General features: G+C 42.0%; 1 protein-coding gene across 1 annotated transcript; it reads left to right on the top strand.

The window, feature by feature from the left end:
* Positions 1 to 506: 506 nt before the first annotated feature.
* isoc1 (isochorismatase domain containing 1) lies at positions 507 to 31169 on the top strand. The gene is made up of 5 exons (XM_033017774.1): positions 507 to 921; positions 10670 to 10789; positions 16286 to 16489; positions 21805 to 21921; positions 30374 to 31169. The coding sequence occupies exons 1-5, from the start codon at positions 673 to 675 to the stop codon at positions 30518 to 30520; spliced, it is 837 nt and encodes a 278-aa protein (XP_032873665.1). The 5' UTR covers positions 507 to 672; the 3' UTR covers positions 30521 to 31169.
* Positions 31170 to 60948: the final 29779 nt, after the last annotated feature.

Here is a 60948-nt window from a genome sequence, read left to right as displayed (position 1 = left end):
ATGGAGAGAAGGCAGGTACGGGATACTGAGTTGGATGATCAGCCATGATCATATTGAATGGCGGTGCAGGCTCGAAGGGCCGAATGGCCTACTCCTGCACCTAATTTCTATGTTTCTATGTTTCTATGTTACCAGAAACGTCACCCACTCCGCTCCTCTATGATCTTTGGTTGACAGGTCCTCGGGAGCGGGGCCGGTGACGCAGGGAGGGAGGGGGGGAGGCGGGACCGGTGACGCAGGAAGGGAGGGGAGGCGGGGCCGGTGACGTAGGGAGGGAGGGAGGGGAGGCGGGGCCAGTGACGCAGGGAGGGAGGGGAGGCGGGGCCGGTGACGCAGGGAGGGAGGGAGGGGAGGCGGGGCCAGTGACGCAGGGAGGGAGGGGAGGGAGGGGAGGCGGGGCCGGTGACGCAGGGAGGGGAGGCGGGGCCGGTGACGCAGGGATGGGGGGAGGGGAGGGAGGGAGGGAGGGAGGGGAGGCGGGACGGGACGGGTGATGTGACGAGGGGGAATGGCTCCACATGGCCCCACTCGCTGCGCCGGGAAGCGTTGCTGCCTCTTGTGGCGACGGATGGGGAAGCGCCGAGTCGGGCGCCGGGCCCGAGAGGGTTAAATTTGACAGGGTTAAATTTGACAGGGTTTGGTGGAGGAAAGGCTGGAGTAGCCCAGCTGAAGATGGCGGAGGCGCAGGTGCCGGTGCTGTTGTGCTTCGCATCGTTCTGCCGGCCATGCGCGGTGCCGCTCGGCGCCGGACACGAGGTGCTGGTCCAGAAGTTTCTGGCGCTGTACGGCGGCCTGATCGGCGTGCACCGAAAGTTCGTTATGCAGCAGTATTCGACCGAGTGGGGCGACTACATCGACCTGCCCAAGGGGTTTGCCGTCAGTGAGCGGTGCAAGCTGCGGCTGGTGTCCCTGCAGGTGCCGGTGAGTAGATTCCGTTGCCCGGGTCCGGGACGAGCGATGCGCACGTTGGGCCAGACCTGAATGACCAAGTGTTAATCAAATGCTGGCTTTGTATCTGTACTACGGGGAATCGGTTCACAGATTGGCACGTACAGTGCCCTCCATAATGTTTGGAACAAAGACCCATCATTTATTTATTTGCCTCTGTACTGTGTACTTATTTGCCTCTAATCTGCACGGTGGTGCAGCGGTAGAGTTGCTGCCTCATTGCGAATGCAGCGCCGGAGACCCGGGTTCGATCCCGACTATGGGTGCTGTCTGTGTGGAGTTCACCTTTCTCTGAGATCTTCGGTTTCCTTCCACACTCCAAAGACGTACAGGTTTGTAGGTTCAAGAAGGAACTGCAGATACTGGAAAATCGAAGGTACACAAAAATGCTGGAGAAACTCAGCGGGTGCAGCGGAAATAGGCCTATTTCCTTCGCTCCATAGATGCTGCTGCTGCACCCGTTGAGTTCCAGCATGTTTGTGTACCAGGTTTGCAGGTTAATTGGCTTGGTAAAAGTAAAAAAATGCCCCTGGTGGGAGTATGATACTTCCAGTATAGTCCCTGGTGGACTCTTCGGGTGTGATAACCACAAGACAAGACTCCACAATTTTTAGATTTGTAATAGAAAAATTCACATGTGGTTAAAGTGTACACTGTCAGATTTTATTAAAGGCCATTTTTATACATTTTGGTTTCACCATGTAGAACTTCCAGCTGTGTTTATACATAGTTCCCCCCCCCCATTTCAGGGCACCATAATGTTTGGGACACATAGCTTCGCAGGTGTTTGTAATTGCTCAGGTGTGTTTAATTGCCACATTAATGCAAGTATAAGAGAGTTTTCAGCATCTAGTCTTTCCTCCAGTCTTTCCATCACCTTTGGAAACTTTTATTGCTGTTTATCAACATGAGGACCAAAGTTGTGCCAATTAAAGTCAAATAAGCCATTATGAGATTGAGAAACAAGAATGAAACTGTTAGAGACATCAGCCAAAATCAACTGTTTGGAACATCATTAAGAAGAGAGCACTGGTGAGCTTACTAATTGCAAAGGGTTGGCAGGCCAAGGAAGACCTCCACAGCTGGTGACAGAAGAATTCTCTCCATAAGAAAGAAAATCCCCAAATACCTGTCCGACAGATCAGAAACACTCTTCAGGAGTCGGGTGTGGATTTGTCAATGACCACTGTCCGCAGAAGACTTCATGAACAGAAATACAGAGGCTACATTGCAAGATGCAAACCACTGGTTAGCTGCAAAAATATGATTACCAGGATACAGTTTGCCAAGAAGCACTCAATAGTGCAACCACCATTCTGGAAAAAGGTATTGTGGACAGATGAGATGAAGATGAATTTATATCAGAGTGATGGCAAGAGCAAAGTATGGAGGAGAGAAGGAACTGCCCAAGATCCAAAGCATGCCACCTCATCTGTGAAACACGGTGGTAGAGGTTTTATGGCCTGGGCATGTGTGGCTGCTGATGGTACTGGCTCACATACCTTCATTGATGATACAACTGCCTTTGATAGTAACATAATAAATTCTGAAGTGTATAGACCCATCCTATCTGCTCAAGTTCAAACAAATGCCTCAAAACGCATTGGCATTCTTCAGCAAAACATACTGCTAAAGCAACAAAGAAGTTTTTTAAAGCTAAAAAATTGTCAATTCTTGAGTGGCCAAGTCAATCACTCAATCTGAACCCAATTGAGCATGCTTTTTATATGCTGAAGAGAAAATTGAAGGGGACTAGCCCACAAAACAAGCTTAAGCTAAAGATGGCTGCAATACAGGCCTGGCAGAGCATCACCAGAGAAGACACCCCTCAACTGGTGATGCCCATGAATCACAATTCAAGCAGTCATTGCATGCAAGGATATGCAACAAAATACTAAACATGACTACTTTAATTTACATTGCTGTGTTCCAAACATTATGGTGCCCTGAAATGGGGGGGGGGGGGGGGAAATAAACACTGCTGTAATTTCTACGTGGTGAAACCAAAATGTATAAAAATACCATTTATTAAAATCTGACAATGTGCACTTTAACCACATGTAATTTTTTATATTACAAATCTCAAATTGTGGTGTACAGAGGCAAATAAATGAATGATGGGTCTTTGTCCCAACCATTATGGAGGGCACTGTATGTTATCCCAGTTTCACATGCTGCACACAAGGGCCAATTTACAGAAGCCGTTAACTTACAAACCTGCACATCTTTGGAATGTGGGAGCAAACCGGAGCACCTGGAATTAATCCATGCGGTCACAGGGAGAACTTACTTACAACACTCGCGGTTGTGATCAAACCCGGGTTCCTAATGCTGTAAGACAGCGACTCTACCGTTGTGTCGCCCTAAATGCAAAATGAAATCTATCACAGGTTTTCAACCAACAGGTGAGCGTAAATGCAGTAAACAGAAAGGCACAAACAAAATTGAATTTACATAGAAAATAGGTGCAGGAGTAGGCCATTTGGCCCTTCGAGCCAGCCATTCAATATGATCATGGCTGATTATCCAGAATCAGTACCCTGTTACTGCTTTCTCCCCATATCCCTTAATTTAAAAGTATTGGGCTGGATTTGCAATTGGAAGTGAATGTATGAAAATAAGAAATGGGAAGCTTGCTCTGCCATTTATTAAGGGAAAATCCAGAGACCCAAGAGACTGCAGATGCTGGAATCTTAAGCAGAAAGCAATATTTTGGCAGCTCAGCAGGTCAGGCAGCACCTGTGGGGGAAATGGACCGTGGATGTTTCAGGTTTCAGCCCTTCTTCAAACTGATTCTATCTGCCGTTTACTTTGCATGATTTAGTTGGATAGTAAAAGCTGTAAAAACAACATGGCTATAGAGAAATACTAAATCACTGACAGCAGCTTTGGGATTTCTGTGTTAAACCATGTATGTTGCTGTCATTTTTGTGGTATATCATAAGCCAACATTTCCATTGGCAATAAAACTGGGCCAATTTTATCCATGCAAGTAGAGGATACCGTTATGCCACTGTTTTGCCTGATATCGCACCGCGTGATGTTAACATTTTAAATTAGTTGTATCTCCACGTGTCTGCCTCTTGTGCTGCGAGATTCATTTAGTACAATCTTTTTTGTGCATTTTTCAACTATAGTTGGACGCATCCCTTAAAAGTTCCTGCTACACGTGAGAGGACTTGATGTGGTTTAACAGTTCAATGTGAGATCTACATACATGCTTGATTATCTTTTTGATGTTGGTATGTGCTTAACTTCTCGCCTAGTGTACACTTCGTTTTCAAGATAGCAATATGGTATGATTCTAAGCAGAACAGGTGACGAAAGAGCTGAGCAGACTCTGCCCAGGCCAAGCCACGGGTCCCGATGGTGTCAGCCCTAGGGTATTCAAGGCGTGTGCCAGCCAGTTGTGCGGAGTACTCCAGCATATCTTCAACCTGGGGCTGAGCCTGGAGAGGGTTTCTGTGATGTGGAAGACATCCTGCCTTGTTCCTTTATCAAAGAGGACACATCCCAGCTCCTCCAAAGACTGCAGAATGGGGGCACTGAATTCACACATCATGAAGTCCCAGGAGAGGCTGGTGCTGACTCGCCTGCGACCCCTGTTTAAACCCTACCTGGCCCCCCTACTGTTCGATTACTAAACAAAGATGGGGGTTGAGGACCCCATCATCCACCTCCTCCATTGTCCCTGTGCTCACCTAGATAAGCCAGGAAGCACTGTGAGAGTCATGTTTTTGCATTTCTCCAGTGCTTTTAACAACATCCGGCCTGCACATCTAGGGAGCAAAGCTTCTTCGCCATCATGTGCTGGGGCAGCAGGGCGAAGGCCACGGACACCAACAGGATTAACAAACTCATTAGGAAGACTGGCTCCATCTTGGGGGCGGAGTTGGATTCATGGCAGACGGTCATGGCGGGGAGGATGCTCCTCAAACTGTGGAGCATCTTGGACAATATAGTTCATCCTCTCCATGACACACTGGTCAACCTGAGGAGTACATTCAGCAACAGACTGGTTCCACCAAGATGCAGTACAGAACACCATAGGAAATCCTTCCCTGTCTCTATCAGATTATATAACTCCTCCCCCTTCTGTCGGGTGTAGACAGACTCCCCTCCCCAATCTTTGCACATCCCTAATCCTTTCCAGTCGTCACTTTAGTTTCAGTTTCATGTATCTTGCATTTTATGACTGTTGGCAGATCAATTTCCCTCCTGGGATAAATACATTTCTAACGTACCGTATTGTGGTTTAACAGTTCAATGTGAGACATGCTTGATTATCTTTTTGATGTTGGTATGTGCTTAAATTCTCACCTAGTGTTCACTTCATTGTCAAGATAGCCCTATGGTATGATTCTACCAAATAATCAGCTGCAGAGAATTGAAAGCTAATTATATTTCTCTACAAAGATGACTATTCATAATACGGTGCTCCCAGTAGAAATAGAACCAATGCGCAATTAATATGTTTGAGGGGTTGAATTAATTGCAGGCATGGCCAGTACATAATGAAGGCTTGTTTATAATTAAACAGCATCAGTAAATAATCACTTGAGACTTCTAGAAGGTTCTTATGATATGTTTTTGCTTATTTGTAAACAAATTATTTTGCATAATAGTCACGATATTCTAGACTTCAGCTGAAGTATTTTGGCAGTCATAAGTTTCCTTTTTTCCATCTGAAGGAAGACATTTAATAACTTTCTATATTGTTCATACTTTCAAAAGAGTTGCTGAATCAAGGTACTTGCTTTTGTGTTCCAAATAATGTAATTATTTTGAATTATATTTGTTCTGCATGTAAGTCTTTGACTCTTAGGTTTTGTTTCTCCAATATAGACTGAAAAGAGGTGAACACTTTTCAGCATTTTCTCACCAGAAAATTTCCCACATGAAAATTCCTTCGAGATTCAAGAGAGTTTATTGTCATGTGTGCCTGATAGGACAATGAAATTATTGCTTTGCTTCAGCACAACACAACATAGTAGGCATGACTGCAGAACAGATCAGTGTGTCTGTTATGCGTTCCCTCTGCTGGTGTTAATTATGTACTAACCTGTACTAATTTGATTTTGGCGGCCGTAACAGTGTCCATATACCATTATGATTGATTGAGGGGGGATCTTATAGAAACTTACAAAATTCTTAAGGGGTTGGACAGGCTAGATGCAGGAAGATTATTCCCGATGTTCGAGAAGTCCAGAACTAGGTGTCACGGTTTAAGGATAAGAGGGAAGTCTTTTAGGACCGAGATGAGAAAATCATTTTTTACACAGAGAGTGGTGAATCTGTGGAATTATCTGCCACAGAAGGTAGTTGAGGCCAGTTCATTGGCTATATTTAAGAGGGAGTTAGATGTGGCCCTTGTGGCTAAAGGGATCAGGGGGTATAGAGAGAAGGCAGGGATGGGATACTGAGTAGGATGATCAGCCATGATCATATTGAATGGCGGTGCAGGCTCGAAGGGCCAAATGGCCTACTCCTGCACCTATTTTCTATGTTTCTATTATATAAATATATACACACACATGAATAAATAAACTGATAAAGTGCAAATAACAGATAAAGGGCTACTAATGTTCAGAGTTTTGTCCGAGCAAGTTTAATAGCCTGATGGCTGTGGGGAAGTAGCTATTCCTGAACATGGTCTTTGCAGTCTTCAGGCTCCTGTACCTTTTACCTGAAGGTAGTGGGAAGATGAGTCTGTGGCTAGGATGGTGTGGGTCCTTGATGATACTGCCAGCCTTTTTGAGGCAGCAACTGCGATAGATCCCCTCGATGGAAGGGAGGTCATAGCCGATGATGGACTGGGCAGTGTTTACTACTTGTAGTCTTTTCCTCTCCAGGGCGCTCAAGTTGCCGAACCAAGCCATGATGAAACCGGTCAGAATGCTCTCTACTGTGCACCTGCAGAAGTTAGAGAGAGTCCTCCTTGACACTTCTGTTTATAAAGTAAAAAACATGAATACTGTAAATGAATTCCCCTCTGTATGGCGTATCTTGCACCTGATGATAAGTTAAGCAACGATGAACTGGAACCCACAGCTGCTTGTTTGTACATGAACCAAATTATCAGCTACATTGTTTTTAGGCCAAATTATGCTAATGTGTAATCAAGTTTGTTTTAATTGATTACTGGAATGTTATTCATGTGCAATACACTTTTGCAAATTTATGAAAATCAAACCAGAGGATATGAGCAGAAAGTAATTTTGATTTACCTTTAGAGTGCAGTCAGAGGCAGATCACCCCCACAGTGATTATTAAGGGGCTGTCCCACTTGGGCGACCTAGCTGGCGAGTTTAGAAGAGTTTAGGAGAATTCGAAAAAATGTCATGTTGAAGACCTTCGACTATGTGGAAGACTAGCTTCGACTAGCTACGACTAACTTCTGGAAAATTGGACACCGAATAGTGGAGAGTGAAGCCGACCTCCTTCGACCACCCTTTGACCTCCCTTCGACTATGATGAAGACTATCTACAACTACCTTCGACTACATTTGATTACCTTCGACTACCCTCGATTACCTACGACTAACATGCCGACTTACTACGACTAAACCTACGAGTAAAAAAAGTATAGATTTTTTTTCAATGGCGACCTTTTTTTACTCGCGGGCATTTTTCAACATTGAAAAATACGTCGCAACCTAGCTGAGGCATCGAGTACACTGGGACCACTCTCGAGCATGAAGGAGAGTTACAAAAACCTCCTAGGGCCTAGTGTCGATCATGCTGCGAGTATCAGTCGAGGGCAAACTCGCCAGAACTCGCGGATTAGGTCGCCCAAGTGGGATAGCCCCTTTAATTGTAAATAAGTAAGAAAAATGTTAAATCTGAGTTGTCAAGAAATAAGCAATTCCAAAGTATATTGGTACATCCACAAATGATTGTTGCTTAACTACTGTTTCTGTTGCCAATACACACTTTCTTATCGTTGTAAAAGGGCTTTGGGACTTTTTTTGCTGCTCTTCAAGAGGAGCAATGCAAGTTCTCAGCAATTAAACACGTTCTCATTTAAGAGCTTCCGCATAAACTAAAGGTAGTCAATCAGCTCCAAATAAAGTTGTTGATCCTGCTCATATTACTCAATGCCTTTAACATAGTTATCCAAAACAAAGAGAATTCAGAAGACACTTCTTAACCAAAAGAGTGGTGTGAAATGTGGCACTTTTTACCATGAAGCAATTAGTGTCGATGCTTTTAAGGAACTACTGAACAAGCATGTGGAAGGCAAGAGTTGTGGTCAGAGAACAAGTGTGGGATAGAGGATCAGGTTGATGGATTTAGATGGGAAGAGACTTGAGTGGTCCAGCGCAGACTGATTGGGCTGAGTGGTCTATCTCTTTGTCTTGTATGCTATGTAAATAGAACTTCTGACTACATATTCAATGGGAATAAAGAATGCATGTAGTAATCTTATAAAGTTCTCTTGCAAACAGAAGAGAGGGGAAGCTTTCATCCAAGTTGAACCATCTGACTGGTATTCCCAAGTATCAAGAAACAGCTTTAAAAAAAAAAACTGGCTCAATAATTTACTTTATAAATAATTATACAAGAGCATTTTGTGGATTTGCAGGTTAGTTTCAAAATAAAATAGCCAGTCAGCTCGGGGGGAGTTACTTCCGACACGAAGCTACCTGCTCCATGGTCAGATAGTCGGTGACTACACTGTCTCCCCCTTCTGGTTTGCCAGGTGAGGAGGGGTTGTGGACCCTCAGTAGGACCAAAAACAAGACCTGTCAAAGGGCAGACGAGCTCCTAGCGAGCCAACGGCCATCCACACTTCAGTAGAAGTTGAGATCAGTGTCGTACACAGCATTGTAAGGCACCATGCCCGTTGATGTTTTCAACGATGATGATGATTCAAAATAACAGTACAGCACTATCTTAGAACAGAATTTGATGGAATTGAAATCTATTCATCTTTTGAAACTCTACTGCTGGTACAGTGCCCTCTATAATGTTTGGGACAAAGACCCATTATTTATTTATTTGCCTATGTACTCCACAATTTTGAGATTTGTATTAGAAAAAATCACATGTTAAAGTGCACACTGTCAGATTTTAATAAAGGCCATTTTTATACATTTTGGTTTCACCGTGTAGAAATTACAGATGTGCTTATACATAGTCTCCCCATTTCAAGGTACCACAATGTTTGGGACACAGCAATATCTTGTAAATGAAAGTAGTCATGTTTAGTATTTTGTTGCATATCCTTTGCATGCAATATCCTCTGCGATTCATGGACATCACCAGTTGCTGGGTGTCTTCTCTGGTGATGCTCTGCCAGGCATGTATTGCAGCCATCTTTAACTTATGCTTGTTTTGGTGGCTAGTTCCCTTCTGTTTTCTCTTCAGCACATAAAAGGCATGCTCAATAAGCGAGTTTAGTATTCTGACTGCGCATGCCCAGGTCATAGGTCAGTCGGTAAAAAACATTCTCGGCAGCTGAGCTGCTGCGTGTATACAGACCTGCGTTTCATCAGTAGTCAGGATTGAACCGGGTCTTTTTATGCTTTATCTGATGGGATAAATTGCATACTTGATTTTTAAAATCTCAAAATTTTGTAACATTGCTAGTTTATACAGCCAGTGCTTTGTTCGCTTTTTCTTTATCACAAATGACCTTTGACAAATCCCTCGATTCCTTGCGTTTTTCGGAATACCGAACTCGCTTATTGGGTTCAGATCGGGTGATTGACTTGGCTACTGAAGAATTTACCATTTTTTAGCTTTGCAAAACTCCTTTGTTGCTTTAATATGTTTGGGATCATTGTCTTGCTGTAGAATGAACCGTCAGCTAATACGTTTTGAGGCATTTGCTTGAACTTCAGCAGATAGGATGTGTCTATGCACTGCAGAATTAATTATGCTACTACCTGTACCATCAGCAGTTATATCATCAATGAAGATAAGTGAGCCAGTACCCCCACCACCGTGTTTCACGGATGAGGTGGTATTCTTTGGATCTTGGGCAGTTCCTTCTCTCCATACTTTGCTCTTGCCATCACTCTGACATGTTAATCTTCGTCTCATCTGTCCACAATACCTTTTTCCGGAACGGTGTTTGCCCTGTTTAATAACTTCTTGGCAAACTGTAACCTGGCCATCCTATTTTTGTGGCTAACCAATGGTTGAATCTTGCAGTGTAGCCTCTGTATTTCTGTGCATGAAGTCTTTAGGGGCACCGGGGAGATGGCAGCCCTGCCGGCAGTTTGTTTTTTCTTTATTTTTGTTATTTTTTAGTGCGTTAAAAGTTTGTTTTTTTGTGGAGTACAGAGGCAAATAAATAAATGACTGGTCTTTGGCCCAAACCTTATGGAGAGCACTGTAAACAAGATACTTTCAAATGCTTGCACTTTTTTGAAGAGATAGAAGGAGGATACTTCTGAAGATCTAAAAAGTATTTGGGTATTGTGATGGTATCTCCTTGAGTGGTCTTGTATTTTGATTGATAGCAATCCCATGCAGTGCTTTGGGGGCACTTGCCACATTGAAGGTGCAAAAATACATTTCGATCCTAAAATTTATATGGCATGCATTACCTAGATATTGAATGTGAAAATGTTGTTCGCCACTTGTCAGTTATGGTACTGTAAATTGACCTTTTCCCTCATCTATTGTCCTGCATGGACAAGTATTTTTTATCTTGAGCACAGAAAGAAAGAAATTGCATGTAGTAACATTATTTTTGTATTTGTTTTCCCAGATTACCTCACTTGGAAACCTCGTAGCTTCCAGCACCGTGTTTTTCTGTTGTGATATGCAGGAAAGATTCAGGCCTGCAATCAAGTATTTTGGAGATATCATAAGTGTGGGCCAAAGACTGGTGAGTTTATTATATTCATTATTGTTCATTCTGCATTGCAATATAATGACAATAGTGCATTTGTACACCAGGTCTCATTCAGCCATCAAATCTGTGCTTCTTGTTGTGCATTTGTACCCATGCCTTAATTAAAACAATTTATTCCTGTATCATCCTTCCTGCGACCTTGTTCCTTCCTCTCTTTTTGATCTTCTTCTGACATTTTGCACTTCCAATTTTGGCCTCTTGATCAATCAAGTCTTCAGCTAACAAGGTCCCAACCTTTATACCATTCTCAAAGCTCAATCCCTTCCCTTCTTTAAAATGCTTCTGAATACCCAAGATGTGTTTGGCCAACTTTTCTGTTATATTATATATTGTTTAATTGCACTCTCACAAAATGCCATGGTTTAGTTTAGATGCCCTTTAGCCCACCGAGACCACGGCATCTAAGGGAGAGAACTAAACTTCACAATGCCCATTACATAACACTGGTTCCAGGTTATCCCACTTTCTCATCCATTCCCTACACATTAGGAGATATTCTGCAATGCCAATTAACCTACAAACCAGTACATCATTGGCATGTGGGAGGAAACAAGCACCTGGAGGAAACCCACAGTCACATGGAGAACGTGCAAACTCCACACCGACTGTCAAAAGTTAGGATCATACCCAGGTCACTGGTGCTGTGAGGCAACAGATGCACCACTGGACAGTCCTTCCTTGGGATGCTTAAAGCCACAAGGCAATATAAAGGTATCTATTATTAAAAGTGTATACATTATTGTTCATTGTATTGATATTGAAAGCTCTTTTTCATTGTATCATCTCTTCCTTTATAAATGATTTGATTACCTTAAATGAAATGGAATTTGTGTGTAAAATAAGGACTTATTTTGTAATTTAGACCAATGATTATATTAAACAAATGCAATTTATTTGCTTCAGAGTATATTAAAAAAAATCCGGCAGTATAAAGGTGGCGTTATGAAGGCAGATTTGTTATCTTTATTTCTGTCCAGATCAAAGTATCCTTTATTGTCATTCAGACTTTTCAGTCTGAACAAAATTGTGATTCTTCTAGTCATAACATAGAATAAAATAACAAAACACACGATGAACACAGCTTAACATCCACTACATTGAGTCTACCAGGCACTTCCTCATTGTGATGGAAGGCAAAAGTCTTAGTCCTTGTCTCTTCCCTCCTTGTTCTCTCTCTGCGTTGAGGCGATCCAGGCTTCCTATGTTGTGACCCCACCGGGTGATGGCAAGTCCCGCGGCCGAATCCGAGCTCCGCAAACGGGCCGGTTCAAACTCCGCGGCCCGGGGCAGACGAAGTTGCCACCCTCCAGTCCAGCGGACGAAGCTGTTGTTGCAGGAGCTCCGGAGAACCGGTCACCAACCTGGGACCTGCGAGCTCCTGACGATGTCGTCCACTGGGCCTGCCGATTACACAATTCTCCATATTATAATCATTGCTCCCAAGGCATTCTTTTAATTCAAGATCATTTATTAAATCTGCCTCATTATCCTTACTTAATCCAAGATTACGAGTTTTCTGTTTGCTTCATGATGTATTGCCCTAAGAAATTAGTCAATGCAATATATGAATTTGTTTTCCTAGCTAGCTTTTCCAATTTGATTAACCTAATCTACTCACGGATTAAAGTATTCTGTGATTATTGCATTGTTCTTTTTCCATGCCCCCATTATTTAACGAAGCTTTGTTTTCCTTTATCTGCTTTGATTTTCAGCTAATTTACATAATGTTTTACTTGTATGCCACATTTAATTGTGAGATAGAGAAAATTTCTTCATAAAGATCTCCTGGGTTTCAAATCTGCCCAGCTCTGATACAGTTCTATCCACATCCTCTTTGTGCCTTTTACAAACACATTTTAATGACTACTGCAACCTTATTCAATCACCACATCTTTCAATGCTCATTCCACTTAAACTGAAAAAATATGTTTATTAAGCTTACCTTTAGGTCTTGCTTATTTCCATGTTGTTACCATTAGTTGGAACTTCCCTCTTAAACCTGGTCCTGTTCTTTAAGTGCTGACTCTGATAGTATTTATTTATGGCTGTTGCCAACCAGTGGTGTCCTGTGTATATTTTAGTGTCCCTCAAGGTTGAATTTGCATATTGGGCCAACTTGTAAACTTCAATAGAGTGGTAGGTGACATGAAACTTGAACCTGTTGACTCTCTCTACTGCTATCCTGCCAATGAAGACCTTGGTGCATGGTCCCTCGGCTTTCTGTTCCTGAAGTTAACAATCAGTTCTTTTGTGGAGGGGAGATAGTCGGAATAAACGGCAAAGATTAAAGCGGAGTTTGTGAGACAGAAGGATCGAGTAGTTGCAAATTATGAAACCAAAGGAATGTAAGGGAAGAAATGGGTGCTTCCAGGACCTAATATTGGAAAATTCTATGTTCATACCATTGTGTTGTAAGCTGTCCAAGCAGAATATGATGTGCTGTTCTTCCAGTTTGTGTGTGGCCTTACTCCAGCAAAGAGGAGGCCCAGACCAGAAATGGGAGATCCAGTAGGCCTTGGCAGACCAAACGTAAGTGTTCGTTGAAACAGTCGGCAAGTCTATGCTTGGTCTCTCGGATGTACAGAGGGTCACATCGGGAACACTTGATGCAGTAAATAAGGTTAGAGGAGGTGCACGTGAACCCCTGTCTCACTTAAAAGACCTGCTGGGTCCCTGGGTGGAGGCAAGAAAGGAGGTATAGGGACAGGTGTTGCAATTTCTGAGATTACAGTGGAAAGTATGTGGGAAGGGGGTGGTTTGGTTGAGAGGAGACGAGTAAATCATGGAGTTCCGGAGGGGGGCGGTGTCTGTTTAAGGCAGAAAGGTGTGCAGATAGGAAAATATGACTGGTGGTGGGATCACATTGGAGATGACGATAATGTTGGAGGATTTGGATGAAAGGTGAGAATCAGGAGAACTCTCCTTCCGTCTGAGAAGGAGGGAGAGCAACAGCAGAACCACGGGTCATCGAGGAGATGCTGGTGAGGGATCCATCTATGACCAGGCGGGAAAACAGCATTTAGAATATTAGAAAGAGAACATCTCAGATGAACTAGAATAGAAAGCCTCGCCTTGAGAGCAGACGTGGTGCAGACAGAGCACAGAATTGTGACCTCCCGAGAGGCAGGGTGGGAGGACGTGTAGTCCAGTGATCAGTTCCTTGGTCTTGCTAAAATTGAGAGCAAGATTGTTCTGGCACCACATTGTCAAACTCTCTCCTGTACTCTGACGTTTAGTTTCTTGTAATTTGTCCACTGAGGTGGTGTTATCAGTGAATTTAAAGATGGTATTGGAGATGTGTGGATGTGTAGAGACTAGAGCTGGGGACTGAGCGTGCAACGCTGAGATACCTCTGAGCTGATGTTGTTGCATAAGGAAGAGCAGAGACCAGGTTTCCTGAGTTTGACGATGAATTTCATAGGGATTATGTTGAAGGCTGAGCTTCTGTTAGGAATACTTGGGTGGTCGAGGTAGGAACACACTTCTCTAGACATTTCCTTATGAAGCTGGTCACAACCGTGGCATATTTCTTCAGGTCTCTTAGCAAGTCTGTGAATATCGCCCAGTCTGAATCCTAGCAGTCGTAAAGTTGCTCCTCTGCCTCCCATGATCAGCTCTATACAATCCGCGTTGCTGTGCTCTATGGTGGCTATCTATATGCAGGGACCAGGAGCACAGTCGGGTGGTCACATTTTTCGGGTGATGGTGGAGTAATCGCTGTCTGGTGGAATTGCAATGCTTATTCTTCTGGTGCTGCAGGGAATGCGCTGATGGTAGTTTGGATGTGTCTTCAAGCTAGCCATATGAAAGCCCACAGCAAAGATTATTCTTTATATATCGAGGTATGAGGGCTAGGTGGGTCATGGGCATTGATGCCTTGCATCTTGAGTGGGAATGCTGTCATTGCTGGCCTTGACTCGGCTAAAAACATGACAGCATACCTGAAAACACACAAATACCACTGAATACCAATTTTATAGTTGCCTGTCAACAATTCTCCAATTAATGTTATGTTCCATTTGTGCCCAGTTCTTGAAGAGACGATCCAATAACAAAACAGTTCAAACTACTGCCCCACAGTTCCTCTGACCCAACCAATCCATCTCCATCTCCAGAGCTATATGTGTTGAGTTTGCAACTTCTCCCTGTGACTGTGCACTAGTTACTGTCCTTAACCTATGGTGTAGATGGATGATAGGAGAATTAAAGGTGTTGATGGGCGTGTAACAATAGATTACAGGGAAGTTTGTGGAGTGACAAAATGGTTCTATGTGATATCGAGTTGATAGTCTGTGTAGGAAAAAACTGCAGATACCGGTTTAAATCCAAGATAGACACAAAATGCTGGGGTAACTCAGCGTGATGGGCAGCATCTCTGGAGAGAACGAATAGGTGATGTTTCGGTTCGAGACCCCTTCAGAAAGTCTAAGTGGCCTGCTTCTTTGTCATAAGGATGGGTGTTGTGAACCACTGAAGAATTTTGTACCAACTGGATTGGGAAGACCCCTCTCTTCCGCCCAGCATCTTATCTTTGGTTGTTGGAGGCATTTCATATCCTTTGCCAGAGATTGGTGCAAACATTTATGCTGATGATTTCATCAGGATTTGCTGTTGTAATCTTGGCAGAGGTTTGACAGAGATTCATTTGTGTAGTAATTGATATTTATGCTGAGGTTACAGTGAAGTCTCTAGGGAATCCCATGAGCATTGTCATGTATATGGACTATTCGTTACTCTGGTAGATAGTGATGATCAAATTGCCTTTGTCCGTTTAATTCTGTCTTTTAGATATGGCTGGTAGGCATGCACAAAAGGCAAGAAATGCAGAGCCGCACCAGAGACCTTGCAGACAATTTAGCTGATCCCTAAGTTAAAAACAAAATCCAAAGCTTCTGTTTCTCTCCTGTACATTTGTACAAGATACATTTATTTGTCACATGTGTCAGTTGGCACAGTGAAATGTGATCACCATACAGCCATACAATAAAAATAAAGAACACAACACACAATAGAGTTCAACATAAAACATCCCCACACAGCAGAATCAAAATTTCCCTCTGAGGGAAGGCACAAAAGTCACCAAAGGCACCTCACGAATCTCATTAAACCATCTGGCTCCACTTCATCCTGCCTGGTCTTCTATACGTATCCCTTACAGAATTTTATCTTTGTATTAACTTGCATATAGAAATTCAAGTAATCAGTTTTCAGTCATAACTGAGTAAATGAGAAATCCCTCGTTGTTGCTCCACTTACTGGGGTATTAATAGATCTTTTGAATCTATGATTAATTGTACTGTCATATTTTCTGCTTTATCTTAAGTTTTCTGAAGACCTGATTATCCCTTCATTATTAGAAAATGATTATCGTATTGCATGATGTATAGAGTTACAACTAAATGGTGTTGAGAAAAATGTTATTGGATTTCTATGTGTATTTATACAACATTATTTTGAATGCATCTCAAGCTCCAGGGTGCCTACATTTTGGGAATTCCCGTTATTGTCACTGAACAATATCCAAAAGGACTTGGGAGTACTGTAGCAGAAATTGATGTGACATCAGCCAAACTGGTTGTGCCGAAAACTAAATTTTCAATGGTTGTACCAGAGGTGGAAGCAGCTCTCAGTGATATCCCAGGCATTCAAAGTGTTGTGTTATTTGGTGTGGAGGTATGTAGATATCTGGTTTTATGTACATTTATTTTGCCCTTCATTTGTCATATATTCAGGATGTGAATTATTGTATATATCCTTTTTGAGATAAACATTTTAATTCTGTTTATGGTTGGTCTGATAAAAATTTAAACCACTTAGCCAATTGAATCTCAAAAGCTGTGGTTCTGAGAGAGGCAGAGGAATAATCTGTTTGCAAGGCTCTGGACAACGCTGGTTGGAAGTATTGATAGATTTGATCATTTGTCATTCTAAAGAGGCATCTGACCATGATGTTGGATCAAGACTGCAGGAATTTTACAATTTACAATTTGCCATGTAAAAGTTTCTCCTCTACTGGTTGAGAATCGTCAACTATAAATTTGTAGAGTGTGAAAAATAATTATGGTAACCCATCTGTGGGGAATAAAAAAAACGGGTCATCCATTCTGCAATCTTATAAGCTCCTAGATTTCATTATAACTTTATTCATTCCTGAGTTTCTCCCTTTCTCAGTCCTCCTTAACCCAAGACCCTCCCTCTTTATTCCCTACAAATATTCAGACCAGCCTCGTTCAAGATTCTTCTCATAGAATCCTGGAACATTTATAATACAGCAGAAAGTAATTTGGCCCATTATGTCTGTGCTGATAATCTAATAAAAATAATCTAACCAGACTAATTTTACTTTTCCAGCACTTGGGCTTGAGCCCTGCTAATTACGACTCTTTTATTACATGTCTAAGTACTTAAATGTAATGTGGGTGTCTATCTCTGCCACTCGAACTTCTCTGGCCTTTTCCATCCTGAAATATGGATACATATAACAGAAATAAAAATACTGCTGTTGCTGAAAATGTGACCTAAAATCTGTTGATACTGTAATACATCAAACAGTATATGTGGTGAAGGTAGGAAAAAATTATTGACCTGAATTGGCCTGCTAGGTGGAACTATATTAAGCTTTAAAAATCCAACTTAGACAATCAGACACATTGCCTTCAGTGACCCTGCTTGTTATGTCCTCAAAAAGAAATTGGTCAAGTTAATTGTGGCATTCTACTTTCAGTCCATACTGATCATTATTAATTTGTCTTTTTACATATTGATTTACACTGTCTCTTAGAATTGATTTAAATGATTTGCCCAACAAACTGTTAACACGAGGGACCACTAATTTGTGCTGCTTCTTAACATCTTCAGGAACGTCTGCTTAATGCTCATCTCAAGCACTGTCTGCAGTATTTGCACAATCTCCTCATGGCCATGTGGGTCTCCTCTGAATGCTCTGAATTCCTCCCACATCTCAAATAGCATTGGTAGGCTGATTGGCTAAACTCCCAGCATTGCCTAAATAGCAAAAAGGAATAAAAGGAAAGATGATGGACATGTGTGAGAAAGAACAAGTTGCAAGGCTACAGGAAAATAAGGAAAGACAAAATGGGAATGTGCATTGCTACCCTAATGGACCCGGTGGGAAGAATGGCCTTTTCTGTGTTTTAATAATTTAAGATTAGAACACTAAAAGATAAAATACAATTGGTGTCCTATGGTCTCCAAGCTGCGACGCAATACATTTGCCAACAAACAGGGCGCTCACTTAACTTTTTTTTCCCTGTTGCCATCCGGGCAACCTAGGAGTTTTTTAGGTTGCCAAATGACAGTTTAGGTGGTCATTTAAGACTGCTTGCATGACGCGGCGATAATGTGCTCGGACGAAGTGTGCAGTTACCAGTCGGAATTATGCTCAATGAAGCATTCACATATTATTTCTGCTTCAAATAAAGTTACAAACTAAACATATTCACCAATCAAGACATCATATATACCACAATGACATGCAGCAAAATTATAACACAGTATCTCAACTCTTTTTACACGTTGCAATTAATGCAATTTCTATTATTTCTTTCCACTTCCAAACAAAAATGTGGTTGGATTATTCAGTGTATGATCAACCTGTGTCAATAAATCCTGGACCATGGTAACATATATGCTTAACCATGCACACTACAGATTGATGCAAGCATGTTCTCTGTGAAGGACCGAAAATTATCATGACATGGCCATAGCATGGGTCGTTATTGCTATTGGTATAGAAATACTCTCGCTTCCCACATAATTTATCCACAACAAAATATACAGGTTGCAAGGAAATATCAAAACTACATTTTATGATAATAGCTGTTAAAATCGACTATACCCATCTGACAGGTTAAACATCACACTAACTGACAAGAGATGGCCAAAGGGCATAACTGCAGCAAATGTTCTTTTAATATGTTTAAAGGTGTCAAAACGCCACATTACCGGACATTCAGATTAGATGTATGTGTTATGAACAGCAATGAAGATACCCAGTTTGTACGCACCAGATTTAAAAAATGTTATTGATAAACGCTGTTTCCATCATTCCCACTTCAGAATTAATGTTAAAATTTTAACTGAAATATCTCCTGACCAAATTTGGGATGTATATGAGTGACTAAACGTAAAATCTGGATAAATCCAACGTATAGTTGTGAATGTTTTCATTAAATAACAGGAGAATCAATGTGAGGTGGATAGGGAGATCAGTGCAGGATGAATAAATGGGAGGGGGGTAGATGGGGAGGGGAGCACAGGGGATGTCAGTGAGGACTGAATAAAGGAATGGGGATCAGTGTGGGATTGAGAGGAGGGGTCCCAGGATAAAGGGGGGGGGGGGGGGGGAAGAGAGAGAGACAGTCAGAGAGAGAGAGAGTCGGAGAGAGACAGACAGAGAGGGAGAGAGACACAAAGGGTCAGAGAGAGACAGACGGAGAGAGGGAGACAGGAGGTGGAGAGGAAGGAAGGTCAGCGCTCCTCAGACAACACCGGCATCATTGACCCGCTGCCTTGGCCATCCCTGTCCGCCGCCAAAGGGGGAGGCAGTTGCAGACGCTTCAGATGGCGGAAGGGGGCCTCCCGCGCTCTCCCTCCCTCCTCCTGGCCTCGCCGTGTGGGAGGGTTTGTTTTGAAAGCGCCATTGGCAGAGTGGCAGGCAGCGGCCGTTATCAGGCCAGGCGGGGTGAGCGAGGAGGAGGAGATGGAGCCGCTGTCGCCGCTGCTGTGCCGGGCCCGTCATTCGCACCGACTCTCCGTCATGCCACACTTAGCATCTTTCCCACGCGTTACAGCCGTCGCCGACACAAAACGTCACGTTCCTTTTCTCCAGAGATGCTGCCTGACCCGCTGAGTTACTCCATTTTTTTGTGTGTATCTTCGGTATAAAGCACTATCTGTGTGCCAAGCCGGGCAAAATGACTCGTCGTTTAGGTTGCCCGGCGACAGTTTGGGTGATCATTGGCACCCGGGCAACCGCTAATTTCGAGCCCTGAGAAAGATTGGGCTATTTCTGTTCTGTCCAGGCCAGCCATCCCATCTTCCCCTTGATACAGTTTTTATGTCCTAGTGCTGCTTGCCCAAAGTTCCATTCTTCTCTGACCTCTGTCTCAATTTCTCTCAAAATGTTAACTTTAACATTCCCAGTGCCTTGATTTAAAAACCCTTACAGGGCTTGCCAGCCCTACATTTATAATCTCTTATGGGTCTGCCACCTGTTGGACTTTGTCTAGCGATGTTACAATACTTACCTTCAGCGGCGCTGCAGTTCTGCCACTGGCCGTGTGCGTGACTTTGGCGCCTTTGAGAGGGGGGAGCGGGGGTGGGCTGGATTCAAATGCCGTTTTCTCCTGCCTGTTGGAGTCGAACTTCCTCAGGCTGTTAAGCTGCTGCAGAAAAATCGTTCCGACTTCCCGGAAGTTTTATTTAAAAAATCCCGGGACAATTTAATCCCAGGAGTAAAATTAAAAGCTACTTCTAACGCTGTCAACGCCTACAACGGGACGGATCTCACGTAGGGGATAAAACAAAATGTAAGTCGTCAATTTTACATATAAACTTGCTTCTTAGGATGACTTTAATAAAAATTTCCTTGGCGATAATGTGATTTTGGCCCCATATGAACCGGCAGTGTTTTTCCTGCCGATATGGGATTCAAATTCACTGCAATCGCAACGTTCCAATCGATCGCGTTCCACAAAAACCCACTCGCAAGACGATTAAAATGCCCATTAATTTACGGGAAGTAAACATTAAATTCCTTCCATTTGGTCTATAAATTCATGACAATGAGAAATTAAAAAAATTATGTTATATTGTGAATTATTGTGTGAATGTTATTTGGACATTTAGGCTATTTTAAAATGTTAACCTTTTCTTAAGAAATGGATAGATGTTTCGATCTAGTAATTGAATGTTGTAATTAGCTACAATTAGGTAACTAACTAATTATATGCTTTAATTTCAGGTCATCTAAGTAAGATTGTTTCATATTTGTTTCAGAATGCTTCAATCTATAATAACTGAAAATTTCATTCAGATTTCTTAATTTTTAAGAAAGTTATGACCTTTGACTGCCCTCGATCACAGCTTTTGAGTTAAGTCAATGGAAAAGCAATGGGAACAAGATGCTAATTTCAGAGTATGAAAATGGCCATAACTATTTTAATACTGAAGATATGAAAGTGAATTAGGTGTCAAATTAAACTTCTTTTCATGCTTTATCTGATGGGATAAATTGCAGACTTGATTTTTAAAATCTCAAAATTTTGTAACATTGCTACTTTGTCTGGTTGTGCTTCCATCTGCCTTGTCCATTGTATCTGCCTTGTACCGTTGCTATGTAGGCCTCGCACTCTGGCATTCATTCCTTCTCTCTTTAACACACTTATCACTTTATCACATATATTCACAACAATTTATTGAATTGTTTTAGGAAGTTTTTCAATGTTAAATTTAAATAAATGCAAATTTTGGGTTCTGCAATTGATTTGGAAAATCTTTATTGAAAGCAAAGTAGTGGACTTTGCAAGGGGATAAACCTTGCCCATAAATGAGCCCAGCACAAGGAATTGGTGGTTCTGGCTAGAAATTGGCTTCTCCTGTTGCGCTGTCTCATATTCTGCTGCTGCTTCAACCTGCAGGAGGAAATCTGGAACTTACTCCTTTGAAGCAAAACCATATTTTAAGTTGGAGTGGATCCATATTATTTTACATAAACAAAACAGCACTCAAAGATACCAATTCTACTGTTTTTATAATCACCAAAAAAAATCACATTAAAGTAGTTAAGTACATATATCTGATGAGTCCTTCAAACTATTCTGAATTTAGTTTTTGTTTTGTCTTCAAACACAAATAGAAACCACCACCCACTTAGTGTTCCCAGCTAATCTGACCCTTTTCTACATATTTGACATGGACTGCTGCTTAACAAAAGAATTAGGAACACATTTTTTATTTTTGCATAGACTCATGTCTGCATACAACAGACTGCTCTGGATCTGATTGGAAGAGGCCTTGAAGTGCATATTGTAGCTGATGCAACTTCTTCGAGAAGTATGATGGACAGAATGTTTGCTTTGGAGGTAAGATCTTAATTTCAATTTATATTGTAAAAGGTAATTGAAAAAATGGAAAACACAAAGTGCTGGAGGAACTCAGTGGGTCAGGCTTCATCTGGGGAGGGAATGGGCTGGCGACCTTTCTTCAGACTGACTAGTCCTAACCCAAAACCTTGCCTGTCCATTTCCTCGCCTGACACTGCCTGACCTGCAGAGTTCCACCAGTTCTTTGTCTTTTGCTTCAGATTCCAGCATTTGCAGTTCTTGTGTCTCCAATTCGTTTTATAAAAAAACAAAGAGTTTTGGCATCTAGAATTTTACCATATTTTAACAAAGGTTGGTTCATAGAAACATAGAAATTAGGTGCAGGAGTAGGCCATTCGGCCCTTCGAGCCTGCACCGCCATTCAATATGATCATGGCTGATCATCCAACTCAGTATCCCGTACCTGCCTGTACGCAATACTCCAGGTGTGGTCTCACCAAGACCCTGTACAACTGCAGTAGAACCATCCTGCTCCTATACTCAAATCCTTTTGCTATGAAAGCTAACATACCATTCGCTTTCTTCACTGCCTGCTGCACCTGCATGCCTACTTTCAATGACTGGTGTACCATGACACCCAGGTCTCGCTGCATCTCCCCTTTTCCTAATCGGCCACCATTTAGATAATAGTCTTCTTTCCTGTTTTTGCCACCAAAATGGATAACCTCACATTTATCCACATTATACTGCATCTGCCAAACATTTGCCCACTCACCCAGCCTTTCCAAGTCACCTTGCAGTCTCCTAGCATCCTCCTCACAGCTAACACTGCCCCCCAGCTTAGTGTCATCCGCAAACTTGGAGATATTGCCTTCAATTCCCACATCCAGATCATTAATATATATTGTAAATAGCTGGGGTCCCAGCACTGAGCCTTGCGGTACCCCACTAGTCACTGCCCGCCATTGTGAAAAGGACCCGTTTACTCCTACTCTTTGCTTCCTGTTTGCCAGCCAGTTCTCTATCCACATCAATACTGAACCCCCAATGCCGTGTGCTTTAAGTTTGTATACTCTCTTATGTGGGACCTTGTCGAAAGCCTTCTGGAAGTCTAGATACACCACATCCACTGGTTCTCCCCTATCCACGCTACTAGTTACATCCTCGAAAAATTCTATAAGATTCGTCAGACATGATTTACCTTTCGTAAATCCATGCTGACTTTATCCAATGATTTCACCACTTTCCAAATGTGCTGCTATCCCATCTTTAATAACTGACTAGCAGTTTCCCCACTACCGATGTTAGACTAACTGGTCTGTAATTCCCCGTTTTCTCTCTCCCTCCCTTCTTAAAAAGTGGGGTTACGTTTGCTACCCGCCAATCCTCAGGAACTACTCCAGAATCTAAAGAGTTTTGAAAGATTATTACTAATGCATCCACTATTTCTGGAGCTACTTCCTTAAGCAGCCTATCTGGCCCTGGGGATTTATCGGCCTTTAATCCATTCAATTTACCCAACACCACTTCCCGACTAACCTGGATTTCACTCAATTCCTCCAACTCCTTTGACCCGCGGTCCCCTGCTATTTCCGGCAGATTATTTATGTCTTCCTTAGTGAAGATGGAACCAAAGTAGTTATTCAATTGGTCCGCCATATCCTTGTTCCCCATGATCAACTCACCTGTTTCTGACTGTAAGGGACCTACATTTGTTTTAACTAATCTCTTTCTTTTCACATATCTATAAAAACCTTTGCAGTCAGTTTTTATGTTCCCTGCCAGTTTTCTTTCATAATCTATTTTTCCTTTCCTAATTAAGCCCTTTGTCCTCCTCTGCTGGTCTCTGAATTTCTCCCAGTCCTCTGGTATGTTGCTTTTACTGGCTAATTTGTACGCATCATCCTTCGCTTTGATACTATCCCTGATTTCTCTTGTTATCCACGGATGCACTACCTCCCCTGATTTATTCTTTTGCCAAACTGTGATGAACAATGCTTGTAGTTCATCCATGCAGTCTTTAAATGTCTTCCATTGCATATCCACCGTCAACCCTTTTAGAATTAATTGCCAGTCAATCTTGGCCAATTCACGTCTCATACCCTCAAAGTTACCTTTCTTTAAGTTCAGAACCATTGTTTCTGAATTAACAATGTCACTCTCCATCCTAATGAAGAACTCAACCATATTATGGTCACTCTTGCCCAAGGGGGCACGTACAAGAAGACTGCTAACTAACCCTTCCTCATTACTCAATACCCAGTTTAAAATAGCCTGCTCTCTCGTTGGTTCCTCTACATGTTGATTTAGATAACTATCCCGCATACATTCCAAGAAATCCTCTTCCTCAGCACCCCTGCCAATTTGATTCACCCAATCTATATGTAGATTGAAGTCACCCATTATAACTGTTTGCCTTTGTCGCACGCATTTCTAATTTCTTGTTTGATACCATCTCCAACTTCACTACTACTGTTAGGTGGCCTGTACACAACACCCACCAGCGTTTTCTGCCCCTTAGTGTTTCGCAGATCTACCCATACCGATTCCACATCCTCCAAACTAATGTCCTTCCTTCCCATTGCGTTAATCTCCTCTCTAACCAGCAACGCTACCCCACCTCCTTTTCCTTTCTGTCTATCCCTCCTGAATATTAAATATCCCTGGCTGTTCAGCTCCCAGCCTTGGTCACCCTGGAGCCATGTCTCCGTGATCCCAACTATATCATAATCATTAATGGCTATCTGCACGTTCAACTCATCCACCTTATTACGAATACTCCTTGCATTGAGACACAAAGCCTTCAGGCTTGTTTTTACAACGCTCTTACCCCTTATACAATTATGTTGAAAAGTGGCCCTTTTTGATTTTTGCCCTGGTTTTGTCTGCCTGCTACTTTTACTTTTCACCTTGCTACCTATTGCTTCTACCCTCATTTTACACCCCCCCTGCCTCTCTGCTCTTGTACCCATCCCCCTGCCACATTAGTTTAAATCCTCCCCGACAGCACTAGCAAACACTCCCCCAAGGACATTGGTTCCATTCCAGCCCAGGTGCAGACCGTCCTGTTTGTACTGGTCCCACCTCCCCCAGAACTGGTTCCAATGCCCTAAAAATTTGAATCCCTCCCCCTTGCACCATTTTTCAAGCCACGTATTCATCTGCAATATCCTCCTATTTCTACTCTGACTGGCCCGTGGTACTGGTAGTAATCCAGAGATTATTACCTTTGAGGTCCTACTTTTAAGTTTATCTCCTAGCTCCCTAAATTCATCTTGTAGGACCTCATCCCTTTTTTTTACCTATATCGTTGGTGCCAATATGCACCACGACAACTGGCTGTTCAACCTCCCCCTCCAGAATGTTCCGCAGCCGTTCAGTGACATCCCTGACCCTTGCACCAGGGATGCAACATACCATCCTGGAGTCTCGTTTGCGGCCGCAGAAACGCCTATCTATTCCCCTGACAATTGAATCCCCTATTACTATTGCCCTTCCACTCTTTTTCCTCCCCTCATGTGCCGCAGAGCCACCCATGGTGCCATGAACTTGGCTGCTGCTGCATTCCCCTGATGAGCCATCTCCCTCAACAGTATCCAAAATGGTATACCTGTTTAGGAGGGAGATGACTGCAGTGGACTCCTGCACTACCTGCCTACTGCTTTGCTGGCTATTGGCCACCCGTTCCCTTTCTGTCCTCTTACCTTTTACCTGCGGTGTGACCAACTCGCTGTACGTGCTATCCACGACTTTCTCAGCATTGTGGATGCTCCAGTATGAATCCAGCCACAGTTCCAATCGTTCAATGCGGTCTGCCAGGAGCTGCAGCTGTACACACTTCCTGCAAACGTAGTCACCAGGGACACCGACCATATCCCTGATCTCCCACATGTTGCAGGCTGAGAAAACCACGGGGCCAATCTCCACTGACATATCTTACTCCCAAATTAACTATATTAAATATTAAAAAACACAAAACTTTATCCTTTAAACTTTACTAATAAATACTGTACACTCAACTCCCAGAATCCTTAACCTGAAGGCAGAAATGTAAAAATGTAAACCAATCAGAGGCTTCCATCAGACTCCTTCTCTGGAGCGTTGCCGATTTTGGTGTACTTACAGCGCAGGTACTCCTTCCCTCGCACCAACGGCTCCCTGGGCCTCTGAAAGCAAGCCCCGCGATGTATTTTATACTTACAGCGCAGGTACTCCTCCCCTCGCACCAACGGCTCCCTGGGCCTCTGTGAAAGCAAGCCCCGCGATGTATTTTATACTTACAGCGCAGGTACTCCTCCCCTCGCACCAACGGCTCCCTGGGCCTCCCCAACGGCTCCCTGGGCCTCTGGCAACAAAACAGTGCATTCCCCTACCCTGTCTGGTACAGATTATTTGTTGCTATGAATTGTTGATTAGATGCCACTGATGTAATGACAGAACTTGCAAGTTGTTAACTTTTCCTAATCTCACAACTCGTTTGGGCAGACACTCAGAAATTCTGCCTAGTGAAGCAGCATAATTATAGCCCAAGCTCTGGCTGACAACCCTCAACACCTCACTCAATCCTACTGTTTTGTGTTGTGGGAATATGTTATAATTATCTCAGCAAAGTCACACATTAAAATAGAATTATTGTGCTTTAGGGTTCAATGATTTTCGGGGGTAGGTGGGGGAAGAATGTAACTTCATCCTGTGTGGGTGTTCCCACTTTTTTTCCTGGTCATATTTCTATTAATAGCCATCCCTGAGTTGGGCCACTCCTACTGCCATTCTATTCAGTGGTGGGGGTGGGGGGATGAATAGAATATCAAAGGTTTCAAAGGTCTTTTATTGTCACGTGTACCAATTGTACAGTGATATTCAAATTACCATAGCCATATCAAAAAAAGAGACAAGGCACACAACTACGTCAAAGTTAACATAAACATCCAACACAGCAGATTCCTCACTGTGATTGAAGACAATAAAGTCCAATCTTCCCTCTTTGTTTTCCCGTGGTCGGGGCAGTCGATCCGTTGGGGCGATCGAAGCCCCCGCGATCCAGGCGGTCGAAGCTCCTGCGGCTTGGAGCTCCCAAAATCAGTCTCCCACCAGGGACCGCGAGCTCCATGCTGTCAAAGTCCGCAGGCCCCTGCGGTTGGAGCTTCTGAAGTCGGGCTCTAGCAGAGGTCGCCAACTCCACGATGTTAAGCCGCAGTGCGGACGGAGATATGATGCGGGAAAAAAACGCATCTCCATCGACGTAAGAGATTTTAAAAGTTTTCCCCAACCCCACCTCCCGCATAAAACAAGCTAAAGAACTCTAAAACATCCATTTAATACATACTATTAAAACAACAGAGAACAAAGCGACAGACAGACTGTTGGCGCGGAAGCCATTACTGGCGCCACCCGGTGGAAGTATGGGGCAAATAAAACAGAATTGGCTTGATGGTTGGGGTGGATTTGGTGGGACGAAGGACATGTTTCCATGCTGTTTAGTTTAGAGATACGGGCCCATCGGTCCACCAAGTAATCCCTTCCTACTAACATTATCCACACACTACGGACAATTTACAATTTTACCAAGCCAACTAACTTACAAACCTGTACGTCTTTGGAGTGTGGGAGGAAACCAGAGATCATGGAGAACACAGGTCATGGGGAGAACGTGCAAACTTTGCACAGACAGCACCTGTAGTCAGGATCGAACCGGGGTCTCTGGCGCTGCACCATCGTGCCACCCTTGCTGCGCTACACTCACTGACTACACAATTCTATTTCAGCTAGGAGGAGAGTCTGGATATGCTGCAAAACTACTTTAGTTGATCAGTTGATGGAAAACCTCTCCCATGCTGCGTTATATGTGCCATGTGTCTTTTAGGATTCTCTAAATGTTTCTCTAAATGAACCATCTTTAAATCCTAGTGTGATGTCCAAATTCAGGAGCAGCTTCCTCCTCATAAGCATCAGGCTATTAAATGCTAGAACCTAAAAATAAGCTCTGAACTATTATTGTTTTATATGCACGCACACACTTTTTCTTATTATGGTATTTACAGAATACTATGTTTACTTCTGTTATGCTGCTGCAAATCAGAATTTCATTATGCCATTTCAGGGCACATGACAATGAAACATTGAACTCTCTTAACACTAATAACAGATTAAATATTGCAGTCAGTTAGCATGTAGAAAGCTCTCACAAGCAGCATATTTATAATATTGAGTAAGGGTTATAGATTAGCAATGATGCCAAGGTTAAATCCCCTGTACTTTGTACAAGCTAGAGCATCGTTAATGTCCAGCCAACAGAGCAGATGAGGCCTCAGTTTAATGATTTGCCCCAACAACAGGACATACAATTGTAGAATGTTCCCTCAGTAAGTTTTTGTGCTCAACTTTAATCATGACTTTCTGATATGGAATCCCACCAGCTTGACTACAATCTTTCATGTACAGTGGCTTGCAAAAGTATTCATACCCTTTGAACTTTTCCACATTTTGTCACGTTACAACCACAAACGTAAATGTATTTTATTGGGATTTTATGTGATAGACCAACACAAAGTGGCGCATAATTGTGAAGTGGAAGGAAGATGATACATGGTTTTCAAATTTTTTTACAAATAAAAAACTGAAAAGTGTTGCATGCAAAAGTATTCAGCCCCCTTTACTCTGATACCCCTAAATAACATCCAGTGCAACCAATTGCCTTCAGAAGTCACCTAATTAGTAAATAGAGTCCACTTGTGTGTAATCTAATCTCAGTATAAATACAGCTGTTCTGTGAAGGCCTCAGAGGTTTGTTAGAGAACATTAGTGAACAAACAGCATCATGAAGCCCAAGGAACACACCAGACAGGTCGGGGATAAAGTTGTGGAGAAGTTTAAAGCAGGGTTAGGTTATAAAAAAATATCCCAAGCTGTGAACATCTCACGGAGCACTGTTCAATCCATCATCCGAAAATGGAAAGAGTATGGCACAACTGCAAACCTACCAAGACATGGCCGTCCACCTAAACTGACAGGCCGGGCAAGGAGAGCATTGATCAGAGAAGCAGACAAGAGGCCCATTGTAACTCTGGAGGAGCTGCAGAGATCCACAGCTCAGATGGGAGAATCTGTCCACAGGACAACTATTAGTCGTGCACTCCACAAATCGGGCCTTTATGGAAGAGTGGCAAGAAGAAAGCCATTGTTGAAAAAAAGCCATAAAACGTCCTGTTTGCAGTTTGCCACAAGCCATGTGGGGGACACAGCAAACATGTGGAGGAAGGTGCTCTGGTCAGATGAGACCAAAATTGAAGTTTTGGGCCTAAATGCAAAATGCTATGTGTGGCGGAAAACTAACACTGCACATCACCCTGAACACACCATCCCCATTGTGAAACATGGTGGTGGCAGCATCATGCTGTGGGGATGCTTTTCTTCAGCAGGGACAGGGAAGCTGGTCAGAGTTGATGGGAAGATGGATGGAGCCAAATACAGGGCAATCTTGGAAGAAAACCTGTTAGAGTCTGCAAAAGACTTGAGACTGGGGCGGAGGTTCACCTTCCAGCAGGACAACGACCCTAAACATACAGCCAGAGCTACAATGGAATGGTTTAGATCAAAGCATATTCATGTGTTAGAATGGCCCAGTCAAAGTCCAGACCTAAATCCAATTGAGAATCTCTGGCAAGACTTGAAAATTGCTGTTCACAGACGCTCTCCATCCAATCTGACTGAGCTTGAGCTATTTAGCAAAGAAGAATGGGCAAAAATTTCAGTCTCTAGATGTGCAAAGCTGGTAGAGACATACCCTAAAGGACTTGCAGCTGTAATTGCAGCGAAAGGTGGTTCTACAAAGTATTGACTCGGGGGCTGAATACTTTTGCACGCCACACTTTTCAGTTTTTTATTTGTAAAATAATTTGAAAACCATGTATCATTTTCCTTCCACTTCACAATTATGGGCCACTTTGTGTTGGTCTATCACATAAAATCCCAATAAAATACATTTACGTTTGTGGTTGTAACGTGACAAAATGTGGAAAAGTTCAAGGGGTATGAATACTTTTGCAAGCCACTGTACATATAACGTATACAGATATGTTTTGACTTGGTGTTGCCTAGGGTTACATTTTTATTTCATTCTTGAAATTTCTGGACCGTTAGGATGCTATGAATGCCTTTTGATTTTCTTAGTTTAGTAGAAATGGATCATAATATTAGTTTCTGAGCCATATCTGAAGTTTGTGGCTATGACTATTGAACATGAATAGGATAAGAGATGGTTCCGAGGCAACAAAACCAGAACAGTTTAAGCTCACACATGAAAAAGAAGTATTTTGGATCTAATCCCAAAGAGTGGTTGGATCTGTCAATTAATTCCCTAGTCTAAATCGTGACCTTCAGGAGAGAAGAAAATAGATTGCGGGGAAGGGAATTAAAAATAGCCAGTTTTGTTTGCAGCAGCATTACCACAGTACAGTATCTGAATTTTTTATTTAATCTTTTCTCTTCAAAGCGTCTAGCCCGCATGGGGATTATAGTTACTACCAGTGAAGCTGTACTACTGCAACTAATTGGTGATAAAGAACATCCTCATTTCAAGGAAATTCAAAACCTCATCAAAGCAAGTGCACCAGAGTCGGGGCTTTTATCCAAGGTCTAAACAAGTAAAGGTATAATAAATCATCTGGCAAAGGATTCATCCAAAAAAAATGAAGATATGTTTAATATTGACATTCAAGGGACATCAAGCAAGTGTTTAAAATCGTCGAGTAACAATATGATCTTTTTATAGTCACATTTTGTGCTGTCCATTTGTTACTATTGTAGGCTTTTAATATTATAGATATTGTGTATTATGGAATAGTATTCCATGAAGGTTAACGGGGGCATATTTATGCAGGAATAAATTGTGTAAATCGAGTAAATTTGCATGATTTTTGATTGCACCTTGTAAATGCAAGATTTTGTTGTGTAGAGTCAGTTTGTAAACTATTGCAATCAATTAAACAGCTCTGCAATATATGATATATTATTCAGAGTGTATGTTTAATGGGAGGAGATCTGATTGGTAGTAAATATTGACTTGAGCCCAAGATGACATAAATTGCAATTGAATATGGGTATGTAAAGGGGTCTGGGTTGCTCGAATAATGTACATCCATTGGCATAAAAATATTTTATCATGTTGTTGAATGATATAAAACAAAAAAATCCCATTTCTGTTATGCTTGTGTGTGTATATATATATATATATATATATATATATATATGAAATAAATCAGCCAAACTATGGCTTTCAGTGCCTATAACACCAAATCTCATTCTGTGGACACATGACCTTTGTGTAAAGAGGCTGTTAGGGTACCATTGTTAAAATGGAGGTAGAGTGTCTTAGTGGCCTTATGAGTTCATTTTAGACGGTTTCCAGCAACAATTCACCTGGCTACCCTTCACATGTTTAAAGTACTTTATCCCATGTGTAAGGGCTCACATTTGTTCTTGGCTGCTCATTTGCAACTATATCAAAGAAGATTTGCACAGCTGATTGGCAAAGCTATTAAGTTGCAGAACAATGAACAATGGTGAGAAACAAAGTGAACATAGCAGTTTACTTCGAAGGCTTAACTTAAATTTAACAGGCACTTGAACCTACTGAGTCTGCAATCACCCTGTACAGCAATCACCCTGTATACTAGCACTATCCTACACACTATACACTTATCTAAGCCAAATAACCTTCCAACATGTACGTCTTTTAATGTGGGTGTGGGGAGTACCCAGTGAAAACTCATATGTCCCAGGGAGAACGTATATACTCTATACAGACGGCACCCGCAGTCAGGATTGAACCCAAGTCTCTGCCGCAATAAGGCAGCAACTCTACCGTTGCGCCACTGTGCTGCCGTGAACAGGCCTAGTTACGTAGGACAATTCCATTCCTGATTAAGAAGTCTTCAAAATATCTTGATACAAAAGTAGTGCAGAAATTGGGTCCTCTTATATCTGCTTTCTGAGCTCACCTGCCACTTCTGCAGGTAAGTGCCAATTGGGGCTACACCCAACTTGTTATGTTTCTACCTATATGCTCCTGACAAATCGTTGACCTGGTGTGATCTAATGCTTTGAGGAAAAAAGGGTCCCACTGCTTTCCCGATGTGAAGAAAATATGCCGATACGTGATGTTGATTTTGCTGGCATTGAGGCCATAACTTGTAGCAACAATGAAGACACTTTAAAAGATAATGCAATGCAATGAAAAGTTTGCAACACACAAGCTTGAGATGTGAAATGCATTGTACCTAAAGGACATAAATGCAATATCAATTAACAAATAGGACATATATTTAGTAAAAGAAATGGAAGAATGTGGAAACAAGATTAAAGAAAATAAACCATACTGATTAACCACAGGATATGGCTTGGATGAGCTGACTACGATGCTCCTATTTTAATCAGTGAGAATATTTTCATAGTGCAATGTTTGAATTTTGCCTCTGGAGGGCACTGCAGTCTAAACATAACAGCTCGAAGTGAGCATAGTGATACAAAGGGGAAAATTATTTCAAACCAACAACAATCTTACGAGTACAATAATGCAAGTCATCCCATCAGATATGTTAACGTAACAATCTTGGGAACTTGAATACTTATACTGATTCACAAGTAATACTTTGGTGGTGCTAAGTAGGACATGGGTAGTAAAGATCTGGGTAAGTGCAAATTTACAGAAGGTACAACATGAGATGCTGGCCAAGATGAGATTAGATCAAATGTCAATCAAATGTTAGTCAAAATGCATAGTTGAGGATTTCAAAAATAGATGAGCTGCTTACGAGTGGAGATGGTCAATTTTACTGAAGTAAAAGTAAGCACTGAAGTCTGAAGAAGGGTTTCGGCCCGAAATTTTGCCTATTTCCTTCGCTTCATAGATGCTGCCTCACCCGCTGAGTTTCTCTAGCACTTTTGTCTACCTTTGATTTTCCAGCATCTGCAGTTCCTTCTTAAACATAATGGAGAGGAAGCTAAGTTTCGGATGAAATTGGGTCCTATCCCAATCATCTAATTCAGTATCTTATGATATCTGAGAAGATGGATAGAATTGGCAAGGGAATGAAATTGTGGCAGTTGTTGATGGTATTGGCCTTCCCAGTAAATGAAAATAAAAAAATTGCAGATATTTGAAATCTGAAATAAAAACAGAAAATGTTGGCAACACTCAATAGCCTGGGTCTTTTTTTCTCTGGAGTGCGGGAAGCTGAAGGATCACTGATGCATAAAGCTAAAGGGAATGGGTTTAAGGTGAGATAGAAAAGATTTAAAAGTGACCCGATGGGCACTTTTTTTTCACACAAAGGATAGTGCATACAAGCAGCGGGAGGAAGTGGCACAATTGCATGCTTTTATGACATTTAAAGGACACTTGGACAGGTATATGGACAGGAAAGTTTGCAGAGATATTAGCCAGGCACAAGCAAGTTAGGTTAGCATGGTTAGGCAACTTGGTTGATTTGGGCTGAAAGGTCTTTCTTGTGCTCTATAACTATCAATGAAAAGAAATGGTCAATGTTTAGGGCTGAGATGCTTCATTAGAATTGTGATTTTTTGTAATTTTTTTAAATTGTTAATTTTGCTACTACCTTAAACTTTTTTCTTTGGGTTTAGACAAAGGGCCCCTGACCTGAAACATGTTCTCTTTCCATGGATGCTGCTTGATTGGATTAGTGCCTCCAGCATTTTCTGTTTTGATTTGGTATTTTCAGAATTGGGAGGAAATTTCGGCTGGTCCAATACGTAATATTGAGTGGGTAGTGTGATTAAATAGTGGAGGGTTAAAGAAAGGTGATGGCAGAGACATCTAAAAACGTGGAATCGAGGGTTTTTGGAAAAGCAGAACAAGAACAACACATAAATTGGAAAATAATCATCGAAGGATTGTTCCCAAAAGGATCGCAGAAGCAAAGGGTTATATTAGGATGGAGGCATTTCTGTAGTTTGATTGTGTATGACAAGCCCTCATTTTCTTCTGAAATTCAAATAATGGAAGAAAAATCATGTCCATAAATGGAACAGGCCCATTGGCCCACAGTGTGCCAAACATGATGTCGTTAAACTAATCTCTGCCTGCATGTGATTCATATTCCTCCATTCCCAACATATCTATTTGCCTCTGAAAGCCTCTTCAATGCCACTATTTTATCTGTCTCCACCACCACCACCCCCGGCAGCGTTCCAGCCAACCACCACTCTCTGTGGGGTGAAAATTTGTCCCTGCACATCGCCTTATGCCCCTCTCACCTAATGTCTCATGCCGCCTTCTTGACATTTCCTCCTTGACAAATCTTCTGTCTGTCCACCTGTCAAGGAGGAGGAGCCATCTTGAGGAGCGACTGCTAACCAGCAACCGTCCGTTTACTTCGCTTTTTAAAAAAGTAAGTCCTGTGTTTCGTCCGTTGGAGAAATTGACTTTTTAATGTGGGGGGTAGGGGGCAATTTTACTTCTAGGTCTCTACCTGGTCGGTGAGGCAGCTTTTTCTCCGGGCTGCCCGTCGACCCGTCCTCGTGGCCTACCAGCGGGCTTGGAGCGCCGTTTCCTGGCGGGGACCGCCCAGCACCTCGGCCTCGGTGGCGGCGCAGCGCTGGGGCGCTGTCGCGGAGCGGGCGATGCCTTGCCTGGGTCACTGCGCTGGATCGACGCGCTGGAGCTCCGGTGAGCTGTGTCCGCCGTGTTCGACACCTCTGGGCTGCGGGTCTGCGGAGCGGAGCGGGCGGCGCCGATTTCAGCATCGGGAGCCTGGGAGCTCCAGGCCGGCGCGGCCTTGTCGGCTTCGGAAGCCGCGGTCTCCAGCTAGGAAGCGGCCGTTCCAGGTGGCCCAGCCGCTGAGAGGACTCTCCCGACGCCGGGGCAAGATCACCCGGTGAGAACGGCCAGGAACATCGGGCCTCCGTAGAGGCAATTGCGGTGGCCTCAATAGGCCTGACTTTGGGTGAACTTGGGGTTGGGGACTGGACATTGTGCCTTCCCCCACAATGGTATCCATTGTGGGGGGATGATTTTTTTTGTCTGTAAGTAATCCTGTTAGTCTTTGTCCAAGATGGCTGTCGGAAGGGAGAGTGGACGCTGGCGCGCTTTAGCTGCCGCTGCTCTCTTTTCGCATTGTGTTTTTGATTTTTTGTTTTTGGACTGAATTCTGTTTTTAATTTGTGTTTCTGTGATGTCTTTATTATTTATTTTATTCTGATTATATGTTTTTTATTCCTGTTAATCTCTGTAAGGTGTCCTTGAGATTTCTGAAAGGAGCCCAAAAATAAAATTTATTATTATTATTATTATTATTATTATTATTATATATACCTATCATAATTTTATTTACTTCTATCAGGCCTCCGCTCAATCTCGGATGTTCTAGAGAAAGTAATCCAAGATTGTTCAACTTCATTTTAGCTGATAATATCTATAAAAATCATTGAAATGGTTAAAGAAAACTATTGTGATACAAGTTCTCCCAATATCACATACCCTGGATCAGCAAGAGTAATGTAAAACTGAAAAGACAAGTCTGCATTTACTCCAGCTGTGCATACTTGTACATCAATGCAAGGTGGACTGATAAAAAGCAGATGAATATGCTTCTCCACTGAGATGCAGAGTAGTCTGTCAAACCCTTACCACAAGCACTTTCTGTGGGGTATTTCTATCTTGAGAATAAGGTTGTGTGAGTTTAGTTTTTACTAAATTTTAAGAATACCGACCTAAAATCAAAATCTCTTGTTTGCCTTGATTTGATAGCTCAATAATGAAAACATACCTTGATTCCATCGTGCTTTTAATTTCATAATGAGCAAAGTTAAAGATCTAATTAATTGCAACTCTGTCAATAGACAATAGGTGCAGGATTTGGCCATTCGGCCCTTTGGCTGATCATCCACATTCAGTACCCTGTTCCTGCCTTCTCTCCATATCCCTTGACTCCACTATCTTTAAGAGCTCTGTCTAGCTCTTTCTTGAAAGCATCCAGAGAACGAGCCTCCACCGCCCTGTGAGGCAGAGAATTCCACAGACTCACAACTCTGTATGAAAAAGTTTTTCCTCATCTCCATTCTAAGTGGCTTACAACTTATTCTTAAACTGTGGTCCCTGATTCTGGTCTCCCCCAACATCGGGAACATGTTTCCCGCCTCTAGCGTGTCCAAACCCTTAATAATCTTATATGTTTCAATAAGATTCCCCCTCATCCTTCTAAATTCCAGAGTATACAAGCCCAGCCACTGCATTCTATCAACATATTACAGTCCTGCCATCCCAGGAATTAACCTGGTGAACCTACGCTGCACTCCCTCAATTGCAAGAATGTCCTTCCTCAAATGTGGAGACCAAAACTGCACACAATGTTCCAGGTGTGGTCTCACTATGGCCCTGTACAACTGCAGAAGGACCTCTTTGCTCCTATACTCAACACAAAATTATTCGATGCACTACCCTGTAGCCCTTTGGCCAACTCTGCCATTCATCAATCATGACTGATCTTCTGTTTCAGTACTATTTTTCAGCTTGATTCCCATATCCCACGATTTGTTCAGAGCCTAAACATCTATCATTCTTGCCAACGAGCTTAATAACAGCTTCCATAGTGGTTTGGGGTAGGGTATGAGAATGTTTGGAATGCAAATTCCAAACGTTCACCATCATCTTGAGTGAAGAAATTTCTCCTTATCACATCTTAAATAGTTTATCCCTCGTTCTCAAACAATCAGTGGTTCTAATAATAATAATAATACATTTTATTTAATGGGCGCCTTTCAGACATCTCAAGGACACCTTACATAGTAATCGGAATAACATAGTAATCGGAATATAACAAGTAATAAAGACATCACAGAGACACAAATTAAAAACAGAATTCAATCCAAAAACAGAAAATCAAAAACACAGTGTGAAGAGAGAGCAGCGGCAGCCAAAGCGCGCCAGCGTCCACTCTCTCTTCATGGCAGCCATCTTGGACACAGACCTACAGGACTACAATTAGACAAAAAAATCATCCCCCCACAGTAGATAGCACTGTGGAGGAAGGCACAATGTCCAGTCCCCACCTCATGTTCACCCCAAAGTCAGGCCTATTGAGGCCACCGCAATTGCCTCTACGGAGGCCCGATGTCCCTGGCCGTTCTCACCGGGTGGTTTGCCCCGGGTGGTTCTAGTCTCTGAGTCTTTAATCAGGAGAATATATCCCGTCTGTAAAGCCTTTTGAGATTTTTGTAAATTTTGATGAAAATCTCTAAATCTGAAGAATAGGTCCCCAGCCTACTCTCTCTCTCATAAAACAAACCTACCATTCCTGGAAACGGTCTTGTCGATTTTTTTTTGCACAAATTGGAGTCAAGTCAAGCACAAGTTTATTCGTCACATACACATACGGGATGTGCAGTGAAATGAAAAGTGGCAATGCTCGCGGACTTTGTGCAAAAAGACAAACAAACAAACAAACAACCAAACCAACCACAAACAGGAATAAGGAACTAAAGCCTTTCAAGACCTTCAGGTTTGCAGACCGTAAACCTAATCCAACATAGCTTACCCCACATTCAGTTGTGCACCCCCCCCCCCCCCCCCCCCCCAAATTGAACCATCTCCCCAAGCCAAAACAAAGACTCTAACAACCTAGAGAGCACTTGCCTCACAGCCCTCATAAAGGCCACAACATGGTTTGGAGTTTGTAAAATGTGTGCAGGATAGTTTTTTGCAGCAATACATAGAGGTACCTACTAGAGGAGGGGCAGTGCTGGACCTCCTGTTAGGAAATGAGACGGTACAGGTGGCGGAGGTATGCGTTGGGGACCACTTCGGGTCCAGTCATCACAATACCATTAGTTTCAATATAATTATGGAGAAGGTCAGAACTGGACCTAGGGTTGAGATTTTTGATTGGAGAGAGGCTAACTTTGATGAGATGCGAGATGATTTAAAAGGAGTGGACTGGGACATTTTGTTTTATGGGAAAGATGTAGAAGAGAAATGGTGGACATTTAAAGGGGAAATTTTAAGAGTACAGAATCTTTATGTTCCTGTTCGGTTGAAAGGAAACAGTAAAAATTGGAAAGAGCCCTGGTTTTCAAGGGAAATTGGACATCTTGTTCGGAAAAAGAGGGAGATCTACAATAATTATAGGCAGCATGAAGTAAATGAGGTGCTTGTGGAGTATAAGGAATGTAAAAAGAATCTTAAGAAATAAATTAGAAAAGCTAAAAGAAGATATGAGGTTGCTTTGGCAAGTAAGGTGAAAGTAAATCCAAAGGGTTTCTACAGCTATATTAATAGCAAAAGGATAACGAGGGATAAAATTGGTCCATTGGAGAAACAGAGTGGGCAGCTATCTGCAGAGCCAAAAGAGATGGGGAGATATTGAACAATTTCTTTTCTTCGGTATTCACCAAGGAGAAGGATATTGAATTATGTGAGGTAAGGGAAACGAGTACAGTAGTTATGGATACTATGAGTTTCAAAGTAAAAGAAGTACTGACACTTTTGAAAAATATAAAAGTGGATAAGTCTCCAGGTCCTGACAGGATATTCCCTAGGACATTGAGGGAAGTTAGTGTAGAAATAGCCGGGGCTACGACAGAAATATTTCAAATGTCATTAGAAACGGGAATAGTCCCCGAGGATTGGCGTACTTCGCATGTTGTTCCATTGTTTAAAAAGGGTTCTAAGAGTAAACCTAGCAATTATAGACCTGTTAGTTTGACTTCCGTGGTGGGCAAATTAATGGAAAAGATACTTAGAGATAATATATATAAGCATCTGGATAAACAGGGTCTGATTAGGAACAGTCAACGTGGATTTGTGCCTGGAAGGTCATGTTTGACTAATCTTGAATTTTTTGAAGAGGTTACTAGGGAAATTGACATGGGTAAAGCAGTGGATGTTGTCTATATGGACTTTAGTAAGGCCTTTGACAAGGTTCCTCGTGGAAGGTTGGTTAAGAAGGTTAAACTGTTGGGTATAAATGCAGGAATAGCAAGATGGATTCAGCAGTGGCTGAATGGGAGAAGCCAGAGGGTAATGGTGGATGGCTGTTTGTCGGGTTGGAGGCAGGTGACTAGTGGGGTGCCTCAGGGATCTGTGTTGGGTCCTTTGTTGTTTGTCATGTACATCAATGATCTGGATGAAGGGGTGGTAAATTGGATTAGTAAGTATGCAGATGATACCAAGATAGGGGGTGTTGTGGATAATGAAGAGGATTTCCAAAGTCTACTGAGTGATTTAGGCCATTTGGAAAAATGGGCTGAAAGATGGCAGATGGAGTTTAATGCTGATAAATGTGAGGTGTTACACCTTGGCAGGACAAATCAAAATAGGACGTACATGATAAATGGTAGGGAATTGAAGAATACAGTTGAACAGAGGGATCTGGGAATAACCGTGCATAGTTCCTTGAAGGTGGAATCTCATATAGATAGGGTGGTAAAGAAAGCTTTTGGTATGCTAGCCTTTATAAATCAGAGCATTGAATATAGAAGCTGAGATGTAATGTTAAAATTGTACAAGGCATTGGTGAGACCAAATCTGGAGTATGGTGTACAATTTTGGTCGCCCAATTATAGGAAGGATGTCAACAAAATAGAGAGAGTACAGAGGAGATTTACTAGAATGTTGCCTGGGTTTCAACAACTAAGTTACAGAGATAGGTTGAATAAGTTAGGTCTTTATTCTCTGGAGCGCAGAAGGTTAAGGGGGGACTTGATAGAGGTCTTTAAAATGATGAGAGGGATAGACAGAGTTGATGTGATCAAGCTTTTCCCTATGAGAATAGGGAAGATTCAAACAAGAGGACATGACTTCAGAATTAAGGGACAGAAGTTTAGGGGTAACATGAGGGGGAACTTCTTTGCTCAGAGAGTGGTAGCGGTGTGGAATGAGCTTCCAGTGGAAGTGGTGGCGGCAGGTTCGTTGGTATCATTTAAGAATAAATTGGATAGGCATATGGATGAGAAGGGAATGGAGGGTTATGGTATGAGTGCAGGCAGGTGGGACTAAGGGAAAAAAATTGTTCGGCACGGACTTGCAGGGCCGAGATGGCCTGTTTCCGTGCTGTAATTGTTATATAGTTATATGGTTAACATCTGAGATCCTTATCAGTAACCCCTCCTACATCCCAAAAATCCCCATCTTGAGTCCTTGGAATTAAGCCCAGAATGAAACCCTTCTACTTGCATATGGCGTGCACAGCTTAAAGTTGTAGGACAACTTGTTCTATTTGATTGTACACACCAGGTTGATTGCATTAGTTGAAACAGGGCGGACCACGTGAAGGTTGCAATCACCCACTCCAATCAAACGCTGAAGGGAAGAAAACAAGAGCAAAGACAAATGACAAACCATGGACCCCAACAAAGTAAGTCAGACTGCACCACTGTATTGAGTCATGTGCCAGAGCAAAGCTTCAGGAGATAATTTCCAGGAATGATAACAAATGCACCACATTTGCTGGTTTCCTCTTTGCCTATTCTCTATACCTCCATCAGATTCATCAAACATTTTCTCTTCATAAATCCACGTCAATTCCTTTCTATCCTATGTCATGAGGGCATTTTGTAGCAGAATTAAGTCAACCAAAAGTGTATTGATTTGGTGAATAGAGGGCCTCTACATATTAACAAAGCTACTTTGAATCCAGGAAGTGTTGGTAATGTGGTCATTATGTCCATGCTGGCCACAGTTGGAGTTTGGGGTTTCTCCACTCTACTGTCTCTTGGCCTATTGCCTTGCAGGATATGTCCCTCATGTGGTGAGTGTTTAATGTAGCAAGTTAAGTGATAAATGCGGTTAATATTTCTGCCTTCACCCGTTAAGGCAGCGAGTCTTTCACTGGAAATATACCTGCTAATCCTCCTACGAATGCATTTAAACCTGTGATCGATCGATAGATAGATAGATAGATAGATCTATCTATCTATCTATCTTTGACCGGTTTTGGCCATCTGTGCTGTGATTTCCGAGAGAACGCCGCCACCTACGGCCGTCATTTTTGGCCACCTTGCTCAGAGCCCCCCTCCGCCACATGTGTGTCGATTATTTTTCCCGTCGATTTAAAATGACAGAGATATTAATGTTTTTACGAAATTCCCCATTCTCTCTGCTGCCCCCGCTGGCGGCAGGGGGGAGGGACTATAAAACCAGGAAGTGGTGTGCCACACAGTCTCTTCAAGATGGAGGAAGGCAGAGGGTCACGTTTCTCTGAGCTGTGAATAACACTGAACATATGTCTACTCAAATGTAAGTGCCCTTTTTGGTTCTAAAATGCTTGCAGAATGTGTCTATTGGTTCCAAAGCTTGCAAAAAAAGTGTCTATTGGTTCTAAAGCTTGCAAAAAAAATGTCTATTGGTTATAAAGCTTGCTAAAAATGTCTATTGGTTCTAAAGCATGCAAAAAATGTCTATTGGTTCTAAAGCTTGCAAAAAAATGTCTATTGGTTCTAAAATGGACCATACTAGCGCTCCAGAAAGCCCCTCCCTGGTTGGCTTGGGTGTGTCTTGAAATTGAAAGGCACTACTTACTGCAAATGGTGGCATGAAGTTGAAAGGCACTACTTACTGCAAATGGTGGCTTGGGAGCTTTGGCTTGAAGTTGAAAGGCACTATTACTGCAAATGGTGGCTTGGTTGCTTTGGCTTGAAGTTGAAAGGCACTACTTACTGCAAATGGTGGATTGGTTGCTTTGGCTTGAAGTTGAAAGGCACTACTTACTGCAAATGGTGGCTTGGTTGCTTTGGCTTGAAGTTGAAAGGCACTACTTACTGCAAATGGTGGCTTGGGAGCTTTGAAGTTGAAAGGCACTACTTCCTGCAAATGATGGCTTGGGTGTGGCTTTGGTGTGGCTTGAAGTTGAAAAACACCACTTACTGCAAATGGTGGCATGAAGTTGAAAGGCACTACTTACTGCAAATGGTGGCTTGGTTGCTTTGGCTTGAAGTTGAAAGGCACTACTTACTGCAAATGGTGGCTTGGGAGCTTTGAAGTTGAAAGGCACTACTTCCTGCAAATGATGGCTTGGGTGTGGCTTTGGTGTGGCTTGAAGTTGAAAGACACCACTTACTGCAAATGGTGGCATGAAGTTGAAAGGCACTACTTACTGCAAATGGTGGCTTGGGAGCTTTGACTTGAAGTTGAAAGGCACTACTTACTGCAAGTGGAGGCTTGGGAGCTTTGGCTTGAAGTTGAAAGGCACTATTACTGCGAATGGTAGCTTGGGTGTGGCTTGAAGTTGAAAGACACCACTTACTGCAAATGGTGGCATGAAGTTGAAAGGCACTACTTACTGCAAATGGTGGCTTGGTTGCTTTGGCTTGAAGTTGAAAGGCACTACTTACTGCAAATGATGGCGGGTGTGGCTTGGGTGTGGCTTGAAGTTGAAAGGCATTACTTACTGCAGATGGTGGCTTGGGTGCAATGGCTTGAAGTTAAAATGCATTACATACTGCAAATGGGGGCGTGGGTGCATTGGCTTGAAGTTGAAAGGCACTACTTACTGCAAGTGGTGGCTTGGGAGCTTTGGTTTGAAGTTGAAAGGCACTACTTACTGCAAATGGTGGCTTGGGAGCATTGGCTTGAAGTTGAAAGGCACTACTTACTGCAAATGGTGGCTTGGTTGCTTTGGCTTGAAGTTGAAAGGCACTACTTACTGCAAATGGTGGCATGAGGTTAACAGGCACTACTTACTGCAAATGGTGGCTTGGTTGCTTTGGCTTGAAGTTGAAAGGCACTAACTGCAAATGGTGGCTTGGGAGCTTTGACTTGAAGTTGAAAGGCACCTCTTACTGCTAATGGTGGCTTGGGTGTGGTTTGAAGTTGAAAGGCACTACTTACTGCAAATGGTGGCTTGGGTGCAATGGCTTGAAGTTAAAAGGCACCACTTACTGCAAATGGTGGCATGAAGTTGAAATGCACTATTTACTGCAAATGGTGGCTTGGGTGCTTTGGCTTGAAGTTAAAAGGCAATACTGTAAATGCACTTACTTCATGTTTGCATTGTATATTGATTTTAGATAAAACGCTACCACTTACGGCTGTGATTTTTGGCCATCTTACTCAGTCCCCCTCCGCTGAGCAGGTGCAGAGAATTCTTCCCATCAATGAAAAATAAAAGTGTTATTAGTTTTTTTTTAAATGTTGAGAATCTCTCTCCTGTCAATCACTCCATGATAGCCACACCTTTTCTGGTGGGGGGGGAGGGGTTATAAAACCCGGTAATGTGGGTGTGGCTCAGTCTCTGCAAGATGGAGGAGGGAGAGGTCACGACTCGCTGTCTTTAGTGGCTTTGCACCCTACTTCAAATGGTATGAAACTGCACTTGAATTAGGTGGCCTTTCACCCTGCTAGAAGTGGTAAGAAACTGCACTTGAATTTGGTGGCCTTATACCCTGCTTGAAATAGAATTTCAAGGATTAGCCGTGAGTCAACTACCAGCCCACCAGCCGTGAGTGAGTGAGTTGCCAGCACAACAGGCTTGATTGACTGAGACGCCAGCCCAAGAATCCATTTGGCGCACAATTTGCATACTAGCCCTCTGGAAACCAGTCCCTTCAGCCCACAACACCCATACTAGCGCTCCAGAAAGCCCCCCCCCCCCCCAACTGGCCACCAATATTAGAATCGGTGGAGAGGTGGACTATTGCGTTGGATGACCAGCCCTCCTGTGTGATGCTGGGACCCAACGGGTCCCACTTAGTCTAGTCATACTATAAAAATAAAATAAATAAAAGTTTCAGATAAAATAGAAAAAATAGATCTTTCTTTGCCTCAAACTATAATTGTATCTGTCACCTACAATGTTTGGATCTTTGTCTTTTCATCCTTGTGTTGAAATCTGTAATGACTGCACCAAATATTAATAGAATATTACAGAATGTCAAAGGCAGATCACCTTACTCAATCATAGCATCATTCCCCTCTGATTAGGATTGACACCAAACAGCCACCATTTCACAATATCAATTTCTCAGTTTCACTCCGACAGTCCCTCTCAGAATCTAATAATTGCAGTATTCTCTATCTTTTAAATTCCAGAATCTAAAGGCCAATCTTCTTTTATCCCTCTGCAAAGAACCAACCAGCCTTTTCATCCCAGGAATCAAACAAGCAGACCTATTTTCCACTGGCTACAAGGCATGTAAATCTGTAGGAATGGAAATCAAAACTACATTTTGCACTAAATGGGTGTCCACCAAAATCTAATGAATTCACACCAAAAATCCTTATTTTTATACAATAAACCTGCACATTGCTTGCATGTTTATTTGCTGCACTTCAGGAAATTATTACTCAGGAGAAGGCAAAATGTGAAAACAAGGAACTGTAGATGTCGGTTTACAAATGAAGACTCAGAATGCTGGAGTAACTCAGCGGGTCAGGCAGGATCTCTAGAGAACATAGACAGGTGAAATTTCGGGTCAGGACCCTCCAGACAGATTATGTGTGTGGGGGGGGGGGGGGGGGCGGGTGGGGGGGGGATGGGGGAGATTATGTGTGGTGTTGGTGGTGGGGGGGGGGGGATTATGTGTGGTGGTGGTGGTGGTAGGGGGATTATGTGGTGGTGGTGGTGGGGGGGGGGGAGATGGGGGGGATTATGTGTGGTGGTGGTGCGGGGGGGATTATGTGTGTTGCTGGTGGTGGGGGGGGGGATTATGTGTGGTGGTGGTGGTGGTGGGGGGGGATTATGTATGGTGGTGGTGGGGGGGGGGGGCATATTTTGACACCTGCCTTTCCTTTTGGTTGGAACACTCAACTAACAGTCTGTAGAATGGTCACGACTCAAATGTCCAGCTCTGTCCTTGTGCAACTAATTTCGCAACCTTCAGTCGTATTAGTTAACAAAATGCATAGTTGCTTTTCCTGATTACTTAGATGAGTTTTTTTTCACCAAATCGACGCAAACATTTTAAATACATGCACCAACAAACTTAACAACTGGCTTATGTGACCTGCTGCAAATTTTGTCTCAAATAATTTGTTTTCATTGGAGGGTGGGGTTTCATAAAAAGAGTGCTTAACTCTGTGGTTCCACAGTTTAAAGCACAATACAAATTCACATCACATACACTGCACAACGTGTTTCAGCTACTGTAAATTTTTAAGCAGTTGGAATCTTGCTTTGCCAGGAGTATAGGAGCATCTGGATATGGAGTCTTCCAGACATTCCCGGAAACATTAAACTTTACTATAATAACTATAGCCTTTGCAATGTGAGTTTGTGCCAAGTTATGAAAATGTGTGGCATTCAATGAGACGGTGAGCTGGTGGATCAGGGAATACTTCAATCTACCTTTAACACTTTAACAAATATGTTAGATTTTGCTGCCTTGGAATAGGGCCGAGCAGAGATTTTTTTTAAGACTGTGATATAAAACCAGCACAAATGAATGAATGCATAGTTTTCACCAGTTAAGTTGCCTCCTTTACATTGTTGTTGGTTATTAAAATATTCAATCCTTAGTGAGCACACTTATTTTAACTATCCAATTCCATGGAAACATACCAGAGGAGCAATAGGAGTATTTTTTAATAAAAACCATTGACCCATCATTCCCACAAGCCGTTCTCTATTGACTCTGAGATTGCCATTTATATGCAGTGTTGTAACTGGTAATCTAGCTGCATAATGTAGAACAAGAGCTCCTTGGAAAATTTAAGTCATAGAGTTATTCATCATGGGAACAAGCCTTGAGGCCCAAATTGTTGATACCAACCAGGTTGCCTACCTCAGTTGCTTGTGTTTATCCCATATTTTTCGAACCCTTTTTATCCATGTATCCATCAAATGTCTTTTGGACTTTGCAATAGCAGCTGCCTCCACCACTTCCTTTGACAGCCTCTTCCCACATACCGCCTATCCTCTGTGTGGTTAAAAAAGAACCTATCCTTTGGGTTTCTTTTAAATTATCCTCTCTCACCTTAAATCTATTCCCTCTAATGTTAGGCTCCCCTGTGCTGAGGAAAAAGACTAAAGGGCGTGTCCCACTTGGGCCTCATTTGTGCGTCACGCAGATGACGCGCAAAGAATTTGTACATCCCAAAATCCTGGGGAGCCGCGTGTGACCCCGCGTCACTGCCTACATCACCACGCACCATGCGAGCATAATGCACACCATGCGCGCGTAATGCGCACCATGCACGCGTCGTGCGGCGTGACACATAAACGATGTCGCGTAAATTACGCGCAAATGACGCCCAAGTGGGACAGGCCCTTCACTAATTACCTTATCTCTGACCCTCATGATATTATATACCCCTGTAGGTTCTCCCCTCAGCCTCCCCTGTTCCAAGGGTCAAAGTCCCAGTCTCTCCTTATCATTCAAGCTCTCCATTCCTAGTATCATCCCAGTGAATCTTTTTTGCATTCGTTCCAGCTCAATGGCATCCTTCCTATAACTCGGTGACCAGTACTGCACACAATTGAAGTAACCACTTGCCTTGCAAGATATGCAATGACTCTGAGTCTCTGAAGAATCAGTGACTCTGATTTATCCCTGTCTGGAATATTTGCAAATTTGTGGCAGCAGGTAGCTTGATCACACTGTGCCTTTTTAGTGGTAGAATCATATAGTGTGGAAACAGACTATTTGGCCCAACTTGCTAACATTAACCAATGTGCCCATCTACACGTCCCACCTGCCTGCGTTCGGCCCATATCCCTCTAAACCTATCCTATCCATGTACCTGTCCAATTGTTTTTTAAACATTGCAATAGCACCTATCTCAACTACCTCCTCCAGAAGCTTGTTCCATACACATACCACCCTTTGTGTAAAAAAAAAAATTGCCCTTCAGATTCCTATTAAATCTTTCAATAGGCAATAGGTGCAGGAGTAGGCCCTTCGAGCCAGCACTGCCATTTATTGTGATCATGGCTGATCATTCGTAATCAGTATCCCATTCCTGCTTTCTCCCCATATCCCCTGACTCCGCTATCTTTAAGAGCCTTATCTAGCTATCTCTTGAAAGTATCCAGAGAACCGGCCTCCACTGCCCTCTGAAAGTGTCTTCTCATCTCCGTTCTAAATGGCTTACCCCTTATTCTTAAACTGTGGCCCCTGGTTCTGGACTCCCCCAACATCGGGAACGTTTCCTGCCTCTAGCGAGTCCAAACCTTTAATAATCTTATATGTTTCAATATTCCCTCTCATCCTTCAAAACTCCAGAGTGTACAAGCCCAGCCGCTCCATTCTCTCAGCATTTCCCCCTCATTTTTAATCTATGTCCACCCGACTAGGGTGGGGGAGGGACGGAGAGAGAGAGAGAATGCAAGGGTCACCTGAAATTAGAGAAATTAATAGTCATATCGTTGCCACCCAAGCAAAATATGCTGTTCTTCCAATTTGTGTTTGGCCTCACTTTGACATCATCCTCACCCACCATCACTCTTCGCTTCCTTCCATGGAGCCAATTTTCTATCCTGTAGTCTATCTCTCCTTAGATCCCATGCAATCTAACCTTCCAGAAAAGCCTACTATGTGGAACCTTGTCAAATGACTTGTTGAAATCCATATATACGTCTACAGCTCTGCCCTCGTCAACCTCTTTTAGCTACATCTTCGAAATATTCACTTGAATTCGTGAGACACGTTCTCCCAGGTACAAAACAGTGCTGACTATCCCTAATAAGCATTTGTCCATCTAAATGCATGCATATACAAGGGCTAATTTGGAATATTCAGCAGTCAGTGGTTCAATGCACTCATTAATTAATGTATTCAGGATACTCTGCAGCTTTGAACTAACAGCTCTTCATTTTAATAATAAGAATGGTTTAGGATCCATTAACTCTAACTTCCAGCTTATCTAAAAATGTTTAACCTCCAGAATGTAGCACTAGATCATTGCCTAACTATTATTTGTGTCATTAATATTTATTACAATTAGATAATTACTCGAGACGCAAGACAGTTTTCAAACTATAATCATTTAATTTCTGTTTACAAGCATTTTTGATATTTTACTTTTTAAATAAATTCCAAACATGCAGAGGACTGGTAATTTTCCTTTTGGAATGAGTCATGAAGCAATAAACAGTTTTTTTAAAGCTTTTATTACTCTACGTGTGAGTGTATACATTTGTGCATGTGTGTAGTGTGTGTCTGTGTGGAAAACATCAAGGACATTTTCTGAGGAAAATAAACAAGCCGTATGAAGTTCTTCTGTATTTTTAAACATTTGGCTTAAACTCAGCATCGGGAGTGCTTTAGGCTGTTTCACCAGCAAATGTGCTACCGTTAGAACAACGGTGGATGGCATTGTGGGATCCAAATGGATCAGATATTTATTTTGAAAAGTTTGAATAGGGAATACCTGAACAGTTAAGATAAGCTGGTATATTAATTTATATAATCATTAATATCACTGAGAAGGATTATGCTGAAAGTAATTATTTCTAGAAATAAATCCCCTTCATTTGCTGTGCTGGGCAAGATATTTGAAGAAGGAGTAGACAGTAGCCCAGAAATATTGCTGTGTGATATTAGCTGCTTTGGAATGAAGGTTTGTGCAAAACAGCAGTGAGAAGTTTCACGGACGCATGTTAAACATTTGCACATTAATGTCCCATGGCATATTTTCAGGGCCAGGTTTTGTTTCAGAATTTTCAGACCAGAATTTAAAAGCAAGTCAAAGTAAATCAAATGTAACAGGTTAACCTAGTAGTTCAGTTTCCACTTTGTTTGCTTTAAGCTTAGATTCTGCCCCCTGGGCTTCAATAGATTTAACTCCCATTACTTTTTAAGAAGAAGGCATTGACTGGTAGATACTAAATAATAGCGATCACTTCCATGTGTTCTTTTAAAACTTGTATTCACATTGGGAGCTCTATTTGCTGGAGCACTCTATGCTGCAATTCATGCTACTAACAGTCTGAAGATTCATATGCTGATAAGTCAAAGGATTCTCTTTGATCTCGTTGCTGTCATTAATTTTATTTGCACTTTGCTAAATATTAACTAAATGTCAATGGACCCATGCAGAATCAAAGGGGAGAAATGTGTCTTTGGTCTACAGCTGTAAATGTGTGCAGCCGCATCAACTTCCAGTTATACTCACCACCACAGATTCAGCTTCAGTGAAGTCATTGGAAGCAAGTGTGCGGAGATGAGAACAAAAACAATCCAACACCATTTACAGCAAACTGAACATTTTCTTTGAAAAATTATTTTGAATGGAATTTCTAAGAAGAGTTAAGTGTTTGGGAGTTAATTAATCAGATTTTAACAAGCCAAAGAAAAATGCAAAAGAATGTTTTTACAGTAGTGCAATAAGTCTTTGCGGCAAATGAGCGATCAAGAATTTTGAGCATTGTTTAGGGATTTATTTACTTGGAGATTTATGCACTATGGGAGGATCCCAGCTCGCTGGATCGATCTACCTCCATGGTGCCGGGAAATAACTGGGATCCATCAATATATCTTGAATGCACCAGAAATCTACAATCTGCTGATGTCAGATAGCTGTAAGAGGGTGGCTGATGATCTTTCCAAGAGTTTCCGTGCAAGAGCACAAGCTTGTTGGAAGGCAGCAGCTGAGTATTGGATGATGGATTACGAAGGAGTGACTCTTTCAAGGGTGAGCATCATCCCACAAAGGGCAGTTTGAATGCTGAAGAGCATTGGTAACTGGCGACCGGAGAGAGGAGGGAGGCCAAGCTGTGCGGAAAGAGGGCAAAGCAAGAGGAAGAAGGAAAACACTAAGAGGGAAAGAGAGGTGGAAAAGGGAGGATGCTGATTACCTACTTCCCTCTGTTTTCCCTCTTCCTTTCCTTCCCAATTTGTCCTGGTTCTGACGGATAGACAATGCACATACGCAGCACGTAAGAAATTACTTGTGGCATTGTCGGCACATCTGACAATTAAACACACTTGACTCTTAATTTTTGATCCCCTCCTTACTTCAGTGTCTTTCCCTGAACATTAATCATCATGGATCTGATTACCATTAGACAAAGACCAAACTCTCTTAAGTATGTGTGACAGTTGATATGCAATGGCCAATAAAAAAATATGCAGGCAAATTTCACTCCCCAATAAGTCATCCTAGATTCTGAGGGATCCTTAAGATGATGAAGACACTATGATATTTTGGCACAATTATGATTGTACTTGTATTGTACTTCCGGTGGCGCTGGTGCCAGCAGCCTCCACCTTCAGCCCGGTATCTTTATGTTTTTTTGTTTTTTTAGTTATGTTAAAGTGTGTTTTTTATGTTTTTTTAAATGTTTTTATGTGGGGGAAGAGGGCACGGTAAGGGGGATACCGTCCTTCGGTCGCTTCCTGGAGAGGACGCGACTATTATTCGAGTCGTGTCCTCACCCCCCCAGCGGCCTACCTACTGGATTGGCGCGGCCTTTCCTGCCGGGATCGACCAGAGCTCCAGTAGCGGCGGGACAGCGCTGATACATCGCGGGGCTGGCGATGTCTTACCGGGGATCGCCGTCTGGAGCCCGGAGTGCTGGGCCTGCGGCACCGACATCCTGGAGCTGTGGTTCGCGGAGCTCCCAACGCGGGCGGCGCTGACAAACATCGTGGGGTCCTGCGACTCTGCCCGGCTCGGCCTGCGGACTCGGGAGCTGCGGACTCCGGTGGGAGGCGGCTGATCGGGAGGTCCGGGCCGCTGAGGAGGATTTTCACCGTCGGGGTTCGGCGTCGGCGTTCCATCAGCCCGGGGAGAGGGCCTGAGCATCGGGCCGCCCGGAGTGGCGACTGCGGGTGCTCGGAAGGCCCCGACCACGGGTGAACATCTGGGAAGATCGGAGGGGAGGCTGGCCGGACTATGGTGCCTTCCTCACCTTGGTGCCACTGTGTTATGTTGTGTCGTGGACTTTCTGTGTTTGTGCTTTTCTTTTTTTAATTCAATTTTTTTAATTCAATTTTATTTTTAATATGTTTTATTATTTATTATTTATTTATTTTTTATGATACTGCCTGTAAGGAAAATTCATTTCGTTGTCTCTAATTGAGACAATGACAATAAATTTGAATACAATACAATACAATACAAATTAGAATTAGTCTGATGAAGGGTTCTGATCCAAAAGGTCACCTATCCATTCCCTCCACCAATACAATCTGACCTGCCAACTTCCCCAGCACTTTGTAGTGTGTTCTGAGAAGAAATTATGGGCCAGATCCTACTTAATTTAAAGATAGATGCAAAATGCTGGAGTAACTCAGCGGACGGGCAGCATCTCTGGAGAGAAAGAATGGGTGACGTTTCAGGTCAAGACCCTTCTTCAGCATCTGCACACCTTCCAATACATACTGAATTAATCTGGCTGCCTGTGGTTTTTTGTGGAAACACTGCAGGTGCTCCTACCTTTTGGTGTTGTGTAACTTCGGACCCTTGGTTCCAGAGGCATCCTGCGAGTTTCAAGGATCACAAGAGGTGACCAGACCTCTCAATGATGCTTCCTGATACCCTGCCTCCAACCTGACAGCTTTTGACGACCCAAGACAATTGTTAAATAACATTATTTAGATGCACATTAAATTATTGTTAATTGATTGAAAACTATAAGAAAATAAACAAAGAATTCATCTGAACTTGTCAGCCTCTTTTTCTCCTCCAAAGTCAACAGCCTGCAGTATGTAAATATAACATATGTAGCTTTTGGTTGCAAAAACCATATCTTCACTTACCGCTTTAGTTAAGGCTGACAGCTTCATTCAAATCTGCCAGTTATAATTAATATAAATCTGAAAGGCTTGATGGAAATAGTATCCACCCCCGCAGCTCGAGAAATTATAGAATATCCTAGGAATCATCACAAATTCCATGGAGAGCCCCCAGCTAACCTTCAGCATGATCAGGACCAGAGACTTGTAAATGTCTGCAGTGTGCCAGGAGAGGCATTACTTGTTTCTTCTTACTTTGACTCTGCTGTTAATTATTTGTTATAAAATTTGAAGACTATTAAGCAGTAAGCAAATGTTAATTTCCATTGCAGAGTAGTTGCGATAGGTTTTAAACATTAATATGTTTCTGTAATGAGGAGAGGTTCCTTATAAATTTAGATGTGGAAAATAAAAGAAGATAGACACAAAAAACTGGAGTAACTCAGTGGGTCAGATAGCATCTCTTGAGAAAAGGAACAGGTGACGTTTTGGGTCATAAAGTCATAAGTGATGGGAGTAGAATTAGGCCATTCGGCCCATCAAGTCTACTCCACCATTCAATCATGGCCGATCTATCTCTCCCTCCTAGCTCCATTCTACTGCTTTCTCCCCATAACCGAAGTCGAAACCCTTCTTCAATAAATGTATATTTTGAGCTCATTTTAGTTAAAAGTATTCCCAAAGGTAGCATTGGCAACACCATAAGGTCAGAATTTCCATCAGTTGGCTGCTGGGTGCCTGTAAATCTGGAACTGGTTCCAAACAGCTGAAGATGTCTAAGTATGGAATGGTGTGAATCAGCAATGCACCATTGGAGATTGTGCATCAATGCAGCGAGCTGTTTGGAGGTGAAGACCACCCAGTACTACTAATAACAGTCAGAGCAGGCAAATAATACTGATGGACTTGTGCCAATTCCATCTCATTTGGAGTTTCAGCTGCAAGTACGTGAAAATATATTTTGGATTATCCCAGATTGTCACAGTAAAAATGAACAAATATATGACAACACCTTAAAAGATTGTTCTGCCACCTTGTTTATTTCCCTGCATTGTAAGCTTGGAACAACATCACAGAGGGAAAAATCAGTGTACTTTGCCAACTGCTGATCTTATAAAAGTACAGGCAGTCTTATTGTTTTCAATTTCACCAGGCCATGCTGACATGCTGGTCATTAAATGGGTCAAGTATCAAACAGAAAGTATTATGGAAACACAAGATTGTTTGCAGCTGAACCTTGAGCAATTTAACTAAAGGGGATGTTATCCTATCCACTCTAATAAAATTCATTGTCCAATTTTCTTTCCAACGCATATGCTGCTTTCTCAATATCTCTTGTTGAGATACTGCAAAATAGTAGTCGAAGATTGAAATGAACAAAAAACGTTGAAAACCTTTGAGCGAGGTTCAACATTTTTGCTGTGCCTAACTTCCATTCTTTCGGCCCAGAGTAGTGTGCTCGACTCTACACCGAGACTTTTGTCGCAAAATGCAGAACACAGTCACATATTACAATTCCTGGAGGATTGCACATTTGTGGCATCAAAGGTTGCATGTTATATTTACATCTGCTCTCAGAAGACTGCATGTAGCAGGGGGGTATTCTTTGGAGGAGAGAAGGAGGCTGATGTGTTCAGAAAAATCAGACCTACCAGATAGTCCATCAAGATGCAGTGATGATGTTCCCTATGGCAGACAGTAGGGGCACCATCTGCAATTATAGATGAGCAGCACGTTTACAGCAACTCCAAGGTCCTCATAGATTCATACAGCACGGAAACAAGCCCTTCAGATCACTGAGGTCCAGTTGTGATAGGGATATCTGACCTGAAATGTTGACTGTTTCTCTCCTCACAAATGCAGTTTGATCTGCTGGATATTTCCACGTCTGTTTTTTGTTTTAGATTTCCAGCATCTGTAGTTTTCTATTTTAATTTTGAAGACTCGAGAATGTCTAAATGACGTATGCACTGGTAATGCAACAATGTAATTCTTACTTGATGCAGCTTTACAGCGTGCGTTATTGCAATAATACAACAAATAAATATACAATAATCGTTAATATAGTAAATTATTAGTAACACTAGGTAACCAGATTATATCAGTGCCAGCTGAAGTATGTAGTGCATCCTATGTATACAAAGTCTATAATTGTTTGATGGTGAGGTCAGGTTGTGGTGAGGTTGTGCTGAGATACTCCAGCATTTTTGTGTCTATCTTCAGCATGCTCTCTACCATACACTTGTGGACGTTTGACGACATATTTGGTGACATGTTAAATCTTCTCAAATTTCTGAGGAAGTAGAGCTGCTGATGAAGTGTGTTTGCAAGAATTTAGCTCCTGGATTTGCTGGTTATTCTCATTAAATTAGCTCTGGTCCTTTCTGCTTTAGATGCCTAAAGTGTCTTCACAGACACTAATTGTAGTGGAGTCCAGGACTGTTCAGATAACGTTGAGTCTTGTTGGTTAGGATTCAAGGTTAACTGAACAGTCCTGAACTCCACTGGACTTGGATACAATGGAAGTCTTGCACCATTTACCAATTATCCACAGAGATGAAGGAGACTTCAGAGGATTGGAAAGTAGCACATGCGACGCCCTTGCTCAAGAAAGAGGGTAAGGATTTTCCAAGCAACTACAGGCCAGTCGGTTTAACATCCATATTTTTTTTTAAAGTTGTCAATTAACTAAATTTAAACACTATAACTGCAGTTGTGGGATTTAAATTCACGTCTCTGGATTTTTTCCCTCAGTAATTTATCAGTACACCGTTGTTACTGACAGATGCATGTACTTAAGCTCTTTAAAACATTGGCTACCAGTTCAGCCTATGTCTTGCATGAGACCTTGCCATGTGACAGGATTTACAATCAAGAGGCCCACCCTACGTAGAGCCTCATTGTTCAGGCTGGACAACACTTTATGGAGGGGACCTGCACATGGTTAAAGGAGATCCAGTTAGTGGGCCTGCAGTGAGATTCTGAGGAAATGCCAAAGCATTATATTTCATAGAAGACATTATTTCAATGAAGATATTCATCCAGGGTGGCAATGGCAAAAATTACAAGGGCATAGCTTTAAGATAAGAGGGACAAAGATACGCAGAGGATGGTGGGTGGTAGAGGTGGTGGTGGAGGGAGATATAAAAGTGGTGTTTAAGAGGCTTTGAGATAAACATATTGATATGCAGGGAATGAAGGGGCATGGATTATGTGCAAGCAGATGAGGTTACTTTATCTTAGCTTTATGCATGGCACAGACATTATGGGCCAAAGGGCCTGTTCCTTTGCTGTACTCTATTTTAAAAATTAATAAATATCTTTATGAAATTATATTAATTAGCTAATTATTCAGCAATAATTGTACCAACTTCAATGCGGAGATCAACTGATGATATTGCTTTATTAATCAGCCCATCTGCTGTTGAACCCTCACTCCTGCCTTTGCTTTGCTCGGCATGACCACTCGACGCATCCTTGGTTGGGCACCACTTGTCCCAGTGTAGAAACAAAGAAATGCAGATGCTAGATTATACCAAAGATGGAAACAAAGTGCTGGAGTAACTCAACAGGTCAGGCAGCATTTCTGGAGAAAAAGGATAGGTGACGTTTTGGGTCGGGACCAAAAGGGCCACTCATCCTTTTTCTCTAGAGATGCTGCTTGACCCGCTGAGTTACGCCAGCACTTTGTGTCCACCACTTCCCTAGGTCATGCAAACATAAAGTCTCCAACCTCCACTACTTATCACTAAATTCCCTCACCAACCACCTTGAACTTCCTGCGTAAGAAATATTGTGACTTTAGAATTTATTCATCATCAAATCCTTCCTGTAACCTCTGCTCGTCCTAAAACAATTTAAATATTTTAAATATCTGAAGAAGGTTCTCGACCTGAAACGTTGCCTATTTCCTTCGCCCCTTAGATGCTGCCTCATCCGCTGAGTTCCTCCAGCATTTTTGTCTACTTTCGATTTTCCAGCATCTGCAGTTCTTTCTTAAATATTTTCATTACTGCAATTCAGGCATCCTGATCATTCCCAAATTAAACTACTCCACCAGCTAAGGCAAGGTCTGGAGAACCCATTCTTAAATCTAGTCACTCCAAATCTGACTCGCTTTCTTTAAGGTTCCTTAACAACTATCTATTTGCCCAAGCTTTTTGTTATCTTCTATAATGCCACCTAAAGACTTATTGGGCTTTTGAGTCCTTTGAAAAGAAGATTTTTTAACTTTAGAGACACCAGCTAAGTGCCTTAATTGTTCCTTAATATGTGTAAATCATATTCAATGTAGGTCCTCGGTACATTTTCCAACACAAAGGCAAAACATGGAAATAGAAATGTCAGATTGAAAGACTTTAAAAATCTGTTGAATAATACACTATATACAAACGAAAGGAATTCTTAATGTAAACAGAATGGGGTCTGTGGGAAAATATTGATATTTAGTTTATGACAAACTATTGTGTGTTTGTAAAGATATTACTATTAAAATTTGAGGAAAATAGTTGGAAGATGCCCATAAATGTTTTCAGTGGCATATCAACACTGCCATGGTAACTTTCGTAACAAATCAGTAATTGAAGTTGAAAGGAAACAGTAAAAATTGGAAATTGGACATTTTTCAAGGGAAATTGGACATTTTGTTCGGAAAAAGAGGGAGATCTACAATAATTATAGGCAGCATGAAGTAAATGAGGTGCTTGAGGAGTATAAGGAATGTAAAAAGAATCTTAAGAAAGAAATTAGAAAAGCTAAAAGAAGATATGAGGTTGCTTTGGCAAGTAAGGTGAAAGTAAATCCAAAGGGTTTCTACAGCTATATTAATAGCAAAAGGATAACGAGGGATAAAATTGGTCCATTGGAGAGTCAGAGTGGACAGCTATCTGCAGAGCCAAAAGAGATGGGGGAGATATTGAACAATTTATTTTCTTCGGTATTCACCAAGGAGAAGGATATTGAATTATGTGAGGTAAGGGAAACTAGTAGAGTAGCTATGGATACTATGAGTTTCAAAGTAAAAGAAGTACTGACACTTTTGAAAAATATAAAAGTGGATAGGTCTCCAGGTCCTGACAGGATATTCCCTAGGACATTGAGGGAAGTTAGTGTAGAAATAGCCGGGGCTATGACAGAAATATTTCAAATGTCATTAGAAACGGGAATAGTCCCCGAGGATTGGCGTACTGCGCATGTTGTTCCATTGTTTAAAAAGGGTTCTAAGAGTAAACCTAGCAATTATAGACCTGTTAGTTTGACTTCAGTGGTGGGCAAATTAATGGAAAAGATACTTAGAGATAATATATATAAGCATCTGGATAAACAGGGTCTGATTAGGAACAGTCAACATGGATTTGTGCCTGGAAGGTCATGTTTGACTAATCTTCTTGAATTTTTTGAAGAGGTTACTAGGGAAATTGACGAGGGTAAAGCAGTTGATGTTGTCTATATGGACTTTAGTAAGGCCTTTGACAAGGTTTCTCATGGAAGGTTGGTTAAGAAGGTTCAACTGTTGGGTATAAATGCAGGAGTAGCAAGGATTCAACAGTGGCTGAATGGGAGACGCCAGAGGGTAATGGTGGATGGCTGTTTGTCAGGTTGGAGGCAGGTGACTAGTGGGGTGCCTCAGGGATCTGTGTTGGGTCCTTTGTTGTTTGTCATGTACATCAATGATCTGGATGAAGGTGTGGTAAATTGGATTAGTGAGTATGCAGATGATACCAAGATAGGGGGTGTTGTGGATAATGAAGAGGATTTCCAAAGTCTACAGAGTGATTTAGGTCATTTGGAAGAATGGGCTGAAAGATGGCAGATGGAGTTTAATGCTGATAAATGTGAGGTGCTACACCTTGGCAGGACAAATCAAAATAGGACGTACATGGTAAATGGTAGGGAATTGAAGAATGCAGTTGAACAGAGGGATCTGGGAATAACCGTGCATAGTTCCTTGAAGGTGGAATCTCATATAGATAGGGTGGTAAAGAAAGCTTTTGGTATGCTAGCCTTTATAAATCAGAGCATTGGGTATAGAAGCTGGGATGTAATGTTAAAATTGTACAAGGCATTGGTGAGACCAAATCTGGAGTATGGTGTACAATTTTGGTCGCCCAATTATAGGAAGGATGTCAACAAAATAGAGAGAGTACAGAGGAGATTTACTAGAATGTTGCCTGGGTTTCAACAACTAAGTTACAGAGAAAGGTTGAATAAGTTAGGTCTTTATTCTCTGGAGCGCAGAAGGTTAAGGGGGGGACTTGATAGAGGTCTTTAAAATGATGAGAGGGATAGACAGAGTTGATGTGGACAAGCTTTTCCCTTTGAGAATAGGGAAGATTCAAACAAGAGGACATGACTTCAGAATTAAGGGACAGAAGTTTAGGGGTAACATGAGGGGGAACTTCTTTACTCAGAGAGTGGTAGCGGTGTGGAATGAGCTTCCAGTTGAAGTGGTGGAGGCAGGTTCGTTGGTATCATTTAAAAATAAATTGAATAGGCATATGGATGAGAAGGGAATGGAGGGTTATGGTATGAGTGCAGGCAGGTGGGACTAAGGGAAAATAATTGTTCGGCACGGACTTGTAGGGCCGAGATGGCCTGTTTCCGTGCTGTAATTGTTATATGTTATATATGATATGTTATATATGTTCATTGTAGAAAAGTCTTATTTTATAATTGAATACACATTTCTACTGAGCCTCTGATATTTGTTAAATATAGAAATTATGCATCACTAATGTACTTGTTTGTATCTTCAATAATCCAAGGCATAAGGTTACTATTTACTTAATATTGTCACAAAATGTCCTATTTTAAAGAAAAGAGAAAATGTCTAGTGTTTTTTGCTGTTAGCAGTCCATTAAAAAAAATGTTATCATGTACTATTTTGAAGCAGTAAGTTATGAGAATATTACTTGATTAGTGCCCTGTTAATAATGGAATAGATATTTTAGCATCTTTTATGGGAAGAATAATTGTATGCCTAATTGTATTCCAGGCTTTCTCTCTGTTGTAAAACATAAGCAGCCAATACTCTGGCTAACCTTGCTCCTCTTCATGTGTCCTGGCATCTGATTCCTGCATTTGGTCTGGCAGTATCTTTGCAATCTCCAAAACTATGCAGACTCATCAAATATATGTTCCCTGTTACTCAGATCTGTGCTGAAGTGCACACTTATGATTTTACTGACTTTTACCAGAGGTTTAAACCACATCATAGAGTAATAGAGTTGTTGACAAACAGTGCAGAAACAAGCCCTTCTGCACACCATGTCCACACCAACCCTTTTGCTCATCTACACTAATTCCATTTGCCTGCATTGGAACTGTATCCTTCCATGCCTTGTCTATTTAAGTGGTCACAGCATGATTTGAGGAAGTGCAAGAGAGTTAAGTTTGACGTCATTTATCTCATGGATAATTCTGGAACACTTATATGTATAAATTGACTGAGTTTGTTTGAAAAGTGGTTGCAACTTTGAGTTTTTGACAATCTTCAGCACAAGAACCATTTGTCAAATATGTCCTCTTTTTCTTATTGAAGTGGACATTAATAAAAAATTATTCAAATTGTGAATATGATTTTTTTTAAAGAAAATGCCAGATATAAGATAAACACACACAAGACCTAGAAAGAACAATTATTCTGATCAGTATTTTGCCAAAAGGTGCGAACTCCATTTAGACTTCCAGAGTTGCCATAAATATTGATTATGTGTTGTTTAAATGTTACATTTCTGTTTGTCGGATCATTCAAAACCTAATCAGACCAAATGACAAGCGCTACCAGGGTGAATAATTCTATTAGAATTAGTTGGGTTGTAAATGCCAGGTGGCTTTTCCTTGTTTCTGTGTATTCTTGTGATATATTAGCAAGACTACATAAGCAACAATTGTGAGTCCAGTTAATATATGTGTGCACACACAGAAATGGTTTTGCTCCAAGAAAAAAAATCCTTTAGAAGCCACAAGCACTTAAACTTGTCCCACCATTTTAAATCACTACTGAAATAATTCAGGAATCATTCAGTCAGGAATCTTTGCAGAAATTAGGATGTATTGGAAATCAAATTGAAGATATCTCCTCGAGCACAAAACTCAGAAGACAAAGGGAGCCAACACAAAATAAAATGCAAGAAATAATTTAATATGGGCATAAACTCAATTACAATAACCAATGAGGAAAGTGCGTAATAACATTTCCAAAAATAACAATGAAATGGTGGGCCGATGGCATGTTTCTGTGCAGTACAAATCTGTATAAAGCAGTTTAGAATGAAACACAAAATAAATTACCACACAAAAGGAAACGTATATTTTTCCAGTCACCAAGCTTTCCCAATATTAATGAAAACAAAAATACATAAAAGTAACTGGCCTATTGCTCATCATAATGGCAGAATGTTGAAGAGAGTGGATGCAATTTAGATTGTATGTGCATGGTCTGGATTTCATTACATTAAAAAGGTCTGTTCATGTTAATCATTAGTCAATGTAAATTCAGCATGTGGCAGAATATGATGTGCACAGTTGTATACATACATATCAGGCACCCAATCTATACTTGCTCATTATGTTCCATGTTAAAGATAGATTTTGCACCCTTAGAACCACTTCAGACCTTTAGTTGTATACCCGGATTTTGCAATGGATTTTGGGGGGGGGAGAGAATGGGAGAGAGGGGGAGAGTGGGGGAGAGATGGGGGGGGTGGGGGGGCGGGGAGAAGGAGTGGAGACACTTTTAAGAAGCCAGACAATTTATAATAAAGTTTCGCGGGCATTTAAATTACCGGTCGGTTTTCCTTGGTCCTGAAAACTCAAATGAGCCAATTAAAATACCCGGTCAGCGAAGGAGATTGCCTGCGGCTGCCCTCGACTGCCTATAACTACATAGCGATATAACTCCACTCCACTGCACTACGAGTTCAAAAGAACCATGCCGACCAATTTTTACTCGCGGAAAATCTTTCAACATGCTGAAAATGTTTCCTCGACCAAACTGAGGCCGCGAGTAAGCGGGAACTACCCTCGAGCATGAAGCAGAGGTCCAGTGACCTCATAGGACCTCCTAGGACTAGGTGTCGACCATGCTGCGAGTTTGAGTCGAGGGCAAACTCTTCCAAACTTGCAGATTAGGTCGCCGCAGTGGGACTGCCCCTTTACCCTTATTTGTATTGCATTACACCACTACAACTGGTAAAGAAAAGAAAATACAATCACTCTCCTAAAATACCTTTGCCTTCTCATCCCTCTCCTAAGCTCCTCTACTAGCTTCAACTGTGCAGGCATTTGTGGCATTGGTGATGACCAGAGAAAATTCACTCTTCCCACAATTTGTGACTTTGATCAATAATTTCAGATAATAGCTTAAATTCGACCTGTTCAAGTGTACAGTGTTTTAGATGGCTGGTAAAGATTTGATGTTATTTCAAATAATAACAGAAA

This window comes from Amblyraja radiata, chromosome 3 (genome assembly GCF_010909765.2).
Source record: "Amblyraja radiata isolate CabotCenter1 chromosome 3, sAmbRad1.1.pri, whole genome shotgun sequence".
NCBI classification, from domain to species: Eukaryota; Metazoa; Chordata; class Chondrichthyes; order Rajiformes; family Rajidae; genus Amblyraja; species Amblyraja radiata.
This window is presented reverse-complemented; position numbering and strand designations above follow the sequence as displayed.

Coding starts and splice junctions, on each gene's coding strand:
- isoc1 (XM_033017774.1), top strand. CDS start 673: ATGGCGGAGGCGCAGGTGCCGGTGCTGTTGTGCTTCGCATCGTTCTGC. Junction 922..10,669: donor TGGTGTCCCTGCAGGTGCCG/GTGAGTAGATTC, acceptor TTGTTTTCCCAG/ATTACCTCACTTGGAAACCT. Junction 10,790..16,285: donor TAAGTGTGGGCCAAAGACTG/GTGAGTTTATTA, acceptor ATGCATCTCAAG/CTCCAGGGTGCCTACATTTT.